Source organism: Silene latifolia, chromosome Y, assembly GCF_048544455.1.
Source record: "Silene latifolia isolate original U9 population chromosome Y, ASM4854445v1, whole genome shotgun sequence".
Taxonomy (NCBI): Eukaryota; Viridiplantae; Streptophyta; class Magnoliopsida; order Caryophyllales; family Caryophyllaceae; genus Silene; species Silene latifolia.
This window is the reverse complement of record NC_133538.1, coordinates 4691167-4763255: the sequence shown is the minus strand read 5'-3', so window position 1 is coordinate 4763255 and position 72089 is coordinate 4691167. Positions and strand designations below refer to the sequence as shown.

The 72089-nt window shown below is 38.3% G+C and overlaps 1 long non-coding RNA gene and 1 other non-coding gene across 2 annotated transcripts; both read right to left on the bottom strand.

The window, feature by feature from the left end:
* Positions 1 to 14981: 14981 nt before the first annotated feature.
* On the bottom strand, positions 14982 to 21567 carry LOC141634075 (uncharacterized). Its single transcript, XR_012538809.1, has 3 exons — positions 21386 to 21567; positions 15499 to 15591; positions 14982 to 15404 (listed from the first exon to the last, which is right to left on the bottom strand). It is a non-coding gene; the product is annotated as an uncharacterized LOC141634075 (long non-coding RNA).
* A 27928-nt stretch (positions 21568 to 49495) lies between these two features.
* LOC141636059 (small nucleolar RNA R71) lies at positions 49496 to 49601 on the bottom strand. The gene has a single exon (XR_012540698.1). It is a non-coding gene; the product is annotated as a small nucleolar RNA R71 (small nucleolar RNA).
* Between the last annotated feature and the right edge of the window lie 22488 nt (positions 49602 to 72089).

Genomic DNA, 72089 nt, shown 5'->3' with positions numbered 1-72089 from the left:
CGCCATTGTCCTCTGGGACAGCCTCACCAACAACAAGATCACCCGCCCTCCGACACAACCTCGGAATCGTTTATCGATTTTTCTATCTCGATGCAGCCCCAAGCAACAAGTCCGCATGACAAGACATCACCACATCCGCTACCTCCTCTTCTCGATCCACGAATGCTTCACCGCCAATTTGATCGGAATGCCGAGTGTCATTACGCAATGGAATGTCGCACTGCACCGTCACCTCCGTCTCGGGCAAACAAGCATCGTCTTTGGAATTTGGTTGTTTGAACCTCTACCGGTGTACACTCAACAGTATTAGCCACCTCCTCTGGCGGATTATCAACAAGATAGTCTTCAACTTGAATGTTAACGTCCTCCACATCATTGTTAACATCCTCCAGGTCAATGGTAATATCCCCAACATCAACTACTTTCTCACCGACATCAGTTGGCTCTCCATAACAAAACTGAATGTCAGCACAGATATCCGTCGTAATAGAATCTAAACCGAGTGGTGACAATTGTGGAGTCCCCACCTTTGCACTTTGTTGAATGACGGGACTATGTTCAACACCCTTCTTTTCAGCTACACCCTTCTTTTCAGATATAGTCGGCTGCACATCCGACAGCCCGACACACTCCTCATAGAATTGAGAAAACAGGTTAAATGATGGGGGTTCAATGATGACATCTTCATGTTTAGATTTTTTGGAAGCTCGTTCTTCAGGAACAGTTGATCGCGATTTATTGGCTGCTTGCATAGCCAATACATGCTTTACCCGTTCGTCCAGCTCACGGATAACTTGATCCGTGAAGAAAGATGGGGTGGCAACCAAATTCTCTGACCCTTCACAACCAACTTTTTCTGACTGTTTGTTTGTGCTTTCTTTAGACTCGTCGGGTTACTTGGTGGGCAACTTAGCGAGAAGGTGCTTGACCCATAGCTCTTTGGGTCTTCTTCATCATCTTCGACTTTATAAGTTCCGCCCGTTCCAAGTATCGGCGGCATAAAATCTGAGAGTCCCTCTCATTAAGCAGTATAAGTTGATGAACATCCTGTCAATATAAAATCCCAAAATTTTACTTAAAACGGTACAATAATAGTAGAATAACAGAGGAATAATAGTACACTAACAGCAGAATACATAACAGTGGATTAATAGTAGAATGACAGTGCAGTAATAAAATAACAAAGGAATAACAGTACACTAACAGCAGAATAAATAACAGTGAAGTAGTAGTAGAATAACAGTAGAATAACAGTGGAGTAACACTTGGAATGAAAATTAGAATAACAGTGGAATGACAGTAGGAAAACTGAGGAATAACAGTGGAATAATGGTAAAATAATAGCAGTATGACAACTAATGCTTGAGGACAATAATGAGAATAACATTTTAGAATGATTCGTTTTAAAACAATCAAACAGGTGCTTACGTCGACCGATGCGGACTGTACTTGCTCATCCGAAAGAATATCATCGTAGATCGAACAAGACATCGACGTTGAGTACGTTAACCGAGCCAACGATGTTTGGGCGAGACAATGGGAAAGCAACGTCTGAACGCTCCCCGGTGCCCGAGCACCGGAAACTCGACTCACTCTGCAACCTCTTATTGAAAGACTTAAAATCCCAATGTTTAATGAGCGGCAGCTCATTATTCACCTGATCACCGCTAAAGAAGTAACGGTGAAAATAGGTGATAGCCAACAACACTACACTACAACGAATATTTTTCCTCCCGATAAGGGCTTCACGCACTGAGTAAGTCACCAAGTCCGAGAAGACAACCGACACCAATTAAGTTCCTTGATCCTAGAAACATCTTCCACAGCGCTTAGAAGTCTAAGATCAAGCACATAACCCGACACGGGAGCAAGGAAACACGACATGGCAAGCAGAACAAAAGTCTTCTTAAACTCATCGTCCGCAACCAGAGACTCTAGAAGGGTCTCCTGAACTTTGTTAAGTGGTATCCCACTTTTGTTATTGGCGATACCATACTTCTCACGCCAAGCACGCTTTAAAACTTCTCCTTCAGCGTCTGCAGAACCAGGAAACCCAGTAATAACCAAATCCACTTTCGCACCAGAATTTGGTAAACCAAACACATCGTGCACATCATCTGCAGTCAACTCGAACTTCTCCGTTTCAGATATTTCAAAATACTTCCCACTCCTAAAAGCATATATAAACTCCCGGAACATGGTATGGGGGAGGGAAGAAAGCTTCAACTCAAGTAAACCCCCGAATCCCATTTCCCTAATGACCTCCTTTCCGCTCCTCGGTGAGGGCTTCAATAACTTTGAAAAGAAAAGCAGCCGACAAAGCTGCTAGTAAATGGATCGGCACTTTGTGCACACAAAAGGGAAAAAAATATACAATGCATTAAAACATTTAAGATAACATAAGCAAAAGCAGCAGAATAATAGCAAAATAACAGAAGAGCATCAAAAAATAACACGAAAAGTAACATATTAATAGCTAAATAACAAAGAAAATAAAAGTAGAATAAGAGTACATACAAAGTGGGATATTTCTTGCAGCAACTCCACCGAGGTTGCTTGCTACTTACCACAATTCCCTTCTCATGCTTAACTTTGCCAGCCAACTTACTACTAGTCTTGGGTGGACTAGACGACAATTTCGCAAGTTGGGTCTCGGCCTTTCGTTTGGTTTTTTTCGTGGGTGGTTCGGTTGTACATATTTCTTGACTACGAGTACTCCTTCTCTGAGAAGCAGTGCTCTTTGATGGAGATGTGACACGGGATTTGGATGGAGACGGACCCGGAGAATTTGATGATGACGGTTGAGTAGACTTTGATGAAGCGGTGGATTTGATTCTTAACTTCATTTTTTGCTTTACTATCCAGAAAATAAAGATAAGGATCACTTTCAATGATAAATAGGTATTCAGCTAGACTTTTTTAATAATGACGCCAGAATGAGAGTACCGTAATGAGAATAACGAGTAACACTAACAACAATTAGTAAAACAAATAACAAAGAAGCGAAAACACAAAAAGAACATGATGGATGTGTAAACTAAAACACGAAAGAGAATCAAAAGAAAAGCCTCTTTGAATAAAGAGTCAAAGACAGTTTCAAAATTACATACGGCCTACATAAGCCTTCATAAAAACAAAATAGCGTACTAAATTACAAATTTTAAACGATTTCGAATTACATAAAACCCAAAATACATTCTTTCCCACAAAGAACCAAAATGTACTTCCGAAAATACAGGACATAACATAAAAAGTCAGTCAATGTCAACAACATCGACTGACTTATAATACAATTGGTGAGCAAGATCATAAGCAGAAGGAAAGTCCCCGAAAAGTGCGTCAAAGTACTCGTGAATTAGACTCGATCCGTTCGGATTGGTGCATCAAGCATCTTGTCATGATCGTATATATCTTGGCAAGCATGCAACACCGCTTTGATGGCTCACTTGCAAGCATATAGCACTTGCATCGTTTGGAAACTACTGTCGAGCCCCTTGACAAAATCTTAAAACCTTGACTGTGACTTGTTGTTAGAACTTTCATATATTCGGCGTGAACACCGGGCGCACTTTTATGAAATAGGAACATTTGTGACCATTTCTTACAAACAAGAGACATATTGCTCTTGTCCAAAGTAGTCTCTAAATAATCGAAAACTCTTTCCATTAGGTCATGGCTATTTAAAACTGCCGACATTGATTGATTACGACGACGAACTCGTACATTAACTTCAAAGCACTTATCAGTCTTATCGTCCAATAACCATCCCAATTTTTTTTCTTTTCAGTAGCGAACTCTCTAGCAAATAACAATTTATCTGCATTCACTATATTTATTGCCCATCCCTCACAAACTAAGTCCATTAGTGATGCTGAAACCTACAAACAAAACAAAGCCAAACAAACAAAACTACTAGAATAACAGCAGAATAACAGGAAAAGAATAACAAAAAAATTAAACACGGGAAAAACACTACAATGACAAGAAAGAGTAGCGCCGCAATGACACCATAGGACCAAAGATAACAAATGAATAACAAGTAATCTTGAAAAGTGAAGACAACACGAACAAACACAAAAACCCTAGAAAAACACATTAAACAATTAAAACATGACAAATAACTTGACAACAAACTAAGCGATAGAATAACAGCGGAGTAACACAAAAACTAAAGTCTGTAGACAACAATAGTAAAATTCTCAACACAACGCGTCACATAGAACATGCGAATCACTTCAAAACTATAGAAAACTGCAGAAACGACTAAGAACATACAAATCAGTTCAGGAAAAAATCAGAAACTCAAAAATGCAGCATAATATTACAATGAAAAAACTGCATAAACGCAATAACGACATTAAAGTACTCGATTAAGTAAACCTAGCGATAATTACACTGAAAAACGAATAAAAAAGCATACAAAAGCATGAAATAAAACAAAATAACAAAATAAAAGAGGAAAATGACATGAAATTACCTTCAATAGGAAGGAAGATGATGAACGGCGAAGAGAAAACGGGAGAAAAAAGCGAAGGAGACGAACAGTTGAAGAAGAATAACACAATAATAATAGCAGATAGAGGAACGCTTTGCAGTTGTGATGATTATATAAACCGTTTGCAGTAATGTGAGTAATTAATTAGAGAGAGAAATCGTTAGAGAGTAAATGAGGGAAAGAAGAGAGAGAGAGAAAAAGAAAAAGAAAAAAAAAAGAGAAAATAAACTAAATAACAATGCTTTTATATGACAACTAAGATTAATCTTGGCCACTCATCTCTAATTTAAACTAATGGCTGAGATTCACCCAACTCACAACTCACCATAAGAACCAAAAACACCAAATTCAATCTCTCTCTCTCTCTCTCTCTCTCTCTCTCTCTCTATATATATATATATATATATATATATATATATATATATATATATATAAGAAGGATCAAGTGAGTCCACCAAAAAGCATTGAGTCCCTAAGTCCTCTTAAGGGTCATTGAAAAGATAGGATGGAGGGTTGAGATTGAAGGGGAAAAGGGAGGGATTAATGCTAAATGGAGGGGATTGAAGCTAATTAATCACTTTCCCTCACTACCTCCACTAATCAACCACTAATTTTACTATATAACATTTATTTTTCACTCACTTCTCTCTCATCTCACACAATTATCATTTCTCTCATCTCTCTAAAAATCAAAAACATTCAATTCCTCTCAAAAATCCAACAAAAATCAAAAACCAAATAATTCAAAAAAATAAAAAAAAAAATTTTCCCCTCATCAGTCATTACCCGCCACCACCACGACACACCACCCACCACTCACACACCCGCCACCACCACCACGACGCACCTCTCCTGCCTGCCACTCACACACCACCATCCACCCACACACCCGTCACCACCACTTCCCGCGACAACCACACACGACCCGACCAAAAACGCCACACACAACCAACTCCCTCCCTTTTTCTTCAGATCTGAGCCCCCGACAACAACCTCCCTCCCTCACCCGACTCCCTAACCAACCTCCCTCACTCGACTCCTCCCTCCAACCACAACCTCCAACCAGAACCGCAGATCTGCCACACGCACCACAACAGCCACAACCTTCCCCCGTCTTTTTCGAACACACCACCACCACCGCCTCCGCCTCCTTCAACCACCACCCTCACGCACCACAGCAGCCACCACCTTCCCCTGCTTTTTCGAACACACCACCACTCTCACGCACCACACCAGCCACCACCTTCCCCTGGTTTTTCGAACACACCACCACCACCGCCTCATTCAACCACCACCCACAGCAACCGCTACTTCCTCCTTTCTTTTTTTCAGATCTGACCTCCTTTCTTTCTCTCTTTCTCGTTTTCCTTTTATTTTTTTTATTTTTTTTTAAGATCTGATAACAACTAGTTGTGTAGATGTGTATTTGTGTTTTGTTTTGTAGTTGTTGTGTTGTTTTTGTAAATCTAACATGTCGTGCGTATTTGTGTCTTTTTTTTTCCTCTCTTTCTCGTTTCCCTTTTTTTTATGTTTTTTTGTGTTTTTTTTTTCTTATTTGTGTTTAAAGACAATTACCACATTTTATTCTTAGATCTAAAAAAATATATAGTAGATTATTGAAAAATAATCATATTGTCATGTTTTTTATTATTAGATCTAATAAATATATTTATTTTCATATTTACACTCGTATTCTATACATTTTTGTCAGATTTACACTCCTAATTCTTTAAATTTACACTTGTATCTCCTCACATTTACACTTGTTTTTATTTAAATTTACACTTGTATCTCCTCACATTTACACTCGTATTTCTCTTAAATTTACACTTGTATCTCCTCAGATTTACACTCGTATTTCTTTACATTTACACTCATATTTCTTTACATTTACAAGCATTTTTCAGATTTACACCCTTATTTCTTTACATTTACACTCGTATTTCTTTACATTTACACTCGTATATCTTTACATTTACACTCGTTAAAATTATATAGATTAACACTCATATTTTTTGTGGATATGAGTTGGTGGTGGAGGACGACAGTGGTGGTGTTTTTTGGTAGTCGGACTAAAGTTTTACTCGTAAAGGACAAAAGTGACACTTATAAAAGACCAAAGTTACACTCAAAGAACCAATTTACTCTTAAAATACTTCATTTACACTCTTAAAATATTACATTTACACTCGTAAAACATCACATTTACACTTGTAAAATGTTAAAATTATGTAAATTCAAAATTTCTGTCACAAAAAATCAAATTTACACTCTTAAAATGTTACATTTACACTCGTAAAACATCACATTTACACTTGTAAAATGTTAAAATTATGTAAATTCAAAATTTCCGTCACAAAAAATCAAATTTACACTCTTAAAATGTTACATTTACACTCGTAAAACATCACATTTACACTTGTAAAATGTTAAAATTATGTAAATTCAAAATTTCCGTCACAAAAAATCAAATTTACACTCTTAAAATGTTACATTTACACTCGTAAAACATCACATTTACACTTATAAAATGTTAAAATTATGTAAATTCAAAATTTCCGTCACAAAAAAATCAAATTTACACTCTTAAAATGTTATATTTACACTCGTAAAACATCACATTTACACTTGTAAAATGTTAAAATTATATAAATTCAAAATTTCCGTCACAAAAAATCAAATTTACACCCTTAAAATGTTACATTTACACTCGTAAAACATCACATTTACACTTGTAAAATGTTAAAATTATGTAAATTCAAAATTTCCGTCACAAAAAAATCAAATTTACACTCTTAAAATGTTACATTTACACTCGTAAAACATCACATTTACACTTGTAAAATGATAAAATTATATAAATTCAAAATTTCCGTCACAAAAAATCAAATTTACACCCTTAAAATGTTACATTTACACTCGTAAAACATCACATTTACACTTGTAAAATGTTAAAATTATATAAATTCAAAATTTCCGTCACAAAAAATCAAATTTACACTCTTAAAATGTTACATTTACACTTGTAAAACATCACATTTACACTTGTAAAATGTTAAAATTATATAAATTCAAAATTTCCGTCACAAAAAATCAAATTTACACTCTTAAAATGTTACATTTACACTCGTAAACATCACATTTACACTTATAAAACTCATACAACATTACATTTACACTTCTGAAATCTTAAACTCAAAACTGATTAATTAGGGGCTAGAGAGAGAAAGAAAAATTAATTAATGTATAGAAATTTGATTAGTGGTAATTTTTTTTGTAATTTTCAATCTCAACCACCCATCTCAATCCAACCATCCACATTTTTTTCCTTTTCTTTTTAATAGCCCTTAATAAAATGCATCTCAACCATTCATTGTGTCCATCCAAAGGCCCTTAGAGGGACTTACGGACTCAATTTGAGAGGAGGACTCATTAGAACTCCTCTATATATATATATATATATATATATATATATATATATATATATATATATATATATATATATATATATATATATATATATATATATATATATATATATATATATATATATATATATATATTGAGTGTGATCTTATTTGGTTTTTCACAGAAATGTTTTCTTCTCAATTGACTTTGATAAGGAGGAGGAAGAAGAAGCATATGTTGAGTTGCTATTGACAATTATAGTTGTTATTAATATAGTCACTATTCTATATTTGGTATTGTGTATGATGGGTGTGGCTATTCATAAAATTGAGCGCCCACGATATAGTAAAGATGAGAAAAGATTTCCGAAAACACTTGTATACACTTACTAAGCATAGCGATATAATTTGTAAGAGTGAACTTCGTGTCAATCGGAAATATATGTCAACTGATTATATGATATATGAGGATTTAGATGGCGATGAAGATGAAGAAAGTAGTGATGATGATGATGATTTTGATGATGAAGATGAATATATTACTTTGATAGAGACATCCGACGCATGGACTAATTATCGGAACACGTTAGCGCAAAATATGTATAACACTTGGAGAGCTAGGCGTAATTAAAATGCATAATTTGTTTCAGAGTTTCTTTTTTAATATGTATTTTGTAATTTGTTTTTGTGTTTCATTGACTTTCCGAATGTTTTTTCTATAGAAAAACTTATGTTATATATATTATTTATATGACAATGGGATGAAATAACTTTATTTAATAGCTGTTTTCTTTATTGCATTGACATTGTTTTGTATATAACATGGAAATTGGGCAGGCATCTCAAAGCGGAAGGGGAAAAAATAAGCGCATTTGGACTAAACTGGAAGAAGAACATCTAATTGATGGACTACTAGAACTGAATAATGATCCAGAATGGAAAGCAGATGGTAGTTTCAATGGTTTTAAGAATAAGTTGGAGGATATGTTGAATAAAAAATTTCCAGGATGTGGCTTAAAAGTGATTCCTCACATTGAATCAAAAATTAAATGGTTCAAGGATGAGGAGAAATATATGATACAGTGTGAAAGACAATCATATGAAGATTTTTGCAAGGTAATGCACTTTCTCAATCTCTCTTGCTCCATTTCTTATGATTTTTTTTTGTTTAACAAGTTAAATTGATCTCTACATTATTGTTGTAGCAAAACAAAAGTGCTCAAGGATTATGGAACGTTCCGTTTCCACACTTTGATAAATTGGAAGTTATATATGGTCCTGATCGAGCTACTGGAACTAATTCCGAGACTTTCGTCCAAGCGGTGGATAACCTACAAAATGAGGCTGTTGACTTAAGTAGGGATGAAATTGACGAAGACGACAATATTGATGATGATGAGCCATTTTATATTCCTACTCAATCTAGTCCAAGTGAGCCGTCTTCAAAGAAAGCAAAGACCGGGGAAATTTCAACGAATTATAAGAAACAAAAAACAAAGAAGAGAAAGATGCCAGAAGTTGTGGATTTGACTACGTCTTTCAAAGACATGTCTTCAAACCTTTTCGGATTTATGAATGGAATGAATGTTCAAATGTCTACTATTGCAAATGCATTATCAACCACTCAGCGACATGAACAAGCCATCATGGTTCGTGAACAAGAGTTTGAAGACCAAAAGAAAAATTTAATAAATGAGCTACTTGGCGTACAAGGGTTGCCTAGATTTGAAGCATTATTAGCTGCACAAAAATTGGCATTTAATCCTAGTGATCTCTCTCTTTTTTACCAGAGTCCCGATGAAGCATGGAAGAGAGAGTTTGTTATGAACCTCATTCATCCGCTTTTATCTCGAAATGGGAACGTTTAATTTGTTTTGTTTGATGTTTAGACTTACCAGTATTTTTCATGAAACATTTTTCATGCGGTTTTTTGTTTAACAATATTTTTATTTTGGACGCTTAATATTGGTATGAATAATTTGGATTGTTCTTTGGCTATAATTTTTCGTTAGTAAGTTATAGTTAATGGAAAAAAAAAATGTACAACCCTTTTTATAATTTAATAAACTTACCTATTATGAATAGAGAAAAAAATGGATATTGAATCCATTCCAAGCGTGAAACAAACACCATGAATGACAATTACAATCCATTACAAAATTGAACCAAACAAGTGTTAAAAGGTATAGGGTTCTAACTCCATTCCATCCTGGATTCTCATCCTAATCCATTCCATTCCCACACTTTGAACCAAACAGCCCCTAAGTAGAATGATTAACAAAAGAACAATAGATTATTTTATATCACAAATTCTTAAATAAGATCGTTAATACAACATACAACAACCTCATAAGTCAGAATAACATATAGACCACATTATTATCTTAATATAAACACAAAAATAAGAATAATAAATCTATCTATTATGGGAATATTAACATGGTGTGCCAATTTTACGACTACCATATTTTTCTTCGGCTTTTGGCCACACTGCAAAGACGTGGAAAATGCAAATGTCAATTTACATATTCAGTTGTATTATGAAAATAACATTCGGGTAAGATTATATTAGGTCGGATCAATTCGAATTCAGGTCAAATTCGGGACGTAAGGTCAAGTATCAGGTCAGATTCGGATCGGAACATTCAGATCGAGTTAATTTTATCAAGTCTGGTTGTAACTCCCTTTACATTAAAAAAAACAAAGACGTGGGAAATGTGGCGCTAACTTCCAATTTGGCGGGTTTATTTAAATTTCGATAAGTTATACAGTATATACTTGACACTTGACAGTTGGACTCCACTCCGTCTCAAATATTCCATGACATCTTAATTAGGGTTTTGCACTTCCAACTTCCCCCAATTTCCAACATCTAACTCTTCTATAATGACATCACCACTCATTTTGGGCACCTCCGGTTCATCATAAGTGAAACCACTCCTTAGGTTGATAGCATTAAGCGTTTCATGTGATTTATCGGGTTGGGAGGGTAACTGACCCGGTTGCCTTGTAGCTTGTTTAGATGCTAATTGCGCCAGCGGATTTTCGAGCATCTTAATAGATGCATCCTTGGCTTGGTCACTCTTTTGAATTTGTATCATAATAGATTTCACCATACCCTTTAACTCCGTCATTTCACTTGGATTTTGAGAGGTGTTTTGCTGAGGCGGAGGAAATGATGGGGGCTTTTGAAACCCTTGTTGTTTGTGGTGCAGTGGAACATAAGTTTGCCAATGTTGTTGCGGTGATGATGGAGTAAGATTCAACATATTTTGGCTTGTCCAAGAGAAGTTAGGATGCTCCTTAGTTCTCTCATTATAAAAATTTGAGTACGGACTAGCTTGCTTGTTGTCCCGAAAAGCAAGCACTTGCTCCTTCTCCGTCATACATTCAGCTGCATAATGTCCCTCAATTCCACATCTTTCACAAATAGGCTCTTGTTGCATCATGGCATTAACTATCTGTTGACTTCCTGAGGCTTGACTCAACTCAAGTTTCTCAAATCTTGCATTCATGACTTCTAATTGTGCTGCAACGGCATTATTATCCCCGCTACTACCTCGCACACTACCCCTCGGATTTCCATACTCTGCTGTATGGGTAGCCATCTCCTCAATAATATTCCAGCTCTTATCATCATCAATATTCTTCTGGAACCTACCATTCGCAGAAGCATGAAGAATGGCCCAATGGTTGACTGGTCGTCATACAACCCATTATAAAATTGGTTGCAAAGAAACCATGGCTGAAATGCGTGATGAGGAATGGAGCGAATAAGCCTCTTGAAACGGACTCAAGCCTCGTTCAAATCTTCAGTTGGAGACTGCTTGAAGCTAGTAATATATCCCCGTAGAGCATTTGTTCGCTGTGGAGGGTAGTATCTCTTGTAAAAGGCAAGTGCTAAAGAATTCCAGTCAGTTATCCCAGCTGCTTCCTTGTCTAAATCGCGATACCACTCACGAGCATAGTCTTTCAAAGATAAAGGAAACATGGTTTCCTTCACCTGGTCTTGTGTTACCCCAGCAGTAAGAGGGATTGCTGAACAATAATCTGTAACTGTTTCCATCTGCTTGCCAGGATCTTCACCTCCCTTACCTCCGAATTGGTTTCGCTCCACTATACAAATATAGGAAGGGCGGATGTCAAACGTGCCATTTTCAGTTGTAGAGAGTTTGAAACCCTTAGGTATCGAATCGAGCGTGGGCTCGGAATGGCTAGATAATTTAGGCATGATCTGAGCAACGGGAGAAGTAGAAATATCCTCTTCAAAGGATTGAGTTTCTGCGACAAATTCGGCGTAAACGGATTCAAGCGTACTCAAGTCTTCGGCTTGACGGATTTCCTTCCAAAAGTTTCGTCTAGCGCGGAATGTCTTTTCCGGTTCGAGATCAAATGGAATGACCTCGGACCTGTGAGACCTAGGCATAAAAAAACACTAAAGGAAAAGAATAAGAACGGTCTCAAGGAACTAAAGTCCCTTGAGACAAAAGACAAACTAAAATAAACAAATAGAAAATCACCGTGTCCCCGGCAACGGCGCCAAAAATTGACATGCTAATCGCACACCTAATCAAAGATAACCAACTAAACTAATGCAGTATAGGAAGTCGGACCGTATCCACAGGGAGACTAAAATGTATTCTACTTGCTAACTAAAGTCCGTCTAAGTAACAAATTCAGTGTTGTTTGATTTTTAATTGCTAAACTACAATTAGTGAAGGAAAGAGAAATAGAGAGTAGAAAACGAGTTCAAAATAATGAGAGAAAAGGCTAGGACATCGGGTCACCATGAAAATGCAAGGGTCAAGTATAGGGTCAAAGATCAGTCATAAAACGGTCTGCAGGGTAGTGAAAAGGTCCTCTCGGATCGCTATTTCCCCTAGAATGCTTCTAACGGGCTCTCGCAACTTATTAGGGCACTCTATTGTTTGTAGCAGGTCTAACTCTCACCATGCTTTCGATCTTAGGTCGAAGTTTACCAGCTCAATTAATTAATTATGCGCATTAATCAACTAATCGCTATTAACTTCTACAATTAACAACACAGATTCATATTCATACCATATCTAATAAACTAATTATGATCGTCTTATTATCATGGCTTCCCTAAATCCTAACAAGGAAATTAGGTACATATAATAAAATTAACGGAATTAATGATAATAACGATAATCAAATTAAGCATGACGAATGTATGAAAAGAATAATTAATCATAAACAATGAACAAGTGTAAAAGAGAAAGAACGGGAAAAAAACTAATTAAGAGAGAATATAATAAAATGGAATAACGAAGAATTGATTACCGAGATAATAGAGTAAAGAGAAAGGTTATAAGTTTCCAGTTCCAAAAGTTTGAGAGATAGTAACGTAGGAATGTTTACTGTGTGTAATACGTGACCTAAAATGTTTACAACCCTTTTTTAAATACTAAAAGTTCAAGAACTAAAACAAATAAGAGCTAAATGGGCCGAATTAAATAGTTCAGAAATTTCCGCCAAACAGAACTCAGACGATCGACTGAAAACCCCAGTCGATCGACTAAAACGTCAACTTGAGTCTTCGCCAAAGACACTTCAGTCGATCGACTAACAACATCGGTCGATCGACCAGACATCAGTCGATGGACTAACAAGGACAGTCGATCGACTAAATTGACAAAACTGATCCTCGCAAAAGTCATCTCAGTCGATCGACTAACAAGTTCAGTCGATCGACTAAAGTTTCAAAACCGATATTCAACGGACGTCACTTCCTTTACTCTACCTTGCTCCTCATCGCAATCACACATCCCGAGGTAGTCATTCCCGAGCTAATCCTCACCAACATCAAGAATTCAGCTCTAGTGACGGGTTTCGGCTTGTTTGCTAACACTTGGGCCCGCAACCTGCATGGAATACAAAACAACCTAAAGTAGCCAATTCAATGGAGAATAGTAGCTAATTGCTACTCAATATGCGTAGAAATGTGTGCAAAGTATTAGAATAAATGCATATAAAAACACGCATCAGTAGTGTCTCCCTGTCTATGAGTCGGTCTACTAGGTCAAACATTCTTACACTCTTAGATGTCACAAGGCGGTCTACTTCGGCTTTGGTCAATTCTAGCAAGTCTCTAAATTTATTCTTATACCCTTGGGAGCTAGGGGCACAACTGGAAGGTTCTCTACATCCCACCCACCAACTGCTACAAATTCCTACGAAAAAGGGCAAATTTCGCCTCCGAGAAACGCAAAGACGTGTAAATCGGGGTTCCAATATTCGGGACAGGCATCTAGAAAGGGTCTTACCACTTTCACTTGCTTAAAACTAATGTTCGATCCAAAGTTGAAGGCGGTCATGTCATGCTTCTCTCATAGAGAACTCATTCGTCCATTCTCTAAGTCGGGTTTCAAAGGCATCTATTTTTTTTGGGAGAATAGTTTTTCTTAGAATTTGATGTATAATTAAGAGCTATGAAATTATAGAGGAAGGAATTGTGAGAATAGATGCTAACCCGAGGCCTCTATTTATACTATTCGGCCTTTCCTAATTCTGCTCAGGAAGAGACAAGCTCTAGAGATGACGCAGTAAGTGTTGCGCCCTTTGGAAGAATCATAGCTCTTGCTGCGCCTCTTCCCGAGGTCCGTTTTCTGCAGTTTCACGAGGAGGATCTTTCCTAATCCCGTTTTAGTGAATATTTCCTATTCCTATAGGAATTTACTTACTAAATTCGTAAATTTTTTTATCCTTACCAAATTATAATCTTATTTTTGCTACGGAATTCCGTTTTGACACGGGTTTACATTTCGAGGCAACATCATTTCGCCACACAAACACACTTACCCATTTTTATTTTCTTTTCTTTTTAGGGGGAAGCACTTCACTCCCGTCTTTCGTGCGTCGAGTTTGTTTTATTTCTATAGTCATTATTTCTCACATTTTCAAGTCATTTTACTCGCATATCTTTATACTTACCCATTTTGTTTCTTTTTTTTTTAGGGGGGAGCATTCCCGTCGTGCGTCGAGTCACTACTGCTCATTTTAGGGGCACTTTTTTTTAAAAATTCTTCTTTTTTACCCGGTCGAATTGCTATTTTCGCTATTTTGGCCAATTTTATTAATTTATTTCTCATGTTCAATTAACTTGTATATTACATGTGTTTTCTTCGCTTGCGTTTTTCTACGTAAATTTCGGCGGCATAACGACGTAAATAGTCGACATGCCAAGCCTGTTTCCAAGCCAACCTGCGGGTACAATGAAAATCTACATCTAACATCAGCAAAAGGCGCACAAGCCATTATATACATGCCAAAAATACAAATATGTAAACTAAAACCTCGAACTTATGCCCGAGAGCAAAATATAAAATGTACAAAAGCAAAGATTAGTCACGGCGCTCAGCTAAGTGCCTCCTCAAGTCAGCCACGCTCGCCTCCAGAATGGCGATGTCAGTATCCCGGACCTCCAGCTCTCTCACCAAGCGGGTCGTCTCCTCTCGTGACTGCTCCAACTCATGCTCTCTCTATAAACAGGAGAAATGGACGGTGAATAATAAAGTGCGAAATGCAAATATTTGCAAAATTCAAATTTCTGCCAAAGAAAGGGAAGGTTCATACTTGTCGTCTCGAGCTACCCGAGAGTGCCTCAGCAGCTGTCCCCCACAGCCGGTTGACCGTCCTCCAGAACTTTGCATGCCTTGGCGGCGCCACCTACATTTTCATTTACAAATAGGTTTACTGTCATGTTCTTACATGTTATCAAAAGAGACAAAAAAGAAGTCCAAACTGGGGGCTTATCCTCCTCACGACGTGCTCCCACTCGTCAAGTTAAGCCTCTGTCACCGACTCAGGAAATGACGAGATCACCATGGATACCGTCGTACCAGCTGGGCCCGCGTACTCTAGTGTCTCAGGGAAAACTGGGGGCTCGACGCCCACCACATCGATCTCCTGTCAAGTTCAGATTGTCATTTCTAAACGCCGTTTTAAAGGAAGTTATCATTTTGATAAAACAACGGAAGAGATACTCACCACGATCGGCCAGTACGCCAACCACCTCTGTACAAACTCCGAATACTCCAGATCAAGAAAGAAGAGAGCGTCACCAGTCGCTCCAGCCAAGTGAGTCGTCCCCTCAGCCTCCGAAGGCTCCCTAAACATCGTCCAGAAAAGATCGATGGGAACCGTGAAGGTGTCACGAAGGCGCTCACCCAAGCACCACACAGGCCCCATGGGCGTCGCAAGGAGTAGCCTGCTCGAGCTCGTAGGCCTAAGAACGTCAGCCACAAAGGCTGGTGCACCAGTGTAAGCCTCCCAGGGTCTCGGGATCCACTGAAGCATAGTCACAGGGGTCATTATCAAGGGCAAAACTAGAAATAAAAGGTCTAAATAAGCAAGGTAGAATGCTTACGTTGTCAAGCTGCAAGGCATTGACACCTCTTCTGCAGGTGTCGTAAGAAGACCGTTGGCTCTTCTGCTTGCAAACGATCCAGTCCCTCAAAATAGGGTACTCCCTAGTCAAGCCTGTTGCCCTCGTAGGTGCGAAGCCGGGGGAGTATGAGTACGCTCAAGCCTAAAAAATAGGGGATTATTACATAGTTTGATCAAATGATCCTTCATTTGCAAAAATTTTCACTTATTTACTAAATTGATCCTTCGTTTTTTACTCCTTCATTTTTCTTATTCATATAAGAGAAACGACGGCCGCCTCTGTGACCATATAAGGGAATGAAGGGGAAGGGAGATTATATACGTTTCTTTTGAGCCTACGCAGAATATTTTCTATCAAGAGTCAGATGATCTTTCATTTCGCAAGAATTATCAAGTTCTATTTCAAGGTTCAAATTATTTCAAATGAAAAGCAGATCAAATGAAAAGATGGTTCATACCTCTAAGATGAGTCATGGACCAAAAGTAGAAGGAGAAGTCCCTATCTCGATCAACTCAGGACGAACCATGGCCCTCATGTATCCAGACGACCTAGGTCACTCAAGTCAGCAAGGAAGGGCAGAAGCTTTGTCAACAGCTTCTCCCCTTTGTCTCAGAAATAAATCGAAGACAGTTGCCACCAAAGCCAAAGTCGGGCTCGCTGCTCAGTTGTACACGGCGAAGGAGGCACCATGCCACCACCCTCTGTCATCTGCACCCTCGCCGGAACCTTACCATCAAAGTAATCTTTGATGTAGGAACTAGGCCGGGTACCCTAGCCGCGGCCCTAGCTAGGTTCCATCAAACCAAACTCCTAGCCTCGGTTGAGTCTACTCTCATGGCCACCTCCAACCACACCATCGGCTCCTCTCCACAAGGCAAGTCGGATATCATACCATAATCCTCAAATGTAATCCCGGTCTCTCCAAAAGGCATAAGGAAAGTCGAGGTCGTGTCCCAGAAACGGTCCAACACGGCTCGAATCAGGCACATGTTGGCCCGAATCTTCTTCCTCTTTATCTCATGCCAGCCTCTCACCAACGCTCCGAAGGCACCAAGCTCGATGATCACCTTCTCCTCCTCCGACAACCTCTCAAAGGCCTCCATCATGGTCGTATACCCGGAGAACGACCTCATATTGCCAGCCTCCTACATTTTTTTTAAATATTTGCTAACTTCTATGTAAAGTAAGAAGAGAGAAAAGAAGGAAATTACAAGTTCAAGTTCAGAAAATCTAATGCTCACTGTGCTCCTTGCCATACGTTACGACAAGTGACTCTCCGCAGCCCAAATGAGATGCCTACCATCCCATTTCTCGGCCCACTTGGGTGCTCGGGTAGGCTGACGCCCTCTCCTCCTCACATTCGCCCTCTTGGGCACCTCCTCCTTCTTACCTACATCCTCCACGACTCCCGTGTAAACACGAGATCCGAGGTGGGATCGAAATCTATGTCCATGAAGTCTCGTTCGGAAGTAAAGGGCATGTCCTCTACAAAATGAGCAAACACAAGCTATTTTAGAGGCCGTTTCAGGCCATTTTCAAGTCATTTTCAGCTTCGTTTTCAAGCAAGTCGACAAATGTGTTCAGGTCATGTTCCTACATGTCTAATTCATGCCTAGCATCGACTACAAGTCGAAATTTCGGCAGCATTTCGCTACTATAGCATGCCCACTGCCAAAAAGTATCCCAGAAGAGCAGTCACAAACTGAAATTCCGACACGATAGCAAGTTTACCCATAATCCAAGGGTTCCAAAACATCAAGTTTTACGAAATTCCAATTAGTTTAAGGCCATTTTCGAGCCTATAAAGCGGTCTAGCAAAAGATCGTCTCATTTTGGTCTCATTTCGCCTATACTTTACGAAAATTCGAAGTAAATATATGGTTACGCTCCTAGCATGATCAATTAACCATTTCTAATATCAATTCCACAAGGAAAAATCGTTTGGGATCAATGCCCCAAATTTTTGAATTATTTGGGCAAAAAAACCCTAATTTCTACATTAATTCAAGCTATAAATGCAAATTAAATCAAAAATAAGATGCATACCTGGATTAGTCATGATTTGTGATGAGTTTTGATCAAATTTGGATGAGATTTGATGAAGTTTTTCGAGTTCTTGGTGTTTGAAGACGAAAAAAGTGTTTGAAATGAAAATAAGAAACCCGCGTGGAGTTTCTGTTTTATCAGACCTGGACAGGCTCGTGAGAAAACGCAGCAAATGCTGCGCCTCGTCCTTAGGCCTTGAGTCTGTTGCGCCTCTTCTCCAGGTCATTTGGCAGCAGTTCTCGTTTTCAAGCCGTTATGAGTTCGTTATTTGCAGGCTCGGGCCCCATATTTTCCATATTTTGGATATTTCCTATAAATATTTTGGAGGGAATTTCTCCGGATATTTTCTACGGGTATTTTCTCGCCCAAGTTTATCTTCTCCCCAGCGGATTGCACATTTTATTTCCCAGCGAGAGTTCATTGCCACTCTACAGCCCATGAATTTCTCGACAAACAAAGTTCGCATGAGACCAATCCAAGCTTATTCTCCAGCAGTTTCTACCAACGTTCTGCTACTTACAAAGTTATCGTATTCTCCATCAGTTTTTACCAACGTACTGCTATCTGCAAGATTTATTATTCTCCAGAAGTTTCTTCCAACGTTTTGCTACCTACAAGCCTGTTTTTCCCGTCGGTTCTCAGTAAGTCCTGCCTTATTCCCTGCCAGTAGTTTCTTCCAACGTCGTGCTGACCCTCATATGGTTCCCCACGAAGTTCCAGTTCACCTATGTCTCAGGTATGGTTTCTTCTTATGGCTGGCGAGCTTCTTTACGTTTTCTAGTGGACTTAAAACGACCCTCCCCGGAAGTCGACATGCTCTAAAATGTTCCCGACGACAGGTACTTGGCTCAGACCTCTTGAGTCGCCTCGCGTCGGCATAGTCTTCAGGTTGTAATTTTTGATTGACTTGAGGGCTATACTTTGACATTCGCCTTGTCCAAGCCTCAGTCAAAGTAGGGGCTCTGTAGGTACTAGGGATGGCAACGGGTCGGGTATGTGTCGGGTCCAATGAGACCCGGACCCGTCACCTTAACCTTGGACCCTTACCCGACCCAGACCCTACAGGGTCTAAAATCATCGGACCCATACCCGACCCATGTGGGTCTGGGTCGGGTCCGGGTCTACCCGCAGGTCTGACAATAAGATGCCTATTTTTAGCTTTTTTGTACGGAGTAGCTTTTTTTTAGCCCTTCAAACTTTCACTGATCAAATTAGTATACAAAACACATCTTTATATTCAATATTAGTATACAAATCAGTGTTAATTGAATAACAAATACCCTAAAATCAAATCAATATGACTAAAATTAATTAAATGGCAAATAATTAGCCTAAAGTTAAATACACAAATCAAACCCAATTTCCCTAAAACATTTCAGTATTGACTGAAATTAATCGAAAATAGTAAACAAACCCTAAAAAAATTGGGTTGACTTGTGAAAGGAACGGAGTTCAAGATCTGGCCGATCATCGGTGCTCTGGCAGGAGTTTAAGTCTTCAAGATTTGTTAGTTTGGCCGGAGATGTCGAACTCCTTGCGGTCGTCGTCCTTGGAAGTTGCCGCTGCCACCGTATGTTTAGTGTTTTTGGGGATAGACGTGGGTTTAGACTTTAGAGTGATTAGTGAAGGAAAGAATTGGTTTTATTTGTGAAAGGAAGGAAGGAACGGCTGTGTAGCCTGTGTTTGTTGGGTTAAGTAATTTATTTATTTAATTTTATTTTTTTTAATTATACGGGTCTAAGGGTCGGGTCAGGGTCCTATAAATCAGACCCGGACCCTAAATATTTTATTAAGATCCATACCCTCTAAAAAATTAAGACCCGGACCCGATCCATTAAGGTCCGACCCGAAGGGTCTGGGTCGGGTCCCCGACCCACTGCCATCCCTAGTAGGTACTAGACCTATCAATTTTCGACCCGACCCAAAAACCCGACCCGCCCGACCCGTTTTTAGGATTACTAACTCGTTTTTTCGACCTGCGACCCGTAATGACCAGATAATTCCCGGGTCAGGTCCGGGTCAGCCCGTCGGGTCAGGCATTTGAAAAAAAAAAAAAAAAATTAACGCGCTGAAAGGCTTGAAGGCTGAAATTGAAAAGTTTCATTCTAATTTTTCCCCAAAATTTTCACGCGCTCCTGTCTTTCTCCTCTCTCAAAAATGAAAATGCAAACCCTAGCCTCCTCCCTTCAATCGATTAAACATAAACTTAATTTCAAATCAATTTCCAGATTTTTGTGTTAATCTTCGTTCTATAATCGCAAGCCTACTTCTCTGTTTTGTCGCCTTCATTTCCTTTAAGATGCGTCCAACTCCAACGCAATCGAATTGTACTCGCCGTCGTAGGAATACCACCAGATCTCCATCGCCTCTAATTCATCAACCTTGTCGTGGTACGCTGCCTGTGTCAACGGTTTTGAGTTTGATTTGTCGCATTTGACTATCAACACCGAAGATGAAGAATATGACTAGGATAATGATGAACTAGATTATGATGCATCCATTGTCTCATGATAACTGTAATCTCATCTATTCACTAAGACTAATATAACTTTGTTTTATTTTCCAGAATGAACATTTTTTTTTATGTTTATGAGTTTGCTCATTTGCCCATTCAGAGCGCTTGTAACTCTATTGTTGGTACTGCTAATTCCATGGGGATTAAGGTTTTTAATCACCTCCGTGATTAGTTAGTTCTTTTCTCTTTAATTTTATTGTTGGAATTACTTGGTTATGGATGGAGTTGAATATCATTTCAATTGGAAATTCAAGTAATCAGGTTGGATAACTTTGTTTTCTGTTGCTTTGCGCTCACTTTTTTTTTTTTTTTTTTTTTTTTTTTTTTTTTTAAGGAAAGGCTTTCGAATTACCAAAAGAATCAAGATTACAAAGGGCAAAACAAAAGACATTCTCAAAGAAAGTCTGAACAAAAAACAGGCCGACAAAAAAGAAAAAAAAAACTCACAACAAGATACAATTAAACAAATACATAAATCCAAGGCTAATGAAATGCAAAATTGGTTCACTTACAAAAATTGTACAGTTCGTGAAAGCTTGAATCATCAAATGGGTACTCAGATGAACTCTTTTGGTGATTTGGGTTACTCTCTGTGTGGTTCAATTGCTAGGTTTTGTGTCGATTTCATCATCATTTTGTCACAACCTTGGTATTGGGTTGGTTACTTGATAACCCTTGTATTCTCCCCTCAATTGCGAAATTAACGTCAAAACACATTGAACTATATAACATCATATTTAGTTACAATTGCAAGTTTGCGACGCTATTTATTCGATCGAACTTATGACGTGGGTAAAACTTTATTTCTCATACTGTCGATTCACATGGCGGGTAAAAATTCGTAAAAAAAAAAATAACCAAAAATATACAAATGTTAAAAGAAATGTATCAATCAATAGAAACGACGAATAAATATAAAAAACGTACTTGAAAAATGTAGAAAATACACAAAAAAAGGGCGTTAAAGCCAAAGTTAATCAGCCGATTTGACATATCTTTTGACCCGTATTCTGACCCTAACCCGATCCGTAACCCGTATGACCTGACCCGTATGACTCAACCCGGGACTCGACCCACCCGACCCTTGTGCTATTATCGGATTTTGCGAATAAGGTTGGGTTTCCCCACACAGTATGATTATACAGTTAATTGCACGCACTGGGTGTTGTTGTGATTGTTTGATCATAGTATTGTGTTTTTGTGATTATGTTTATTGGAGGTATTGGATTGGATATTGTGAGCCATGTCAGGAGATGGTTTCACCCTCTTTTTTCGCCCCTTGTGACTCCCGTCACAAGGGGGATGTGCACATTAATGAGTTTGGGTTCGCTCGTTGCGATGAGCGGGATTTGATGTCCAGCGCTGCGGTCTGGCATCGGCAGGGGTGGGTTACTAGTTGCGGTGGGAACCCGGCTACTCGTTGCGATGAGAGCCAATTGTTAATTTTGGAGTTCGGAGATGGTGGAGTATTGTTTGAGTAGCATTGTGTTGCATATTCTTGTGTTTGTTGTGATTAATTGTGTAATTGTACTGACCTTTCAAATGTTTTCAAAACTGTGGTGATCCATTTGATATTTCCGACAAATGGTGAGCAGTGAGTCTAGCAGGCGTTGATGTTTGAGCTTGCTTGCGAGTTTGGATGGGACGTCATCGAGACAAGTCACATTTTAGCTTCCGATGTTGTTTAGACATCCATTTATCTAGTTGGAGTTGTATTTACATTTGAGTTTTGGAACATGTAATCGATTTAACTTTGTTTACCTTTATAAACGTTTCATTATGATATCTTTGCTATATATACTACCTTGGGTAACCGAGATATTAATGCTTCCATTTGCTAAAGTAGGCCTTGGTAAGGAACTTTGGTAGATGGGGGTTGTTACAATCCCTCACATGACACAAAATCATAGGACATCCCTTCCTTAGACACGATTTTAAGATCATAGCTTCAATGATCTTAACCTTTGGCTTCACTACCAAAACCTCGGTAAGACACTCTAACTCCCTTTGGACCCTTCAACGACACCTTCTTTTGATGGCAATCAATACTACCCTTGTATTTACTCAACAAATACATCCCCAGAATGACCTCCAACCCCTAATGGAAACTAAAACAGGTTGACCGGAAAATCTACCTCCCTGACAAACATAGACACCCCTTTAGACAATTTACGACAAGATACAGACTCTCCCGACGGTATTACCACCTCATCTACTGAATCGAATACTCCCAACCCCAAGGTCAACGCATGGTTCCTAGACACAAAGGAATGGGTAGCACCTGAATCAAATAAAACAAAAGTTGATTTATTATTAACCAGAAATGTACCAGTAACGACCTGGGCATCCTCCTCGGCTGTCTGTTTATCCATCATAAACAGTTTCCCGCTGCTCTTCTAACCTCATTGCATCGTACTCGTCAATACTGTGGATTTAGCTGCTGAAGTTTAATTCCCATTGTTATTCGGCCGCTGATAAGACCCTGTAACACCCCCAGACACCAAGGTGCCTTACCAAAACCACCTTAGCATATCAAGGTGCTACCATCTCGGTTGTCCGAGGTAAAGTATATCAAATAGACCATCAAATAACATTTAATAAAAGATATCAAAACTGTTTACTCAACATACAACCCAAAGTTAAACCAAAACAACAAAAAAACTAAAGTTCATGCGACAGCGGAAGCTAGCTAAATGCAAGGTGATGACTATGCCCCGTCCATATCCCGCGAGCTACATCCACATCCAATACTTGCTAAACCAACTGCTCACCATCCCCGAATTGATCACTAGAGTTTTGAAAACAATAACGGGGTCAGTCAACTACATAACCAAAATAAGAAATCACATATACACAATCCAATACACAATAAAAACCATACTGTAGTAACCATCCTCCAAATTCCAATAGTAACAAGTAACCGACTACACACCAAAGTATGTAGCCCTACCAGGCTCCCATCGAAACGGGAAACCCACACCGCCAGTGGGGGACCGCAGCCTTGCCCGCCTAAGCTCCGTTCATCGTAACGAGCGAACCCAGATCATTAATGTGCACATCCCCTTGTGACGGGAGCCATAAGGGGCGAACTTGGGTGTGCATCTCCCGAAAATGGCTTCACTAACAATAACCAATAACCAGAGATATCACAATCAACCACAATCACAATAATAATACCAATCAATCAACACAAATACCGTCTTATAATCAATTATGCAATCAACTGAGTAGGGAAACCCTATCTTTTCGCAATCCAAGCACACACACACACACACACAAGTAACCGCAATAGCAAACCTCCATGGAACCGTCACATACAAGTAATAATCACATACAATTACTAACTACCCCTCAATTAACCAATATAGTATGCCCAATTACCAAATGCCCCAATTTTCCCAAATTAGGGTTTACATAACTATAAAAATAACAATAAATCAACAAGGATAAGACACTTACTACTGCGATTGACACGGAATAAGATGCTAAAACTCAAGATCTAACAACCTTCGCCTTGGAGATGATTAGAATGATTAGAGAGGCAGTGTACGTAGTTTATTTTTGAGAAAAGTGATTAAGAAATGATTAGAAACTGTTAGCATGACTTTATATACTTCTCCAATTATTTTAATCAAAACCGCGGAAAACTTACCTGTCAGACCGGGTACTCGGTCGAGTACCTGAAGTACTCGGCCGAGTATGACCTACTCGACAGAGTTCCTCAATACTCGGCCGAGTGCACCCAAAACAGTAGCTTGTTTAAAAGATCTCGACAACTTACTTGACCGAGTATGGCCTACTCGACCGAGTAAGCTGAGACCATAAAACTGTAGTATTACAGTCTTCCTTCCTTAAAACGAACTTCGTTCCCGAAGTTCACACCATACCTACATAGCATGCACACATACCACTCCACCAAACAGCAACACTCAACTCTCATCCTCCAACCTTGACACTAACTCACCCAACAACGCCTACCTCAACAACATAGCTCACAACATAGCATCAACCATAGAATAGCCCACCTAACTCCATAATACTATCGAACACCAACAACACCAGAGCTGCCAACTTTATCTTACTTCCATACCGCTCACTAGTAGATGCAATACCAACACAATCCACCAAGCTATATGTTACATTCTACCACCATTAAAATGAACTTCGTCCTCGAAGTTTACTCACACTCATAAACGTCACCTACCAAAACCGTCAACATTATCACAACCAAACTTTCCTACAACCTTAGTCCATAACCATACATATAAAATACATACTACTACAAGCATAACCTTTACCTTTAATAATATTAACCACAACTTCATCCTTATTCTACACCAAGACTCAAAACTTCCAAATACACTACAACATGCATAACCATCAAACTTTCTCTGTCGCATCCTACCCCTCTTACGATAAACGTTACGTCCTCGTAACCTAACTAGTACTAAATCCGTAGCTATTTCTTCTCATTATCACTATCTCATGTCAACGATCACTGACTATAGGCTCAACACCGACAACAATTCCCATATCCAAGGCTCTCTTTCTCTAACAGTTCCATACCTCTAATCACTCTGCACACCACCTAAAATATACCACAAAATCCTCAGCATGACCACTACTTCAACTCTTCCACATTACCGCACAACCACATTCTTCCCTATTCATGCACCTATCCCCACAACATCACCCACGGTCCATAAATTATTACACACTCACTAGGTCCTAAAATTTCCCTTTTTCTGCCGCCAAACTCGTCCATAACTTAACATGATACTACTTCCCAACACTCCATACTTACTGCCCTAATAAATATTATGAACCACCTGCAACTTCCACCTCAATATACACATGCTCCCCCAGTTACTTGCCACAACTTTGTCAATAATGCCTCATCTAAAACAAGATCGAAAGTATTCCCACAACATCCCACAACTATGTCCCATCAACAAAATATCATTGTTCTACGACAACAACAACCACAAGCGCAACTCTCTTCCATATTATACTCTACTCTCACCCACAAGCTGAAAATCACAGGAAACAGCAGTAAGCAGAACAACAATCTCTATGCCCATACTAGGCTGACATATACTTTCAGGAGTTTGTCTCACAAGTATCCCGCCTACTCCACCACAACCGATGACGGCACCACAAGTCCGCCACCAACAACCGCACTGTAGCGCGAAATTACTCGCATCGCAACACGGAGTAATGTTCCCAGATCGCAATCCGGAATACAACAACCACTTTACTAATAAACAATGTCCCGACATAACGATCATCTCATGACTCACCCAACCACGCAACATGTTACACGGAATAACCAGATAACAACTTCATGAATATCGTACCATATCACTACTCATGAGGTCAGAACCTGACACAATTACTTATACGTATCATAGACCCATAATCAAATCTAACTAGTCAATCCTGATCACGTAAGTTACGATTTGGTAAGGTATATCGCTAACACCAGGCTAAACTCATAAGCCCTTCATAACACCTTCTCCCATCCGCATAATTACTACTTCCTGACCGATGTAACTATATCATTAATACTCATTTACTAGCAAACGTCTCCTATATCCATATATTATACTCCCTCACACCCATACATACCAATACAGCCCCCAAAAAATCGGCCTCTTTAGAATGCCTAACTTTTTTTTTTTAACATCATCCTTAACCTTCATCATCCTTAACCACTAGGGACAACACCACGACACCACCATCTTCCGTATCACTACTCTCTCATATCACCTCTAAATATAACAGTTCATTTCTTATCTTCAGTTACCATTCCAAAAAAAACGAACATCAAATCCATCAATAAAGTTACCTCAACATTCATTCCAATTTTGTCCTTGATTGTATCGTCACCTAGCTCACCACCAAGTCTCATACCATGCAAATACTCTACCAGCTTCTTACTCCCTTAATTCCTCAAAACTTATGACTAACAGCTCATCCTGAAATCCTATATAAATCTTAACTCACACCCTCATGATAGTATCATACCTCTCCATGACTCCTTAATTTCGTGCCCAATAAATTTTCCGAACTTTCACTCGACTTACTCCCATCCTTCTTGTCCCATTGCACTTGACACACCCGTAGTCCACTCGACTCATTACTCCTACTACCTAGCCCTTTAATCATTCCGTTACCTTCTCAATATTTCCCAAAATCAAATTCTATTAGTCTATATCAATAACTTCTCATTCATTTCTTATCAACAATCTCTCTCATCATGCTACTCCCTCATATTCACCACCAATAGGTCCACCCACTCAATGGTTTCTCCTTAATTGATTACATCTTCCTTTAACATCTCCAGAAATCAAGATTCACCTCATCCCGTTCCTTCCCAAATAATTATACACTAGGCTCACCTCCTAGTAATTCAAATCCTCAAACACAACCACTATGATACGTGCATTTTATATAGTCCTTTTTGGCTTTTTATGCACGCATTTCCATGTCATTTTCGTAGTTTTGTATTGCAAAATGCCCAGAATAGGCTACTTTGGTTTGGTTTTCCTTAATTGTAGTAATGACCCGAAAGTAGTGGAACCATGCCTTTTCTAGTCCCTTTAGCATGCATTTATGGAGATGGAACGTTCTGAGCAGAAGTACTATGGCTCGGGAAGCTTGAAGGAGTCTCGTAAGCTAACTAATGATGAAAACGAGCTGTTTCAGTAGCTGAGAACTCGATCGAAGACTTTTCCCAATCTTTCTGTTCGATCGAGTGAGTATGGTGGTCCAAGATGGTCGATCGAGTCCCTGCTGAGCTCGTTTGAAATGCGTTGATTTGAAGGTTCTCGATCGAAGGCCCTAATCGTTCGATCGAGAGGATTGGTTGAAGGTTTGCTTGATCGAGTAGATTAAATTGATTCAATCGAGTAGATTGCTATATTACTGATGTGAACATTATATGCGCACATTTAGTCCCCTAATTGAGCCTATTTTGCATACTATTATAACATTCTATGGCCATTTTATCCGTCAAAACCTTCCTATTTGCTTTTCTATCGCATTTCATATGTTTTGTAGAAAAGGAGATAATAAGGCGGAAATTCCCGTCTTTCGTGCATATTTGGAAGCTTATTGATGATATTAGATGGACTAGTATGAAGAAGAGGCAAGAATGATGACCAATGACGTAAGAATAAAGATTATATAGAAGGGTCATAAGGTTTAAAGCAAGGAGGAAAAGCAAGGAAGCCATTCATGAAGAAAATTGATCGGAACGCAAACTAAGAGTTGCTCCTTTGGCTCTGAAAATATGCTAGATGGAACGGCGTCGAAAAAACAAGCGATCTAGGCTTTTGAATCACTCCAATAGAAGTCCGGATGAGAAAATGACGTCCGTTTTACAATCCGAGCTCAAACAAAGAAGCTGTACAGGAATCCGCGCGTCCCGCGCTGAAGACGCTCGGATTGTCCCAAATCCGCTCGGATTGCTCCAAATCCGCTCGGATTCCTCCCTTGCTACAATCCGAGCGTCTTGCTCCAAATCCGCTCGGATTCCCCTGCTACAATCCGCCCATCCCGACACCAATCCGCCCGGATTCCGGTCCAAAGACAAATTCGTTCTTCAAGCTTTCAAGAAAGACGCTCTTCCTTCGAAAAATACCGGAGTCTCCCTGCTCAAATCTCAAAAGTGTAATTACTAGTTTAGCCCTTAGTTAACCCTAATGCATCCACCTAATTTCCACTATAAATACCCCATCTTTGTAATTAATCAAGTGTGGGGTTTTTAGGAGGAAACTCTCTTAGATTAGATTAGAAGTAGATTAGAATAGATTACTCTTTAATCTTTCCACAAATTACACATTAATCGCTCTTTAATTATTGTTCAAGTTTATTATTCAAGTTTATTATTGGGTAATTGAAGATTATTGGGTTATTATTGGGAGATTGACAACCTTCCATCAATCAATCAAGTTTCTTCTATTATTCTTTGCTTTATTATTTGGATCACCTTAAGTTGGTATAATTCCTTTACTCTTTAATCTTTATTGTTCATTTCTTCATTCTATTATCATGTTTATACTTGTCGTGATGATTGACACCATTAATGACATGTTTCCCATGATAATGAGTGAGTAGTTTCTTTAGCTAGGATTAATGGGTAATTAGGGAAAACCAACATGGGATTGATTCATGCTTAATCTAATATGTTTTCATGATTAAATTGCTTGCTTGTTGTGATGTCAACTTTATGCACATGTTATGTTTGATGAAATGCCAAGCCTATGAATCCTTGCATTTACAACCATCTCTTATCTACTCAACTTGACTTGTAAGATATAAACCAACTCGAGTCTTGTTAGACCATGCATAGAAGTTGATTAGGAGGAAAGTAAGTCGACTTGTAGGTGTTGTGCAATCTAATCGATTCACTCGGGACCCAACTCTTCCTAAGAACCGTAAGATATAACCCAACTCGGTTCCTCCACAACATTAATTGCTTGCAACCTTGTAAACATGTTTGTATGATCAACACCATGAATCCCCTATGACCCCATGATATCCTAGCACTTTTAATCATTTGTTTACATCTTTCCCTTTATTGCTTGTTTTACCTTATTGTTTGCATTAGTCTAGACACAACTACAAACCCAAACAAATCGTGACACTAGCATAAATTGAGATAGATAGACTTAGAACCCAAAGCACACCGTCCCATGGATCGACCTCGACTTACCGCTAACTAGTAGTTTGTTGAGTATTATAAATGTGTTTGATTGGATGAGTGACGACATCAACCGGATCAAAATGGCGCCGTTGCCGGGGATGGTGCTATGTGATTAAGTTCTTACTTGTTTGTCTATTTTGATTTTGCTTTAACCTTGAGGAACTTGTTCCTCAAGGATTGTTCTTACTTTTTTTCGTGTAGTTTCCGTGTTTGTAGTTATCTCCTTGTCTTAGTTATGATGACTCAAGACATGTGTATGGAGTATGTGGTGGATCTTTTGAGTATGACTATGGGTATGGGGAGTTTGAGGAGCAAGTCAACACAAACCTACCTTACTATTTGTACAATGAAAATCCTAACCACTACCCCGATTTTTCCCACCAAAATTACCACACCCAATATCAACAACAACCACCCACTCAATACCCGTTTCACAATGAACTTCAAATACCACAATACAACCATTTTCACACCCACCCACAACAAAGAAACGAACCTATTCAAAACATGATCCTCCAAATGATGGGAGACCAACAAAACTTCTTCAAGCAAATGCTAGAAGAGAGCCGAAAAGAAGAAGATGTTCTTAAAAACATCGCTATCCAAAGAAAGGAATTGGGGATTCAAATTGCCCAATTAAAAGAATTCCACGCAATCACTCACCACCGTTCTTTGGATATTGAGCATAAATGCGAGTTTGAAGTAGTGACTTTTGACTAGAAGATGAGAAGTGGGAGGAGCCAAGTTCCTTGAGCTCTTGTGACTATGAGAGTGTTGTGTTTGATGAGGAAGACATGAGGTTGAGCAAACCAAATGTTCTTAACCTTTGTGAGTATGAGGGTGTGTCCTTTAATGTGAACATTGAGGTGTTGGAAAAAGAGCTAAATGAAGCTCCCATTCATGATCTACGTGAAGATAGCAACAATGATGATGAACCTAGAGGAGGGATTCACAAAATCACCTTGCTTGAGGAGCCTATCCTTGAGACATTTGAGATACCCTATCATGAAGAAGAACGTCCTTCCTTTATCCTTCATGAAGACCACTCGGCACCTATCATGGAGCCAATGATCATTGAAGAGGATATGTTAGATCTTCTTCAAAAAGCCAAAGTGTCTTACAAGAGTTATTTGGTGAAAAAGCTCAAAGAAAAAATTGCTCGTGAGGCTACTTGTGAAGATTTGGCACCCATAATCTCAACTCCCATGGTATCCGATCATCAAAGTCATGAAAATTCCCCTTCCACCTTGGAAGGATTGAAAAATCAAAATGCTATCGTCATCACCAAAATTGAAGAAGAAGTTGGTAAGTGGAAGTCCCCGGATGGAAATGAACCACACTTCATGCTTAATCTTAACAAGAATCATGGATGTATTTACTTAAAGCATTGGGAAAGCCCTAACACTAAGGAGGAGACAAGAAAAAGAACATTCTACAAGCCTCCTTGGCCAAATTTCATTTTCAATTGGAGCAACCCATACTTATGCTTGTTTGGAGCTTGTTCACAAGCTTTTGACCTTTTGTTGAGAGCCTTGAGCTCTATGGATAGGAATTGTTACAAATTGAACTAGTTTGGTGGAGTCCTACCTCAAACCACCATTTGTAAGATATTTCTTGAAACCTTTTATTTTGTATAATAGTGTACATTTTACTTTTGCATTTAATTTCTTGCATGAGAGAGGAGAGAGAGAGAGTCATCTTACATGTTTCCTAAGCAAATTTCAGAAAAAGATAAGGAAAAAGAGAAAATCAGTGAAAAGGGGTTTATCATTTCACGAAAGAAGAAAGAAGAAGGAGAAAGAAGCAGAGACGCTCGGATCCAAGTAAATCCGCCCGTCCAGGGCCCGCGGAAAAGAAAAGTTGAAACTGAGGAAGAATCCGAGCGGATTCAAAGAAATCCGCCCGTCCCAGACAATCCGTCCGTCTTCTTCACGGGACGCCCGTCCCGTATGACGTCCAGAAGCAAGATTTTAATCTGTGCCAGAATCCGTGCGGACTATCAACAATCCGCCCGTCCTAATTAAAGACGTCCGTCCCATGCAAAATCCGCCCGTCTTTTCCCTGCTTCTCAACCAAGGAATTTCTCTGTTCTACAATCCGTGCGGATTCTACAAAAGACGCCCGTCTTCCCCATCGAGAATCCGCCCGTCCCGACTGCAATCCGCTCGGATTGCACTGTTCATGCGGATAAAACGGGTTAGGTCCAACCCTATCCGTTCGGATTCCCTACTTCTTCTATATAATCACCCCCCTTCTCCCTCATTTCCTCATCTTACCAAACCCTAAAACACTCTCTTCAATCCTCAAAATCACCTTCACATCCTCAAAAACACTCCCATCACCAACATGAGCTCCAAGGGAAAGGCCAAGAAATTGATTGAATCAATCGGGAAGAAGCGCAAAGGATCAACCTCTTCAACACCACGAGATGTGATAATGAGGGGAGGTATTGAACAACTCAACAACTTCCAAGAAGTGATCTTCCTATCCGACGACCACCGCGAAAAATTCGTCGAGCTTCTAGATAAGAAATACGAGCCTACTCAATTTGTTGACACTAGGGTGTTGGAAATCCTTAAGATAAGGTACCCTACCGAGATGCTCTTTAATGGCCTAGGCATTGGGAACTTTTTCCATGCTCATGAAGAGACTTACCTTAGTCTCACCCTTGAATTCTTGAGTAGCCTTCGCATTATGGCGGATGCCCGCAACAATTTAGGCATGGAGTTTAGGTTATGCAACCGAGACCATGTTCTTTCTCTTGAGGAATTTGCCTATGTTTTCGGTCTTGAATTACCCACCAACTATACCGAAAAGCCCGATAATTTTAATGTGGATTTTCTTTGGAAAGCTATCTCCGGGAGGAACTTTACCAATATAAAGCGTTGCTATACATTTGCTATCCAACATCCGGTGATTCGATTCACCGAGCGCTTTGTAGCCGGGTGCATCAATGGGAGGTACGAGCAAGATCGGTGTACTCTCATCGACTTAACTTTTCTTGAGTCTTATTTGAATGTTCGAGCGGTGAGGCGTTATAATTTCAATACGCCACTTGAGATACGCACTAGGTTCCATGACTTTGCTCAAGGGACATCTCAACTTAAGACCTTCGTGATGGGAGGTCTAATTACAATTTTGGCTAAACACCTTTGTCCCGGGTTCAATGCCCGAGGAACCTATATTCCTCTTGAAGGGAGGACTTTGATTGATGAGCACACCATCTTCTATAGTCACCGATGGTGCAACTACACTCAAGATGGGAGTGTGGAATGGTACACCAAGGGTTGCACTTCGATGATCCTTGAAGGATGGAAGATACCGGGCATTGACCCAAGATTGAGTCCATACTCTCCTCCACCAAGCTACCTCCTTGATATCCAAATTCTTGAAAATCCCCCTCAAAGGGAAGAGCCACGCCGTCAACCACCCCGTGGAGGGCCGGGTATACAAATGCGCCCACCTTCCTACGTCCCTATCCCACCTTACCCCACTCCATATACCGAATTTCAGCCGGCAATCCCCAATACCCCGGGTATTAATGATTTGATGGCACTCATGAATAGAGTGGACCTTGGGGTGCATAAAGGGAGGGAAGACAACTACTTAGCCCTCTACCCCCAATACTATAACATGGCTCAAAAAGGGTATATTGACCCCGATGGTCCTAAGCCCTCTTGAGCTGGCACAACCGAGCTCTTGTTCCCAAATTATGGGGACCAAGCTTGGAGTCGCGGCGATGGAGGGCATTCTAGCCAAGGTGGAGGGTACTCGGGACAAGGAGGAGATTTTGACCAAGGAGGATATTGGGGCCAAGCACCCGGACATGATCAAGCCGGAAGCTCTCATGGTTATGGCTATGATCAAAATGAGGATGACGAGTGAAAGAGGCCTAATTCACCACTTCCATTTGTATGATACCCATCTCTCCCTCTCTCTTTTATATTTACATTGCATTTAGTATAGCATTTAGCTTGCATTTGTATTATATTTCATATTGCATTTGCATTAGTTAGTTCATTTACATTAGTTTGCATTGTAATATATTTCATATGATTCATGTAGATAGTTGCATATAGACTAGAATTCATGCATAGTCACTAATGGCCAAACCTATTCATTTCTACACTAGAAATAGTGTTTAAATCGGTTTGGGGAGATTTGATCATAGGTGACCATAGTTTACTAGAAATCATGCATCATATAGTATAGTTTAGATTGTATTCATTTGTTATATATGTCATATAGAATTGCATTTAGTTAGAGCATGCATTCATTCATATCATATCATTGCATTTGTACTCTATTTCCATAAAATCAAAAGACCAAAAACATGTATTTCTTTTTTTCCTACTCCTACATGTACATTGAGGACAATGTCCAAAATAAAGTGGGGGATGGGAATTTATATTCCAAAAATACATAAAAATTGAAAAATTTCGAAAAATCCCAAAAATATGTTCTTTTAATTTCATAAAAACAAAAACCATAAAAATTTGAAAAATTGAAAAATCCAAAAACAAGTTCATTTCCTTTGTAGTGTAGACTTGTATATATTGTTTTGTATATATTGTGTTTGTTCATCCTTTTTCACATTGATTGACTACGCCACATCCGAGACATGAGGATATTGAAGACCGCATGGTATGATCTTTCCAATCTCCTTTTTCCTCTTTATGTTAATGACTATGTGGCTTTATTTTGATTGATGCGGTATAACAATGTGAATTTAGGACTTGCATTTAGTTTATTTGACATATTAGTTGGTAGAATCATTTGCATTAGGATGTTTATATGCTAGTTGCATCATGGCATGTAGTTTGCATGTTAGAAAAATTTTGCGAAACCGTCTACTTGGGAAGCTTGACAAGTGTATATAGGCCCTAGTAGATGCTTTTTCTTCTTAAGACTTTGCTTGTTAGAATACTTGTAAAACACCCTAGGATGTGTCATGCTAGTATCCCTTGACCCATGGATTAAGGCCTAGTCAAGAGTACCTTGTGGTGTGATAACTCCTTGGCTACCGTTTATTCCAAGGTGACCCTTGAAACCATGCATCCATCCATCATTCATCCATGTTCTACCACATTTTGTCATCAAAGGGAATGGGGCACAAAAAGAAATCAATTTGATTTCAATGAAATGAAAAGAAAAAGAAAAAGTTTGCAAAAAATGCATCAAATGAAAAGAGGAGCAAAAATAGAACTCCTAAGCTTCAAATACAAGGCACCCTCGTTACTAATTGGGGTGACTTTGAAAATGTTCAAAAAGAAATGCAAAGAAAAGTTGAAAGTTGTCAAGTGTTGAAATGCCAAAAATAAAAAAGAAATGGCAAAGAAAGTGTTCTCAAATGTCAAATGCCACAAGAAATTGGGGGGAAAAACAACAATGAAAGCAAACTCCCAAAATGAAACTCAAATACTATCGATCCCTTTTCCATCTTATCCATTTTTGTGCATGGTAGAGAGGGGACGACCCTTCTTCTTGTCTAGGCAAGAGGGGGAATTCCGCGATCCTCCAGTGTTTCTAACGCCATAGGGAGTCTACTCTTGACAAAAGCATTTAACAATTGAGGACAAAGGTACCCTAGCTTGACACAACTTGGAGGTGATTTATTGGTATCCTTCTAGGCTTAGTAGTTTGAAGAAATTGCATCTATGAAGGAGTGTGTACCCTTGAATTGCTTCCCTTGTAGATAATTTCCGCCACTTAGATGAAGAAAGTGGCTATTCTTTTGTAGATGCATCCATTACTTGATTTTGTGTGCTTAATGATTGGATGTGTCGCCATTTTGGCAAGACCCACCTTGCCTTGCAAGAAGGCATCCTACCTCATGGTTGTCTTGTTGTGAGTTGAAGGGGCGGAGTGAGACCCGCTAATTGTCTCATATCGGTTATGTTATTAGGTTAGTTTAAATAAAGGTCTAGTTTTAGTCACCTCTTTACTCGGGACGAGTAAAGGTTCGGTTTGGGGATATTTGATGTGAACATTATATGCGCACATTTAGTCCCCTAATTGAGCCTATTTTGCATACTATTATAACATTCTATGGCCATTTTATCCGTCAAAACCTTCCTATTTGCTTTTCTATCGCATTTCATATGTTTTGTAGAAAAGGAGATAATAAGGCGGAAATTCCCGTCTTTCGTGCATATTTGGAAGCTTATTGATGATATTAGATGGACTAGTATGAAGAAGAGGCAATAATGATGACCAATGACGTAAGAATAAAGATTATATAGAAGGGTCATAAGGTTTAAAGCAAGGAGGAAAAGCAAGGAAGCCATTCATGAAGAAAATTGATCGGAACGCAAACCAAGAGTTGCTCCTTTGGCTCTGAAAATATGCTAGATGGAACGGCGTCGAAAAAACAAGCGATCTAGGCTTTTGAATCACTCCAATAGGAGTCCGGATGAGAAAATGACGTCCGTTTTACAATCCGAGCTCAAACAAAGAAGCTGTACAGGAATCCGCGCGTCCCGCGCTGAAGACGCTCGGATTGTCCCAAATCCGCTCGGATTGCTCCAAATCCGCTCGGATTCCTCCCTTGCTACAATCCGAGCATCTTGCTCCAAATCCGCTCGGATTCCCCTGCTACAATCCGCCCATCCCGACACCAATCCGCCCGGATTCCAGTCCAGCACTCCTTCCTTCGAAAAATACCGGAGTCTCCCTGCTCAAATCTCAAAAGTGTAATTACTAGTTTAGCCCTTAGTTAACCCTAATGCATCCACCTAATTTCCACTATAAATACCCCATCTTTGTAATTAATCAAGTGTGGGGTTTTTAGGAGGAAACTCTCTTAGATTAGATTAGGAGTAGATTAGAATAGATTACTCTTTAATCTTTCCACAAATTACACATTAATCGCTCTTTAATTATTGTTCAAGTTTATTATTCAAGTTTATTATTGAGTAATTGAAGATTATTGGGTTATTATTGGGAGATTGACAACCTTCCATCAATCAATCAAGATTCTTCTATTATTCTTTGCTTTATTATTTGGATCACCTTAAGTTGGTATAATTCCTTTACTCTTTAATCTTTATTGTTCATTTCTTCATTCTATTATCATGTTTATACTTGTCGTGATGATTGACACCATTAATGACATGTTTCCCATGATAATGAGTGAGTAGTTTCTTTAGCTAGGATTAATGGGTAATTAGGGAAAACCAACATGGGATTGATTCATGCTTAATCTAATATGTTTTCATGATTAAATTGCTTGCTTGTTGTGATGTCAACTTTATGCACATGTTATGTTTGATGAAATGCCAAGCCTATGAATCCTTGCATTTACAACCATATCTTATCTACTCAACTTGACTTGTAAGATATAAACCAACTCGAGTCTTGTTAGACCATGCATAGAAGTTGATTAGGAGGAAAGTAAGTCGACTTGTAGGTGTTGTGCAATCTAATCGATTCGGCTCCGGGACCCAACTCTTCCTAAGAACCGTAAGATATAACCCAACTCGGTTCCTCCACAACATTAATTGCTTGCAACCTTGTAAACATGTTTGTATGATCAACACCATGAATCCCCTATGACCCCATGATATCCTAGCACTTTTAATCATTTGTTTACATCTTTCCCTTTATTGCTTGTTTTACCTTATTGTTTGCATTAGTCTAGACACAACTACAAACCCAAACAAATCGTGACACTAGCATAAATTGAGATAGATAGACTTAGAACCCAAAGCACACCGTCCCATGGATCGACCTCGACTTACCGCTAACTAGTAGTTTGTTGAGTATTATAAATGTGTTTGATTGGATGAGTGACGACATCAACCGGATCAATTACACAGAATTTTATTCCATGTTAGACTTAATTAGTATCTTAGTTTTGTTAATAAATATCTTCCCTATATAACGGAAGACGCAATTAGGTTTAAAACACCTAATAATCACTCTTTAATCTGAGAACCTTAATTACTGCTTAGACTCTCTTCTCAACTTTTGCTACGTTGCTTTGTTCTTATAGCCGGATCTCGAATTTTGTAATGTTTCTCTACTCTTTATACTTAATTTAGTTTCATCTTTTGCATCCTTAATTACTAGTCCCTTAATTACCGTTTTGATTAATTGTTGTTATAGTTTATTGCAATTTTATTCTCTTAATCTTTATATCATGTCTCTTGCTATTTCATCTATCATTGTTATTAGTTTCATCATAAACATGAGCAGCTAATTCCCTTTATGTTAGGATTAGGGGAGCCATGATAGTGAATAAATGATGTTGTAAATAGATTGGTTGGTATGGTTGTGAGAACTATTTTATAACAATATAATTGTAATCGTTTAGTTGAGTACATGCTTCGAAATCAGTTAATTTGGTTAAATTCAGACCTATATCGAAGATTGGAATGAATAGACCTGTTATGAACTGTAGACTACACTATTGAGGGCGAGAGCTAAGTTAGTTGTATTTTAGGGCAGAAAGTGGACATAGAGGAGCTTTCCTTTACCTTTCTCACATTTAGACCGACTAAGCTATTTATGACTGAATTGATTAATTGCCATGGTGAACCGACATCCTAGCATTTCTTCTCTTTATTTGATCACAGTTTATTTCTCTTTATTCTTATTGCCCTATTCCTCTTGCCTTAATCTCAATTAGTTGATTAGAAAACAAAACAAAACATCCAATTGTTACCGTGACAGACTTAGATAGGAGGTAGATACAATAGCCTCCTTGTGGAGTACGATACCCGATTTACCACTACTATATTTATTAGTTGAGCCGGTTGGTTTATTTTTGATAGGGTTACGTCAGCCGTGTCAAATTTTGGCGTCGTTGCCGGGGAGGTAATTACCCTATTTATCTGCTTATTTTCGTTTGTCTCAGCCTCAGGGAATTTTTAATTCCTTGAGACAGTTCTTATTTATTTTCTCTAGTTTTGTTTATGTCCAGGTCTAACAGGTTAGAATTAGTACCAGCTGATCCTGAACCAGAGCGGACTTTTCGCTATAGACAGAGCTTGTTGAGAAAGAATCGTCAAAAGGAAGCCTTGAGTACTTTTGAACCTGATCTTGAACACTTTCTATTTGCAGAAGACCAGTCTTTTAAAGAAGATACTTATATTTCTGCAGCCAAATCTCTAAAGATGCCTAACATTACGAGCCATTCCGAGCCTACAGCTAACTCTATTCACAACGGTTTTAATCTTGCAACTGAAGATGGGAATACATTCGATATTCAACCATCATACATTAATTTGGTAGAAAAAAATCTATATCGTGGAGTAGCTGGTGAGGATCCGCGAAAGCACATGGAGGTCTTTACCGATTACTGTTCTACCATTCCCGCTACTAAGGGAGTGACACAAGACAAGATTAAGGAGGTTCTATTTCCTTTCTCTCTGACTGATGGAGCCGGAGAGTGGCTCACCAATCTTGATAGGACTGCAGCTGGGATTACCAACTGGGAGACTCTGGCCCTAGCCTTTTACAAAAGGTACTTTCCTCCGTAGAGAACTAATTAATTGAGGGGAAAGATTACAAGTTTCAAGCAAACTCCAGACGGGAACTTGTATGAGCGTGGGGACGGTTCAAAAAGCTGGTTCGGTCCGTCCCTCATCACAGTTTCAATCAGTGGTTTTTGTGCAACTAGTTCTATAATGGGTTGTATGATGAGCACCGGGCCATATTAGATGCTGCAGCCAACGACCGATTCCAGAAGAATATTGATGATGACAAAGGTTGGGGAATCATTGAAGAGATGACCACCCATTGTGCTGAATATAGGAACCCAAGAGGAGGCATTAGAACGGTTTCTAGTGTTGATAGTGCACTTGTGGCTCAGCTGGAAACCATGAATGCCAGATTTGATAAACTTGAGTTGTAGGCTACAGGGGATCAATAGACGGTTCACTTGTTGACTAGACAAGAGACCGTCTTATGTGAGAGATGTGGTGGTAATGTCGGTCACACTGCTGTGGATTGTCTAGCTGAGAAGGAGCAGGTTTTTGCCTTTCAACAATATAGGCAAGGGGGCTCCTATTATAACAATCAAGGTGGCGTCCATCCTAACCTGAGATGGACGAGTCAAAATGTTTTAAATCCGACACCTCCACCGCAACAACAGGCCTGTGTACCACCCCATAAAGCTCAACAAGGATTTCAAAAGCCTCCATCTTTCCCACCGCCGTAACAAGGTGCCTCTTCTAGTGGCATAAGTGATGTAGCTGAGCTGAAGTCAATGATACAATCATTGACCATTCAATTGCAGAAAAGTGACCAACAGAAAGATGCCTCTATTAAGCCACTTGAATCACAAATAGCTTAACTCGCTACCAATCAAGCTTTGAGGCAACCGGGTCATTTACCGTCACAACCTAACAAGAAACATCACGAGACGGTAAATTTGATAAATTTGAGGAGTGGTCTTTATTATGAGGGACCCAAAATGCCGACTGAAAATGATAAATCAGACCCGGAAGTTGAAGTTCCCGTGCAGAAACAGTCGTCATCTGACAAAATATTGCTGAATCCAAGAAAAGTACTCGATCGATTGATATCTGGAGGTCGATCGAGAGGAATTACTGTGGAAGTTGCTCGATCGAATGGTGATGTTGATCGATCGAGCACTGTTGAAAAGGGAGCTCTCGATCGAGTGAATGAAAGTACTCGATCGAGTGAAGTTGCTGAGAATGTTACTCGATCGAGAGGAATTGATACTCGATCGAGTAAACCTGACGCTGATTACGAGAATTCGTTGCCTAAAAGAAACGAAGTACTAGCTATTCCCATCACGTTCCCATTTCCGAGGCGATTGCAGAACAAAAAGGTCGATCAACAATTCGGTAAATTTGCTGAAATTTTGAAAAGCCTTCATGTCAATGTTCCCTTCGCCGAGTTGCTAACCCAGGTACCCTCTTATATGAAATTTATGAAAGAAATTTTAACACGTAAGAGGCACATTAATGATTATGAGACGGTGGCTTTAACCTTGGGACCCATTTAATATATAATGCATTATGTGATTTGGGGGCTAGTGTGAGTGTCTTACCGTTGTCTCTCGCTAAGAGACTCGGTTTGACCAAATTTCATTGTACTAATATGACTGTGCAGATGGCCGACCATACTTTATCACGGCCTTTAGGTGTCTTAGAGGACATACTTGTTAGGATCAGGAAATTCTTTATTCTTGTTGACTTTGTAGTCTTGGACATCACCGAAGACTCTTACACTCCTATTATTTTAGAACGACCATTCCTATTTACCGCTCGCGCAGTAATAGATGTCGGGGGGAAGACTCTAACCTTTCATGTAGGCGATGAAGAGTTAACTTTTTATCAGTCTAGCGTTCACAGGGCTCCTATGCAGGTCCAGCCTTACAACGCACTACCCTCTACTGACCCTGACCCGGATCCTCCAATAGATAGTATTAAATCATGCGCTATGATTTTAATACGTCCGCCTTAGACTGAGAGCAAAATGGAGGACCATTCTGTCATTTCTGTTGTTACAGGTATAGGCAGATTGGACATTGGAGATCCCGTTGATAAAGGTACAATGAAATTCAGGCTCACTGATGGGAATGATGCCAAAGAAGATGCCAAAGACAAAGGACGGAACAAAGAAAAGAAGAAGGTAAAGGCGTATGTGGACGCATATTACTCTTCTTCAACCAGTTCAAGTTCATGGAGATCAAAGAGGACGGTCCGCGATGCTGAAGGGACCTCCTCCAGTCAGAAGCCTTCTTTTGGGCTATTGAAGTGTTTTGGATGATGAAACAGGAAGCTATCCCAGTAAAAACATTTTGTAATTTCAAGTTTTGTTAGACATTTTAAATTGCGTTTAGACATTAGATTAGTTTTGTTAGTTTTAATAGCACAAAACCGAATATAGACTGCGTATTATGAATTTGGTATTTCTGCGGGATGTTTTTCTGTGTTTTTATGCAGGTTTGGGGAAGCTTTTCGACCTTTGGGATGCGTGCCAAGGAAAGAGGCCTCGATCGAATACTTTTTGTACTCGATCGAGCAGATTGCCCAGGTAAAGCTTTCGATCGAGTGGTTCATTATACTCGATCGAATGGTCAATTTTCAGGGGTTCTCGATTGAGTTGTCCTGTACTCGATCGAGCAACATGCTAAGGAAAAGTCCTCGATCGGACAACTTCACAGCCTTCGATCGAGTAGAATGCAGAGCAAGGTAGGAGATCTCGATCGAGCTTTTTCAAAGCTCATGATCGAGCGGAATGTCAAGGAAAGCTCTCGATCGAGTGGTTTCAAATCACTCGATCGAGTAATAACCGCTGATAATACACGATGGAGTATCATTCTTCCCTTATTCTAATTCATTTCTTCAACCCTTCTTCTTCCTTTTTGCGATAAACTCCATTAATCACCCTCATATAACCATTTTTATTCCCCTTTTTACCAAATTAATTACCCACATTCTTCCCTTTATAATCAATTAAATAAAATCCCATCATTTGCCCCTTGAAATTTCCCTTTAATTAAGGATTTTCGCGGGTTTTAGGGTTCGAAAAATCGAATTTTTTTTATTGATTTGTGCAATTTTTGTTGGTTTTAATTGATCTTTTGTATTGGGTAATCATCACAAGTAAGTTCTCTCCTCCTTTCCTTGATTTTTAATTGTGTTTTCATGCTTTGATTTGCAATTAGGGTTTCGAAAATTCAAAATTTGGGGGAAAATTCGATTTTGATCGACTATTTTTGATTTAGAACTTATCTTGTGATTGTTAGGATGGATAGTAGTACTGTTTCCACCACTTCTTCTGCTACTGTTCCGTCTACCTCTGAGACGGTGGTCCCTGCTACCACCACCGTCACCACCGCTACTATTACTGCCCCCGTTACTGCTGTTACTGTTACCACGGTCCCTTCGACCGTCACTGCTGCTGTCCCTACCCCGGTTCGCTGCCGACACTTCACTGGATCCTCTACCTAAGTTTCCATAGGTACGTTTCATTAACTCGCTTCATCGTACTCGATTTATGAATTTGATGGACTGTGAGTGTGTGACGTCACTTCTACACGTTTTTTGTGCCGACCTTCATTAAAAAAATTGGGGATTTTTGAACCCGTGGCTGAGTTATTAAACTGGACTGGGATGTCGGGTTTGACCTCTATGAGAGAGTTAACGTATGAACAAGTGACCTTAGAATTTTTTAGCTCTTTCACCTTTTCACCCGCTGCTTATAAGACTGACCCAAGGAGCACTTGTATTTCATTTAGACTGTTTAACTCGACCTTCACCTGGACCTTAGTTGAGTTTGGGAGGCGGTTGAGTTTGAGTAGTGACGGTCCTCAGGAGCCTCTTAGGAAGCTCCTGGCTTTAATTTGGCCCACACTTGCACAGAATCCCTTTGACTCGAGAGGTGTTGCTCACGTCCATCTTCCCCCAGCCCATTACTACCTACCTCTACTTGGCGAGATGATCTTTGGACGCCACGAGCCTAACAACGTTGAGCACTATATTTTAGTGGGTTACCAGAACATCGACTGCGGTAACCCTTTTATTCTTAACATTTATTACTTGACGGCTCAACATTTTAACGTTGTCGGGCAGAAGGTGAAAGGCCCGATTTCCTGTGGCGGGTTGGCGACCCACATCGCCCGTAACCTTTTCACCGACTTTCCCCACGGCCTTACACATGTACATAGGGACAATGCTATAGGGATATTCAGGCTATGTTTTGGTTAGCAAAGGACCAACGGACGTGGAAGAATTGTGGTTCCATGTCCGTGACCTTACCTTCACCCGACTTGCCCCATTTTTTACCCTTGATTTCTGTGTCAGGTAGGTTTCCTCCACCTCCACCTTCTTACCTCATTACTCTTGCTCCCCCCGCTTCTAATAAGCGGAATAGGCCTCCCACTGCTATTGGGGAGGCCGGTGAGGGGTCCACACCGACTGAGACACAGGCTAGGCAGACGTCCACATCCTCGTCCACGCCTACGCCTACCCCGACCCCTACACCTACACCCTATGTCCCTCAGCCAGTTTTGCAAGCTAATTTTGTTGCTCCTACTCCCTTTCTGGCGCCTGAGGTCATGGACCAAGGGCGTCATGACGCTTTGCTTCTTGAGATGTACAGTAGAGTGGCTCATATAGAGCGGGATCAGGCACTTGCCTTGTTCCCTCTATATGAGTACCACATGCGGAGAGGGCGTCCTGTTCCTGACGGTTGGCCACACCCTTCTTTCTACCGGTACCCGGCGGAGGGGTACCCACAACCGGAGAGTGAGGAGGACACTGCTGAGAGGGAGGAGAGGGTCAGAGCTGACTTCGCTGCTGAAGGTCGCTAGAGGAGGAGAGGAGAGGAGGAGAGTGACCCCAACTACACGGTGGTTGACGAGGAGGAGGAGGCTGACGAGTAGCTGCTGGTCTACTCACCTCCCCAGTTTTCTGGCTGGTTTGGGGAAGTTCGTATATATTGTGAGTATTCTGCTTTTCTTTCTTTTTCTTCTCCTTTTATTTCATTCATTTATTGGTTGTAATTTTCCCGTTCCCCCATTTATACTGCCGGTGTATGCTGGAGAACAACGAGGGCGTTGTCCGTTTTGGTTTGGGGAGGGTATTGCATCCTTTGAGTTTGTATTTGCATTTATTTTGCATTCACGTTTTTTGCATTTTTGCTTGCATTGTATTTTAATTTCAAAAAAAAGAAAAATAAAAAAATTTCAAAAATATCTCACGTTTATTTTTGCATTTAGGTCGAGTCGGAACGGTAAATTTCAGTGATGATATTGCACTATAATTTGTCATTTCACTTAAGCCTTGCAACAAACTGTCATTTTATTAGCTTTGCCCTTTGCATAATCTACGAGTTAATGTTAAAAATACAGCTGATCAAATAGACTTGACCTGATAAATTTGGCAACCTACTTAAAAATTTCTAAGCTTTAGAGCCGTATAACTGGTGTCATTTATGACAGTTCATATAGGAATTGAGAGTAGTATACTCCTTTCATAACATGTTCATTTATTGTCACGTGTATGAATTTTGATTACTTTTTGCCTACATATATTCGGGTTCGTGGTTGGTGTCACATGTAGGGAGGTGCTTACAATTTCCCTTTCTTTCATTTTTACCCATTTAGCTCCACATTAGCCAAAATTAGCCTTTTGACCATTAACTACATCCAAATTTAGCCTGCCTGTCAAGCTAGTTTAGTGTATGTTTTTGCGGTATATATTTTATTGATCATAGTTTGGTTCGTATTGTAACGTTTTGGAGTTGGTAGAAAAGAGAAAAAGGAAGATGTGTTGAAAAAAGAATTGAAAAATGAAAAAAAAAAAAAAATGGATAGGAAAATGAGAAAAGAAAAGAAAAAAAAGAAAAGAAAAACCGTGAAAAAGAATGAAAAAAAAGAAGTTTGATGAGACGATTTCACTCCTATGCTTTATTCATATCCTTGAGGAGTATTTGGTTTGTTTAGTGAGTTTTGTGCCAAAATGAAGGGCACTTGTGCTTAATTTTGAGATGGTTGAGAATCGGATATGTTTAGTATGGTTTCCTTAGGTAGCTAGCTTGACTATTGCCTCACTATCCTATAATTGTTTTGCCTTTTCTTTTCCCATCGCCTCTCTTTACCATAACTTTTGTAAGCCCTCGGCTGTGTCGGATCTTGTATGGTTGGAATGTGTGTATGGTATTTAGATTTGTCTATCATATTATTTGCATGCATGTCTATGTGGGTCGTAGTCTAGGTGAGTGACTATTTCTCTTCTTCTCTTACATTTATATACTTACCTTTTGCTTCATGAGAGAAGAGTGACCCGTGAGAGTCCATTTTTAAAGGACTTGCAAGGTCGACAATTCAGCTTATTTATAAACATCATACAACTCGTTTGCACTTGACTGTTGTGGCTATAAGTGTCAGTTTTGTTTGCATTAAATTGGTTTAGGTGGATAACTTATAGTTAGCTCTGAGTTTTCGTTTCCGTTCCATTAGTTTGCATTTAGTTTAATCGAGGACGAGTAAAGGTTCGGTTTGGGGAGATTTGATACGTGCATTTTATATAGTCCTTTTTGGCCTTTTTATGCACGCATTTCTATGTCATTTTCGTTGTTTTGTATTGCAAAATGCCCCGAATAGGCTACTTTGGTTTGGTTTGCCTTAATTGTATGAACGGACCCGAAAGTAGTGAAATCATGCCTTTTCTAGTCCCTTTAGCATGCATTTATGGAGATGGAAGGTTCTGAGTAGAAGTACTTGAATGTCTATAACCCCAAATTAGACACCCTAATTAGGTTATCAAAAATATTTATTTTATAAATTGTTGGATCTATGTAATATGCATGTTATATTTAAGCTATTTAAAAGAAAAAGATGAGGAAACAATTTCCTTACATTGAGAAATGGTAATATAGGGCACAACCAAGATCACCATCTTGGTTGTTCTTGCGCTATTCATATTGGTAAGATCATCCAAAAACCCAAATCTTCAAAGTAGAAGATCTCCTCTCTAATGGCACCCAAAAACTTACCCAAAACCTTACAAATATTAACTAGATATTATGTAAGATTACCCTTGATTATTATGTAAATATTAACTAACTCTTAGTAAATATTTAAGTTTAATTACTAACAATTAGTAATGAGGTTTTTCTATTTTTAGGATTTTAGAGAGATGAATACTCTTGAATTTTTCCACATACAAAAAGATGAAAAATAAATAATGCAATTATGTGGAAATGGGGAGTGTTGATTTTGTGTTTTTTATGCACCACCAGAATGTGGCATAGGATAGAGAAATGTTTAGGAAGATGCACCACTAATTAGATTAAAAGGCATGCACAAGTGTGTCATGGTTGTCTCTTGTGCACACTACCATATACACAAATAACACGGTCCATATTACCCATTTACAGGTCCATTTTGATTCCTATATTTATCTCACAAATACGTGTAATTTATATTTAAACATCGTATTATGTTTAAATGCTTCCCGATTAATTTCGTATAAAACACTCCTTAAATATACGTGTACAGCTACACATATATTTTACGTACCAATACTAATCACATTAGTCAATTAGTACTAATTTAACAATTAACCGTTTAATCATTAATTCCCGTCTCAATTAATTTATTATTCAATTATCGCATAATTAAATAACAATTTCCGCGCCTCGAGGTCACAACTCGATATCTCTGTAAATTAAATTAATCGACTACTTCTTAGTCAATTTATCAAGGGATTAACTAAACTGTATCTCATACAATTAATTAGCTTTCGTATTGGGGCTCATTCCTTTAGGTGTGACTGAAAGGGATCAGCTGAACACCGTCGTCTCACGACAGTAACGTCAAACACTGGTTGGCCAACCATTACCGATATACGTTGATCATCTAACAAGTATTGCCAATGAATATCCCATGCATATTCCTTAATGAGATTTTAATATGATCACGCACTATTGTGGAGGACAAATACTCCAACAATCTCCCACTTATCCGAGACAAGTTGTGCGATGATCATAACACACAATTGTGGATAACACCTTATCCCAACAATATACTGCTTGTACTATACAAGGGTGTGTTACCGATTCTCTTGTCCATTTTAATAACAATCTCCCACTCAATGCAAGGTGTCTCCAGGTCGCACTTGCACATGAACATATCGTGAGTGGTTTTCTCGATCGGGAGAGTGACTGCAAGATTGGAAAAATCTACCATAGATTACTTCCGAGCGTGGCCACGCATTTCCCAGTCACAACTCCTCGAGTGGCCTAGAGATGTATAAACCCAATGTGGGTGGACAATTCTTGATTGATCATAGATCCTAATTAGACTCTCTAATCAAAATTCAAATTATCTCATAATTTGTTTTAGTTGATCTATGCTAACATGCATGCAATATAAAAGCATATTAATATAAAAGATGAGGAAAATAGTTTTCCTTACATTGAAATATGGTAGTATTTAGGCACAACCTAGATCACCATCTTGGTTGTTCTTGAGCTATTTATCAATGGCAAGATCCTCCATAAACTCAAGCTTCCAAAGAGAAAGCCTCCTTGATGTATCACTTTTATATATACTTTTATAGCTCCTTTCATACCATTTTATATACCGTTTTCGTGTCTTTATATCATTTATATGCCTTATTTCAGTGAATTGTAGATACTGCCGCTACTTTATGTTTTAAAGCAGAAATGACGCATTACGAGGATAATCAAGCTAAGATGAGCATAGCGTAGATGGCATAGTGGAATACACGGAGCATGGCACGAAGAACGAGGTAGCATGAAGGCTAGAAGTGAAGAAACGAAGGAATCTTTCTGTGTAGCTGGTTCCTCGATCGAGTCCCTTGAGGCTCGATCGAGTAATCGTCCTCCATCGAGGTACCTCTCTAGCAGATTTATTTCCGGATTTTCCTAAAACAGTTATTTTGTATTATAAATTCTAAAGTCGTACAAGATTATTAGGTGATGCTTTTATTTTACTTAGAAAAGCTGAATACTCTCTCTAGCTTTAATCTTCCCTTGCTACGGTACTAATCTTTCTTCAACAATTAATAATTCAAGTTTATGTTAAATCAATTATTGTTCTTATTTCATGTTTTCAATCATGTCTTCAATTATTATTATTTTTGTTATTGCTTTAGTCACGAGTAGCTAAATCCCTCATCTAGGATGAAGGGGATCTAGGTTAATTAGAAAGGGGAAATTGATAAATTGCTAGAAAAATCATATAAGTTGTCGTTTGATTATTGTTCTTATTCTAGTTAATTAACTTAGGCCTGAGTTGTTAATTAGTGTAGCGAATTAATCATTTTACCGACCGGGTTATAATTAATATAGGCTGCGATAATCAAATAGATTGTATCTAATTATAGCGACCGCATGTTAGAATCGATCTAAAGGGCATAAATAGAATCGACCGATCTTGTGACCTTAGATAACTTGATAGATCTAGCAATTGATTAAGAGATCCCATATAATTGACCTAGTGAACCGGAAATCCTAGACTTTTAATATCATTGTTTTAAATCCTTTTAATTACTCGCAATTAGTTGGTTAGATAACAAACAAAACAAACCCCCAAGAAAACGGTTACCTTTAGACAATTTAAATATTTACAGACTGACTATTACCGCCTCCCTGTGGATTCGATACCCGTCTTACCACTAGCTATTCTTGTTAGTTTTGAGATAGTTTTATTTTGATTTGGTGATACGACTTTAGCCTTATCAAATTTGGCGTCGTTGCCGGGGAGGCAACAATTGTTTAGTTTTTCTTTATTTATTTTGTCTCTTTGTCTCAGGGAACCTATTTCCTTGAGACCGTTCTCACACTTTTCTTGTTAGTTCCGTGTATACCCAGGTCGAATAGGTCCAAGGTTATTCCTTTTGATCCTGAACCAGAAAAGACTTTTCGCTACAGACGGAAATTTAATCAAGAAGTGGGTCAAGTATAAGACTTGAGTATACTTGACGTCGAGACGGCGAGCTCAACACAGTCGGGCGATCAGTCCTACGAAGAGGATGACATTCCCGAGACTGAGATTCCAGTTGAAACTCCTATTCCTGAGACTACCATCATGCCTACTCTATCCAGTTACTCCGAGCCAACCTTAGCTTCTATCCCACAAGGATTTAAGCTCCCCACTACTGACAATGGAACTTTTGAAATTCGGCCATCTTACATCAATTTGGTGGAACAAAACTTATTTGGAGGGGCAGCTGCTGAGGATCCTGCGACACATATGGAGAGATTTGTCACTTATTGCTGTTCTATTCCTTTAACAGCTGGAGTGACACAAGATCAGATAAAGCAGATGCTTTTTCCTTTCTCTCTGAAAGATGGAGCTGCTGTGTGGTTGAGAGACTTGGATATGGAGGGTGAAGGAATTACAGACTGGAATACCTTAGCTCTTGCTTTCTACAAGAGGTACTTCCCGCCTCAGAAGACTAATGCACTAAGAAGTCAAATTACTAGTTTCAAGCAAGGAGCTACTGAAGATTGGAATGAAGCTTGGATTCGCTTCAAACGTTGGTCCGATCAGTTCCCCATCATGGTTTCCCTAAGCGGTTTCATTGCAACCAGTTTTATAACGGGTTGTATGACGATCATCGTGCCCTTTTGGATTCTTCTGCTAATGGGAGGTTTCAGGACAACACCAATGATGATACCGCGTGGAAGTTAATTGATCAGATTGCCAGGTATGGAAATCCTAAGGGGAGCACGCGAGGAACCGGTGTTGATAGTGCTCTTGCGGCAGAGTTGGAGACTATTTCTGCTCAGATTGTTTGAGCACATTGGAGCAGGTTAATGCCTTTCAGGCATACAGACAAGGTGCACAAGGTACACATTTCTCCAACTTTTATAATGAAAGAACGAAGGAGCATCCATTCCTTTAATGGTCTAGTCACAATGTGCAAAACCCACATCAGCTGTAACCATAGAAGAATACTTATGTCCCTCCCAACAATCGTGGTAATCAACCACAAGGGGGATCTCAAAGGCAAAATCAAGGAGGCCATCAGTTAAACAATAAATATCAACAGCCTCCTCAACAAGCTCCGAACAATGAGATGGCAGAGTTGCGTAATCTTTTGCAACAAACTTTGTCAATGCAGCAGAAGCAGACGGCTCAAATTTCTGAGCTGATTGCCCACAATAAGATGCTAGATAACCAGGTGGCTCAGATGGCACTTCAAAATCCATCAAAACAGGTCGGGGGTCTTCTTCCTCAAGGTAAACAAGCTCACGAACAAGCCAATGTTATTCAGCTGAGGAGCAGTACCACATATGCAAATCCCGACCTACAAAGCCTTGATAATGATGTGCCCACTGCTGATGATGAGGTACCTTTCATGCATCCCAAGGGATTTGGTAATTTGGAGCTGAGTGATAATGAGAAAGAACCTGACGAAGTTGAAACACGAGCTTACGATAAAAGCAAAAAGAAAGACAAAGCTGAACCTGCTGAGGTTCCTCGATCGAGTCAGCCCAGGCTCGATCGAGGAACCAGTGTGCTCGATCGAGTTAAGTCAGGGCTCGATCGAGGCACCACCTTGACAGACGACAGTGTTTTAAAACTTGATTCTAAGGTTAAGCAAGCCGAGCCCATTACTATTGCACTACCTTTTACTCATCGGCAACAAAAATCCAAGCTAGACAAGCATTTCGGTAAGTTTATGGAGGTCGTGATGAATCTACGGGTAAGTGTTCCCTTTACTAAATTAATTACTCAAGTGCCGGCTTATGCAAAGTTCATGAAGGAGATTTTGACAAGGAAGAGATCCTTTGATGCGGTGGAAACTATTGCTTACACTCAGAAGTACAGTGCCATGTTGCCAATCAATTCACCACCTAAATTAAAGGACCCAGGAAGTTTTTCTATCCCTTGTCATATTGGTCATCTTGCTATTAGTAAAGCTCTTTGTGATTTAGGAGCTAGCGTCAGCGTTATGCCTTATTCTATTTGTAAGAAGCTAAATATGGGTCAGTTGATGGTTACTAATATGACACTACAAATGGCCGATAGATCTGTTAAACACCCACTGGGGGTGTTGGAGGATGTTCCCGTTCGTATTGGAAAAATTTTCATCCCCGTTGATTTCGTTGTCTTGGACATGGCTGAGGACAACCAAATCCCAATCATTTTAGGCAGACCGTTCCTACACACTGCGGGGGCAGTTATAGATGTTAGGCAAGGGAGATTGACTCTAGTTGTGGGGGATGATACGATTGTCTTTAACTTGGAAAAAGCATTACAACATCCCATGATAGAAGAGACTTATCATAGTATAGATGTTGTTGATTTTACTATTGATGAGTGTGTTCCTATGTGTTTGGACAGGGATCCTCTAGAGATTGCCCTGGTTACGGATTCAGCTGATCAGACGGGTTCATGGAGTCCAGAAGTTCATCGAATTGAGAGGCTTCTAACTGGAGAGGAATGCCCCCATCAAAAGGTATATAGTTTGGGTACCTCACCTAAGGTAACTGAGGTAAAGAAAAGAGGTACATAAATTACTTGATGCTGGTATTATCTTCTCTGTATCTGATTCTAAATGGGTCAGTCCTGTCCAAGTTGTACCTAAGAAGGGAGGTACTACAGTAGTAAAGAATGATAAGAATGAGTTGATTGCTACTAGACTTGTTACAGGGTGGAGGATGTGTATTGACTATAGGAAGTTCAACACTACTACTAAGAAAGACCACTTCCCACTTCCTTACATTGACCAAATGTTAGAACGATTAGCACGTCATAGTTATTTCTGTTACCTAGATGGCTATTCCGGTTTCTTGCAGATACCCATTCATCCTGACGATCAGGAAAAGACCACTTTCACATGTCCATATGGTGTATTTGCTTACAGGAGGATGCCCTTTGGTTTATGTAACACTCCTGCTACTTTTCAGCGTTGCATGATGGCCATATTTTCTGATTACATAGAGTCTATCATGGAAGTCTTTATGGATGATTTCGGTGTGTATGGTACTGATTTTGATGTTTGTTTGAGAAACTTGACTAAAGTTTTGCAGCGCTGTGAGGAGAGCAACCTTGTTCTCAACTGGGAGAAGTGCCACTTCATGTTTATCGAAGGGGTGGTACTCGGTCACTTGGTGTCAGGTAAGGGTATTCAAGTGGACAAAGCTAAGGTTGAGGTACTTGAGAAACTCCCATACCCGGTTAATGTTAAAAGTGTGCGTAGTTTTCTTGTTCATCCAAGGTTCTATCGCCGCTTTATTAAGGATTTCTCTAAAATTGCCCAACCTCTAACTCGGCTACTTCATAAAGATACACCTTTTGTGTTTACTGATGAGTGTGTTAAGTCCTTTGACAGGATTAAACAAGTTCTTATCTCAGCTCCCATAATCCGATCTCCGGATTGGAGCCTTCCTTTTGAGATTATGCGCGACACCAGTGACTATGCAGTTGGAGCTGTTTTGGGGCAGCGAAAAGATAAGGTGTTACATGCCATTTACTATGCAATTAAGACTCTTGATGATGCGCAGATCAACTATGCTACTACGGAGAAGGAGCTTCTTGCAGTTGTCTATTCTTTAGAAAAATTTAGAGCTTATCTTGTTGGTTCTAAAGTTATTGTTCACACTGACCATGCAGCTTTAAAGTATATTTTAACCAAACAAGAGGCTAAGCCATGACTTATTAGATGGATTTTATTGTTACAAGAATTTGGTTTAGAAATTCGTGATAAGTCTGGTGCTGAGAATGTTGTTGTAGATCATTTGTCTAGGCCGAGATTTGCAGGAAGAGAGATTTTGCCCATTGATGACTCTTTTCCAGATGACCAACTTCTAGCTGTAGCTGCAAATACTCCATGGTTTGCAGATTATGCCAATTACTTGGTAGTAGGTACGCTTCCTCTTGATTTATCCTATCAGCAGAAGAAGAGATTTTTGCATGATGTGAAGCGGTATTTCTGGGACGATCCATATCTGCTCCGGGAGTGTGCAGACGGTATCTACAGATGATGTATTCCAGAGGGTGAGAAAATTATCTTTCCACGGTTTGGAGTGCCTCGCGCGGTGATTAGTGATGGAGGAAAGCATTTCAACGAGCGTCATCTTAATTCTCTCTTGAAGAAATATGGTGTTACACACCATAGAGGATTGGCTTATCATCCTCAAACCAGTGGACAAGTGAAGGTTTCTAACAGAGAACTGAAACAGATCTTAGAGAAGGTAGTAAGCAAGAACAACAGAAAGGATTGGAGTCGGAAGCTAGATGACACATTGTGGGCTTACCGTACTGCATTCAAAACACCGATTGGAGCATCACCCTACCGTCTAGTCTATGGCAAATCTTGTCATTTACCTGTGGAGCTTGAGTACAAGGCCATGTCAGCTATAAAGGAGCAGAATATGGATCCCTCACTGGCGGGTGAAAAACGATTGATGCAGTTGAATGAGCTCGATGAATTTCGACTGCATACCTATGATAGTGCTCAAGTGTACAAGGAGCGAACGAAGAAGTGGCATGACAAGCATATCTTGGAAAGGGAATTTCATGTTGGTGAGAAAGTTCTCTTATTTAACTCTCGTTTGAGTATGTTTCCAGGTAAGCTGAGGAGTAGATGGTCTGGACCGCTCACTGTTGCTGATATGAACAAATTTGGGTCAGTTACACTCCAAACTGACAAAGGAGAGACCTTCAAAGTGAATGGGCAACGATTGAAATTCTACTATGAAGGAGCTCGTGTTGGGGTAATAGAGGCCCTTGACCTCTTTACCATTGATTCTTCTTGCTGATGAAGAATTACGGTCGTATGGATCGCAAAATCAGCGCTACCGAGAGGCAAACTGGATATTGTAATATATTATTTTGTAAATTAGGATTTAAATTTAATTATTGCATTTACATTTAAGTTTTCCTTGAATTTTGAGAGATGAGAGGAGGGAATTTCATATGTTTTCGACGTATTTTGTGCAGGATTCGACGGAATTTGAAGTTAGGAATCATAACGAAAGACAAAGCAAGTAGCAGGTTCCTCAATCGAGTCAGCCTAGGCTCGATCGTGGCACCAACGTGCTCGATCGAGTGCACCCAGGGCTCGATCGAGGCTCCAAGTGGACAATTAAAATCAAGTTAGAACGAAAGTTGTATGGTGAGGATTTTAGTTCCTCGATCGAGTCAGCCCAGGCTCGATCGAGGCACTACTCTGGACCCGGTTCCGTGTTTTAGACCGGGCGGTTTACTACTTTAATTGTTTATAATATTTCCAATCCCTTTCTTAAACTCCGTCACTTTTATTGCTTATTTCGACTGCCATATTCCTCTTTCTCTCTTAAATCAACATCATTCATCATCAAATCTTACATAAAACTTGTGTTTGCTTATTAAGTGATTACATCAATCTATTGTGTTTATTTTTGCAATTTCATTGCTCTATTTGCTAAGGTAAGTCCCGATTTGCTGTCTAATTGTTTCGAAAAATCTGAAATTTCTTGCTTAAATCTTGAGTTTATTTCTTTGAATCTTCCATTGCTCATATACAATTGCTATTTCCTTGCTTTTTAGCCCTTTATTTGTTGAATTAAATGCCTAATTTGCTAATTTGGGAATTAGGTTTCTTCAAAATCCGGGTTGAATTTATGCATTAAATTAGTTAGAAATTGTGTTATTATGCTTGGAATCTTCACTATTTGATATATAATCATGATCCCCTAGCTTTTTGGATGGTTTAATTGTGATTTTGGGTCTTAAAAATCGATTTTTCGACCCATATTTGCCAAAAAACGGGACTGTTTTTGCTTCTTGGTTGGGGTATGATTGTATACTTGTCTATATTGCAGATAATGTTGTCTACTAGGCAAGGAAACAAGAGGACATGGGAGAGAAGCGCTCCTGTTCGTCAACCGGAGGTGATACCGGAGGTGGTGGAGTCTTCTGAGGAGGAGGATTTATCACCATTTGACGATTATCCTTTTGTTGAGTTCCGTGACAAGGAACAACGGGATAGGTTCGAGTTTTTGATGACTAAGTCCATGAGTGCCACTAGGTGTGTGGATCGGAAAATATTGCGAACCTTGAAGATTGATGACATTATGTTGGGTATGTTTGTTGAGATTGGTTTACAGGGTCTTTTTCTACTACACGAGTTATCTTATCCTGCCTTGACCCTTGAGTTTTTGAGCTCATATGCTTACTTCCCTAATGACCATCTTATTCGGTTTAGATTGCTTAATGTAGAACGGTCCTTGACTTTTGACCGTCTTTCTGAAATTTTGGGGATTGATAAGCATACGGATGGGGATTTATATAATTGTAGTGGGATGTCTGCAGTCCGATATTTCCCTTTGTTTACTGGCTATGCGGATGTAGATGTTACTAGTATGTCTTTGTTGGATGTTCAACATGTTTGTCTTCGACTTTTTCTACGGTTTTTGAGCTACTTGCTTTACGGGAGGCACGACAAGAGCAAGGCCTCTTCCTTAGAGGTCTTGATTCTAGCCAGTTACTTGAACCCATTTCAGGAGAGGACCTTTCAGTTTTCTCCCCCTGCTCTTATTTGCCAAGCTTTTGATCGTATGATTGGGAAACATGGTGATTTAGACTATGGTGCCCTCATTACTAAGATTGCTCGGGTTTTATGTGATTTTGAGGGGGATGACCCCTATGAGCCTATGGATGACCATGAGCCCTTAGCTGATGACGACCACCTGCGTTATGATATCTTCTATATTGACATTAGGAACGGGAATGCTCATTATTGGAAGGTCCGGGGTCATTCTTATATGCTTTTGCCTTGTGACCATTTGCCGGCTGTGGATTCTCTTGAGAAGAGTACAGCCAGGGTGGAACCCCCACCTGTCACTTATTTGATTTCCGAGGATCTTCTGGTTACTTTTCCTAGCTCTAGCACAACTACTACCACTGGCGGGTGTCGGAGACGTCGTCAGCCTGCCACCCACTTACCTGGTTCTTACCAGCCCACTCCTCCTCCTCCACCTCCTACAGCATATCCTACCCAGGGTTATCACTTTGACCCAGTCCTTGCGAGAGAGGTGAGGATTCATCAGGGCATTAACACCGCATTGACTGAGCGGCGTATGTGGGAGCAGATGGAGGCTATGACTCTTGCTGCAGGGGGACAGTACACGGGCACTTCTCCTAGCTACTACACCACACCTGGTGATGATAGCCATGTCTTCCACCTTTTTGGAGTGACTCCTGCTGAGTTTGGACAGTTTAGTACTGATTATGGTGCTTTGGGTCGTCCTTTCTACACTCCATCCGTCCCCATCACCCTACTACTGTCTTTCCCGAGGATGTGGGTGTTCCTCTTTCACGGCGTGGCGGTTTGGTGGGTTTGGAGCTTCTACCTGCCTGCAGCAGACTTTTTCCAGGAGGTGGTGTGGTAGACGAGTGGTCGTTCTAGAGGCCGTGGTACCCACATCGACCCCGAGCTGCGGCTATGTATGCTGAGATTGATGACTTCGATAAAGCTAACCTTGATTATGATGATGGAGCTCAGTAGTGCCAGCTGGTCACTACATCCCTCACTTTCCAATTTGGTTTGGGGAGGCTTTTGAAAGACAAATGTGGTATTTTCTTTCCTGTTTTTATTTTATTGCATTTCTTATTTTTCCTCTTCCCTTTGTTAGTTGTGTCCCATAGGTTGCTGGATTTCTGTGTGATTGCTATGTTGTAGGCGTCACAATGAGGACACTATGACATTTAGGTTTGGGGGAGGGTATTTATGTCTGTTGTGTGTTTATTTTATTGTTGTGTGAAAAAAAAATCCAAAAAAATTGAAAAATATAAAATACAAAAACATGTTTTATTTATTTTTAGTCGAGTCTTGGTGAATTGTTTAGCAATGATGATAATTTGCTTTGTCTTTGCATTTGAATCCCATCTAGTTGTCCATGTACATTGTTTTGACCCGTTATCTATGATAAACAAAGCTCTTTACTCAAGTCTTGACCGTCACAATATGCCTTATGCCGAGTAAATTTGAGTTTATTTTGTTGGTAAACCACTTAAATTTCTGAGGTCTTTAGAGCTATCTAGGCCGGGAACATTAATAAACCGGTCTCATTGTTATTTAGGCTGAATAGTGTGGTCTCCTTGTGGAATATGTAATATCAAACTGTATAAGTGTGACATTAGTTTCTTAGCTTTTGTGCGTTCATATGATTGAGTACATGAGGAAAGGCGGTTCTTATTGTTCAAATATGCCATACATTACCCAGTTTTTGTTACCCCGTTTGAACCATGTAGCCTTTTTATATCTTATTTCTTAGCTACATTCTAGAATTTGTCTACCTTTTTCGGGACAGTCGCAGTTGCTTGAGTCTTTGTTGTTATAGCTGCTTTGGTTGGGTTGAGACTTTTATTGTCATGTGGGTAGTAGCTATCTTTTTGTAGCAATTGTGTGACCTCCTATGTTGAAACAAAAGAAAAGTGTTATGAAGCATTGAAAAAGAAAAAAAAAAGAAGAAAAAAAAGAGAGAAAAAGACGAAAAAAAATCGAAAAAAGCAAAAAAGAAAGAAAATAAAAGAAAAGAAAAATTCTTGCTTCATCAAGTTTTGTTATGAGGTCATGAGTGGTAATTACTGGAGTCTAATGCATATTTGGAGAGTCTTTTCATTCTCTCATATGTTGTCAAAGTTGAGATGATTTCTCCAGTTGGATGATTATATTATATACTATTAGATTTGGTTAGTCGTTTAGCGCTGCGACTACCGTCTGAGCCTCACATACCCATACGTGCTTTTGCACAAGCTACTTCTATACCCATGCCACTTTACCACCATTCTGTCCTTGATACATGTACTTAGTCTGTATTGTGAATGCGCACTAGTTGGAGAATCTTCTATCACATTAGATTGTATGCATGTTTCATAAGTTGAGTGAGTGTCTCTATTCTTTCTATCTTACATAAATCTCACCCCTTAAGAGTGCATGAGTGAAACCGTGAGAATCCAACAAAATTATCTTGCAAGGTTGAAAAGGCTTTGGCTAAGTCTCGGTATCATGTCACATCTTGAGTAAGAGTTGCGTAAATCTGTTAGCCGTGCCTTTGAATTTATTTTATTGGCACAATTTTTGGTCATTACTTTGTTATAGATGTGGATAGCTGGGATTTCTATGTGCCTAGACATTTGCTCTGAGTTATTCATTCACCATTTGTTTGTTTGTCCTTTGTTTGGTTTGATTACTTTGCTTGAGGACAAGCAAAGGTTTGGTTTGGGGGAGTGTGAAGTATCACTTTTATATATACTTTTATAGCTCCTTTCATACCATTTTATATACCGTTTTCGTGTCTTTATATCGTTTATATGCTTTATTTCAGTGAATTATCGATACTGCCGCTACTTTATGTTTTAATGCAGAAATGACGCATTACGAGGATAATCAAGCTAAAATGAGCATAGCGGAGATGTCATATTGGAATACACGGACCATGGCTCGAAGAACGAGGTAGCATGAAGGCTAGAAGTGAAGAAACGAAGGAATCTTTCTGTGTAGCTGGTTCCTCGATCGAGTCCCCCGAGGCTCGATCGAGTCACCTCAGGCTCGATCGAGGAACCTCTCTGGCAGCTTTATTTCCGGATTTTCCTAAAACAGTTATTTTGTATTATAAATTCTAAACTCGTACGGGATTATTAGGTGATGCTTTTATTTTGCTTAGAACGGCTGAATACTCTCTCTAGCTTTAATCTTTCCTTGCTACGGTACTAATCTTTCTTCAACAATTAATCATTCAAGTTTATGTTAATCAATTATTGTTCTTATTTCATGTTTTCAATCATGTCTTCAATTATTATTATTGTTGTTATTGCTTTAGTCATGAGTAGTTAAATCCCTTATCTAGGATGAAGGGGATCTAGGTTAATTAGAAAGGGGAAATTGATTAATTGCTAGAAAAATCATATAAGTTGTCGTTTGATTATTGTTCTTATTCTAGTTAATTAACTTAGGCCTGAGTTGTTAATTAGTGTAGCGAATTAATCCTTTCACCGATCGGGTTATAATTAATATAGGCTGTGATAATCAAATAGATTGTATCTAATTTTAGCGACCGCATGTTAGAATCGATCTAAATGGCATAAATAGAATCAACCGACCTTGTGACCTTAGATAACTTGATAGATCTAGCAATTGATTAAGAGATCCCATATAATTGACCTAGTGAACCGGAAATTCTAGAATTTTAATATCATTGTTTTAAAACCTTTTAATTACTCGCAATTAGTTGGTTAGATAACAAACAAAACAAACCCCCAAGAAAACGGTTACTTTAGACAAGTTAAATATTTACAGATTGACTATTACCGCCTCCCTGTGGATTCGATACCTGTCTTATCACTAGCTATTCTTGTTAGTTTTGAGATAGTTTTATTTTGATTTGGTGATACGACTTTAGCCTTATCACTCCTCTCAAATTGCACCCAAGAACAAAACCCAAATTCCTAACAAATATTAACTAGATATTATGCTAGAAATACCCTTGATTGTATGTAAAATATTATTAACATTCTTAGTAATGATTTTTGTTTACTAACTGTTAGTAATTTCATGTGTTTTAAAGAGATGTAAGAAGTGTTTTACACTTTCTATCACATGCAACATGTTCAAGTGTAAGAAAAATTAACAAAAGAATAGGTGTAAAAGGAGGGGGAGGCCGGCACATGTAGAGGGAGGTGGAGTGTGTTTTTTGTCTTACTTTTATATGCCCAATGGAGCATACATTTGATAAGAACAAAAATATTATGGGAAGTAAAATTTGTGTAAGTGGAATGATTATGACCACAGCAACACTCAATCCCACTTACAAGATTTCCATGACCCATTTACGGGTTCATATTGGTTCTTATATTTGTCGCACAAATACGTGTAAATTTTATTTAAACATCGTTTTATGTTTAAATGCTTGCCAATTAATTTTGTCTAAAACACTCCGTAAATATACGTGTACAGCTACACATATATTTTACGTACCAATACTAATCACATTAGTCAATTAGTACTAATTTAACAATTAACTACTTAATCATTAATTCCCGTCTCAATTAATTTATTATTTAATTATCGTATAATTAAATAATAATTTCCGCGCCTCGAGTTCATAACTCAATATCTCTCTTAATTAATTAATCAACTAACTCTTAGTCAATTTATCAAGGGACTAATTAAACTGTATCTCATACAATTAATTAGTTTCCGTGCTGGGGTTTGTTCCATTAGGTGTATTTGAAAGAAAGGGTCACTAAACACCATTGTCTCACGACGATAAAGAACGTCAAACCCTAGTTGGCCAACCGTTACCGATATACATTGATCAGCTGACTAGTATTACCAATGAATATCCCATGCATATTTCTTAATGAGATTTAATAATATTATCACGCACTATTGTGGAGGACAAAACTCCAACAATCTCCCACTTGTCCGAGACAAGTTGTGCGATGATTATAACACAAAATTGTGGATAACTCCTTATCCCAACATTATCCTGCTTGTACTCTACAACGGCGTGTTACCGATTCTCTTGTCCATTTTAACAACAATCTCCCAGTCAATGCAAGCTGTCTTTCAGGTCACACTTGCACATCAACATATCGTGAGTGATTTTCTCGATCGGGAGTGTGACTGAAAGACCGGAACAATCTACCATAGATTACTTTCGAGCGTGACCATGCATTTCCCAGTCACAACTCCTCGAGTGGCCTAGAGATGTTTAAACCCAACGTGGGTGGACAATTCCTATCTGCCCTATCTTTCCTTTTGCACAATACAGATCACCATGACCCAGTAGATGTCCTTTGGCCTCCTTTCACGGCACGACCTAGGACAAAAACCAAAATCACTCGGAAACGACACTTGCTCAGATAATAGTCTCCAGCTTAAAGAATCGACTCATAGGAATATCATAGAAGTCCCTGCCATTACCAGGTTTCTGTAATAGATCTAAGGGACTCTATAAATGTCACTGCCCGGCAAAGTGTCCCACAGTCAGCCTATGTAAACGACTAGTCATCCTTATGACCTTATGGTGTTGAACCTACCATCAATCGTCTTAAAATCTAGTCACTCTGAGACGTCACCTCATTAAGTGACTAGGGGCTAATACAATGTTCATCCTACTCACTTGAATTGGGGTTCAACATTGTCTCCAACACCAATTCGGATAAACAAGGTATTCATGTTTTCAGTCAAACTGAATAAATGAGTTCTTAAAGAGACTCAAACAATGAATGCGATTATGACTTACGTAAATATTAATACTCTATTCAATATTTACATAACGATCTTTAGAAATTAAGGTATATTCCTCAATCACATTGAGATGACATAACCATCAGGTCTACCTCATGCCAACGGCTTTGTTTAGAGGATTAGCAACAGTTGCATCACTCTAATTTCCATTGCTATTTTCCTTTGTTCTATGTAATCTTTTCATCACATAGAACCTTTCTGAGTACATGCCTAAACAAGTTTTTAGACTCTGGTTCTAAAGCCATTCAAACACTCCCACTATTTTCACAGTCTCTCGGGAGACGATATTCGGCTAACAGAACTACTCTAGTTCCATTAAATTCCGGATATCAACTATCTATTTTACAACATCGGATGTTGTAATGTACTTAGCTTTCGTTCATGATTTATACGTATAACACTTATACATACACATCCTTCATATGACATCTTTTATGTATGACTCCTCATACATATCTGCTTTATACATGTATAACTTCTTATACACATATATATAACTTCTTATACATATTATTCTTTATGCACATAGCACTTTTACATGCTAACCATTCCATAACTCCTTATGCATAAATCCTCTCAAGTACTCAAGGATGCTCTTGATTATCATTTCCTAGTGACACTCACTAGGAAATGATTGATAATGACTTCTCATATTCTCAATATGATAAGTCCCAACGAGAGCAGCTTTTAGCATATTTAATAGATCCTGCAGCGGAAGCAAAAGAGATCATATTTTGTGTTCAACAACTTGAACGAGTCAAGAATCTTATCACATAAGTCTCTTGACTAAAATGCTAATATCCATGGAGATCTATCTCATTAGATCCGGATATTTAAGATGCGCCATGTTACTCTCAAGTATTCACCCGAGAAAATTTTAGTCACTAATATGTCAAACACATATTTAGACTAAGAAACTCACCTTAGCTCCCACTAAAATCCATGTATCATTATAGTACCTCGACAACTTGAGTAATACCATTCTGATTAACGAAATGATTGAACCCAAGGTTCCAATTCCTTGACGTATATAAGATCACAAAAGGGATCTTTCAAGCATGCTAGGTTTCTTAGCATTGACAAGATCAACAATACTTCTCCCTTCACGAGTTTCATTCAAGGAGAAAGTTTTATTATCCATTGGTCAAATCTCATCATTATGAGAGGCAATATTATTAAAGACATATGAATTGATAAAGGCATTTGGGTTGTCACATACTCTCTGTAACCAACTCAAAATTGAAACATCTTATGTAACCTTTATGACAAGATCAAGGTAACCTAATTTGGTGCAAAGTTTTCGCCCAAAATCAAGTCTCGAAAACATCTCATGTTTCCTTCCTTACCACATCTTGTGCAAGAAGACCAATTCGAATTGCATGGTGTCAACTATAGAAAAGTCTTTGATGAGGGTTGAAGATTCGTCACTTTCGAAAAGTAACGCAATATTATCGCAAAATTATCTCCTTATAACCACTGAGTCTCAATAAAGAACGTCTTCTTGCATTGTACTCAGTTTGTGGGTCTTGGACTTCCATAAGTTCAAAATTTCTCCCACTTTGTCTTTCAGAAAATGAAAATCTTTCTAGAAAGACAGCATTACGAGCCACAAACTCTTTGTTCTCATTTTGAAGGAGTAAAAACCAAGTTGTCCAATTTTGGATAACCCTCACAAATACATAAATTGGTTCTGAACATAAATATTTATGGTCCCAAATGTATAAAAATGACAAGTTAGGGACCCTCCCTATCCATATCTCATAAAGAGTCATTTAGGTTATTATAGTCGGGTTTTAAACTTTCAGTCAAAAAATAGCTTACAAAATTACGAAAAACCGCAAACTATATCTCATAAAGTTATGTTTATATTCTTGGCTACACCATACTCTATTGTGTCCCTAGAAGAAGGTATATGTGAACTGGTTCACAATCTTCTTAGTGATCATCAAGGTCATTACTTGAAATTACCCATTTGACCTTCAAAGTCATTACTTTGAAATTTTCGATCAACATTTTGATCTTGTCGTGCTTTTGGTTTACTACTTTATTTTTAAAATATTACACATTTCAAAAATCACTTTTATGTCTTATTAAATAGATACGAAGTTTTTATATATACTTAACATTACGGTAAAAGTATCAAAGTATATAAAACCTACTGTTGGCCTTACACATCCATATGTATATGGTCAATCACCTCACTATTTGTGTTTCTTTTCTGCAAAAGAAAACATAATTTATGCACACACACCATAAGATTCTCAATCAAATGGTTGTTCGATGTGCTTATTGTTTATTTTAAACGAATTTATTTCAGGTTTGATCAATTGGGTTCACCGGATAAGAGACTTTAAAATCTACAAGATAGTATAATATTTAATATTCGTGAAGAATGTAAAATACCTCTAACTTGAGTGGTCTAAACCAACCACCAAGTTATCATAGGAGTAGGTACAACCTTTTGTTTTTAATCACATGAGTGATGCCTTCTATGTTTAAACATAGATGATTACATTCTTTTAAAACCAAATTTAGGTACATTTGTCCTTATCGAAATCATTGCTACTCTAGCTTTATTTCGATACAAAAAATGTCCTATGCTAGACGTCTTACGTTTTATCAATTCATGTAAACTTCTTTACAAAGAAATGACCCATACTTGGTATCTCATACCAAGATAGTGGAACTAGCATATCCTTTGAGTAAATGTCTCTTTCAACTTTGTCCTATCGCATACATATAGGGTTGCTTCTTCTTAACTTCCACTCACTTTCACATTCCTCTTTGCTTCAACAAGGAAAAATGAATCTTATGAAGACTTCTCTTCATGTCATCCGTAATATTTTATACACTTAGTAAGAGTAAATTACTATAAAGTGAGTGCAACATGTTGGCAAAATCTCAACTTCTTGCGAAATTGGACTACTTAACCGTTCAATTATCATCATATGCCTAAACTCTTTAGTGCATAAACAATTCATTTGGCCTTTCTCGAAGTGAGCCATTTGACGGTATCATATTGGAGTATTCTATGTGTTTTTGAAAACTCTTTTCGCAAACTTTTGAATTACTCTTGAGTAATTAAAACTAATATGTCATCTTCATGATGGAGGTGTCACTTTAGAAATCAAGACACTCTTGATAATATGTGATTCCCATTTAAACTCGTAATAAGAGTTTGCAACATGAAACCCTTTTTTTAATATGTATGGATGTTAAGTTGTAAAATAATCGCAAAAATCGTCGTAAGCTTATGTAGGTGAATTGGTAAATCATATTTCCAATCATTGCAACCAAATTCCTTCAGAGAAACCGCTTTCTATGAAAGAACGAAACGAATATAATAATAAATAGAGGATGAAATGCGCGATGTCATAGTAAATACATTAATGAAAATGAACGAAAAATAGGAAAAATTAACATTCAATGTTATACTTGATAAACATTTTTAACAAGTCCATTTATATAATGACCGCTCACTAAATTATATAAATGATTCCAAGATCCGTCTTTAGACAAAGATAGGCATCGCTTGGGCAAAACATCCCATAATCATCTAAATTAGGTAAGTCAACACTTGACTAATTCTACCATTAGAACTCTTGGTCGACCGATTTCAACAAATCCATCTACTAGCACCGAAATACAAGACCGTCTTATACCCTGTTGAGTCCAACCAATTTTGGCGCGTGATAACCCTTATCACCCTACTTACCGAGGTAAAAAGAGAACACCCCGCTTGGGCGATCGTGGCTCTAATGAACAAGGGATTCATAGGTGTTATTTAGATCTAGTAATAATATTAGTTTTACTATAAAATTGACACAAAATAAATTGTATTTTTCTCTTGAAAATTTCGGTCAAGAGGGAGTATTTTGTGTGGTTTATTTCTCTAGAAATCTCATAAGATGTAGAGAGCATATTTATTTTCTTTCTCTAGAAAATTATATCTTGAATGAATGAATGAATGGTAAGAAAAAGAACCTCTCCTTTTCTTTTCTTTTGGCCGAAAATATGGCTTGGGTAGGTTGCCCAATATTTTTTCATTTTTGCCCTTCACAAGAGACTATGCATGCAAGCCTACAACCTAGGGTTATGATTGTGTCTCCATTTAAAAATAAACAACACAATATAAACAATACACTCCCACCCTTATTTTCGGTTTTAAGCATAAAATGGAGAATCCATTTTATTTTGTCATTTGTCAAATTTGTCACATGTAACATGTTACATGACATGTCACAATGTAATGTATTTTTAACATATTAAAAATCAACATACTCATAAAATATGTCATTTACAAAATCGACTAGTAATTCGTAATTACTCGTACCAAAAATGTTTCCAAATTATAAACTACAACATTCTGTATTTATAATAATTTATTCATTCCGTTTCAATTGTTTCTGTAAACAATAATTTCATCTAAGTAATAAAACAATTCGATTACTTAGACCGGGTCTCATTTAATCATATTTACAATAAGATACGTAAATTATACTTACAAAATCATCCGTTAATTTTAAGCAATTTAATTAACTCGTATCGGTATACGATTAATTAAATAATCAATTAAGAGTATTTCCCTATAGGTATGACCTAAGGGGATCAACTGATCACCACCGTTGCACGGCAGTAATGTCAAACTCTAGTCAGCCAATCATTACCGATATGTGTGGACCAGTTGACTGTAAAATATTACATCCCACATGTATTCTTAAAATGGGATTTAATAATGATATTTAAATCATGTGATCGCACTATTGTTGAGGACACATTTCCCAACAATCTCCCACTTGTCCTCGACAAGTGTGCGTCACCAATTCTCTTGTCCTATTACTATCTCCCACTCAATGAAAGGTGTCTTTCAGGTCGTACTTGCAAGTGATCATATCGGGAGTGGTTTCCTCGATCTGGAGAATAACTGTTTGACCGGATTTATCCACTCTGGATACCTTCCGAGCATGGCAACGCATTTCCAGTTCATTACTCCTCGAGTGGCCCTGAGATATTGTTTTAACCCTGACAAGGGGATGGACAATTCCTATCGCACTCATTCCCTTCGACTAGCCACAGCCATCATAACCCAAAATATGCCTATTTGACCCCATTTACGAAGGTCGTAGTAACACAAATCAAAGTTAATCTGAAACTGTGCCATCTTAGGCGAACAGTCTTTAGTCAAAGAATCGACTCATTAGAATACTATAGTAGCTCTCGCCATGACCAGGCTATATAAATTGCCAGAACTCTATAAGCGGTCATAAGGCCGGACAAAGTGTTCCTAACAGTCTGCCTATGTGATCGACTAGTCATCTCACATGACTCTATGGCACTTGAACTTGCCATCAATCGCATCACACTCTAGTCACTTCGAGACGTCACCTCATACAAGCGACTATGGGCTAATACAATGTTAATCTGTGTTCACTTTAACGGGGTTCAATGTTGTCTCTACAACCCGTTTGGATGTAACAAAGTATAAAAGGAGTTTTTAGAGTAAAAACTCGAACGACAAATGCGATTATCACATATGAATAGTCAATGCCTGATTACTATTTCATGTTCTATAATATAATTTGATCTTGTACGTAGTTGTTTATTTCAATTCAATTGAAATGACATGACTCATCTTGTTTAGCCTTTGAGAAGGCTTTGGTTAGTAGGTTTTATCAATTTCTTGTACCTTACTCAACCTTACTACATACTCGTTTTCCTTTGTAATGTATACATTTGCATTACGAAACTTTCTGAGTACGTGTCGAGATCCAATCAAGACATAGGCCCTCTAGCCTAAGAATAGCTCCCACTTTTTTCACAGTGTGCGGGACTCATCCTCTTGCACATCTCATGATTGCAAGTGTACTCAATTTCCGTTATAAATATTTTTCATTATTCTTTATTGCCTAGAACGATTCTAGAAAATCTATTCCTTAAATAACATAGCCACAATGGTATCTTAACCATCCTAATGTGTTTTGATTATGGTTTTGTCGGAAACCATGCACAATCTCAATTGTCAATTGTCACTTGTGTGACACCCTTACACAAAATTGCATCATAAACACTTTGCTTCACTTCCTTAATGCTTCTGCAAGCACTTAAGGGTAATCTTTATGGCTTACTTGGTAAAGATTACTTAAATTCGATTTTGAAAACAATTCATCATACTCAAAGTATATGAAGTGTTATACATCATTACTCATTTAATTGATCCGGCAGCGGAAGCATATGGAAACAATCAAATATGTTCAATTTAATTGAACTAGTCATGAATCTTATTAACATAAGACTTCTTATTGACTCTAATATCATGTAGATTTATCTTCATAAATCTGGATATTAAGGATGTATTATTTTACTCCAAAAGTCTTAAATCATTGTCAATGATCAATATGTCATCCACATATTGGACTAATTAAAATTTCCGTAACTCCCACTAAACTCCATGTATAAACACAACTTCTCGACTTATCGAGAAAAGTTTTATAACATGATAAAAACATTGATTCCAACTCATTGATGTCCTACTTAAGACCCTCTCTTAAGTTTCACATTATCTTAGGATTGCAAGAATCTACTAAACTCAAGACATGTATTGAATACATTCCTTCTATTGAAGAAATGGGTTTTAGATTCACTCGCTATGTATTTCATAATAATGAAACACAATCACTAAGAAGATCCAAATAGACTTAAGCATTTCAACTAGCGCAAAATCCTTTGCCACCAATCAAGCCTTGAAAACTGTCTTTATTAGTGCAAAATCCTTTGACACTAATCAAGCCTTTTATTTCGGATTTTCATGGCTCTAAGCCTTGTATTGAGTTGTGACTTAAACACTCTTATGTAAGTCATATGTTCATTACTTTCTAGAAGTAATCAACTTGAATCAAACAATTTCTTTGTAAGTTATAAGCTCTTTACTTACTTAAAAGTAGCATGAATTCATCAGCTTTAACAAGTGACGAATTTAACCTCCTAGGTTTTAAAGAAACAACATCTTACACAAAACGTCTCATGTAGCCAAGAAAGACCAGTTTCTTGCGACATAACATTCTCTGTGGCATTCTTTGTGGCTCTTGAATAATTTCTCCCACTGTCTTCTAGAAATAAACTTGTATTTTAGAAAGATGACTTCACGAGCCACAAACCCGTCGTACTCGTGATAATTGAAAGGGAAAAATGAGAATTTGTTTCTTGTGAAAACTTACAAACATGGTACCTTACCATATCATATCTCATATGATTCGTTTTAGTTTTAGTGGAAAAATAATTTAGACAAAATGATAAAATCCCCAAAAGGATCAAGTAACTCAAAGTAACTTGATTGAAGTCCAAACTATATCGAATAGCGTTTGAATTCTTATCCAATCACACATTATTCCATAATGCGTGCTAAGAGAGATTAACTTGTGATACTATATCACATTTCCTTTGGCTTATATCAAAGTCTTCACTTTGATAATCCCATCACGACTAAATCGTGATTCCTTGAACTCTTTAAACTTCTTCAAAGATTTTTCTATTTACCTTATCAAGTAAACACATTAGCGTCAACTTAAATCGTTGGTAAAAGAAAATGATCAACCTATTTTGGATCGATGATTTACAACCTCGATCTCCTTTTCAACCAAAAGGCACGAGACATCTTTCTTTGAATACAAGATATGCATATACCATTAACAATCTAATGGTTTCAAGAGTGCTCGATAACTCTTTGCGTTCATCATTCCAAAATTTAAGGTTTAATCTTGGGTTACTAATTTTGAGTCTTGCATCATCTTCATGATATATCATTCTAGTTTGGTTTAGAATATAATCACCTTGATAATGGGCTAGCCATACATTAAATCGTGGTGTATAGGGTCACAAAAGTGAAACCTCTTTTGTATCTTAACAAGTTTGTATTCTTATTTAGAGTTTATGCACTTAATAGTCATAATTAAGTACAACTCTAAACCCAAAACTAGATTGATTACACAATTACTCTATCTCTCGACATTATTGTTGCTAGTTGTCATATTCTAATCATCCTATGTATCAAGTACAATGATGAAAACCTCCACTGGTTTCTAATATTGACAAAGTAGTACTAGCAAAATTTATGTCAATCAAATAAACATTTAAAGAAGAAGATCCCATTAGATGTCCCACAACTAACTTGTTGATTCTTCAATAATTTGGGGTAGTTTCCTTTCTAGTGTCCAACATTTAAGACAATGGAAACTTTATCGGTCGGGATTGATAGGTTTAGTATCGTTATTCTCAACAACTTTACCTTTAACATTACCTTGTATCAATTCCATTCTAATTTTACTTCTTGAACCTCGTCCTTTTCTTAACGGTTTAAGAGAATGCTCCCACTCATTTCAATGAGTCTTTGCTTTGAGAAGCAAAATTGAATTCATGAAGATTACTCTTCATTTGTTCGTTTTAGTCTTAAAACTTTCATTGAAGTGGTTGCGTTATTTTGGTCAATTACGAATTCTTGACAAAACTAATTACCAAAATAATTTATCGCTTCAAGGTACTTAATTCAATTAAGTATATGAATAACAATCCATTGTAAGTAGATGTGTTAGTCAAGAATCAAAAACCTGTTTGATAATGAATAACTTTAATATATACTCTTTACAAAAGATCTTTAGCAATGGTTCATTTGAGGTTTTAGAAGCAAATTCATATTTGTCTTTAGTTACGATGTTTTAATGGAGATTTGAATCAAAATCGAAATGATATCGTATATGAATTGTGGTAAATAAATAGAACAATATGATAACGGAATAGTGGAAAACTTGACATTTATCATTTTAATAATACTTGTAAATAACAAGTAAAGCATTTACATAGTGACCTCTACCCAACTATGATAAATGATTCCAAGATCCAAATTCATATTAACTTGGGCACGGTAGGGCCGATTCATCCCTTATCAATATAACTCGGTGGATTAACGCTTTAATCGATTCTACTTTTAGAACTCTTGGTCGATAAAATTACATTAATATTTATCTTTAGCCCGGAACACATGCGACTACGGTCACGAATACTTCCGTTGAGCTCAATCCAAATTTCGAATAAATGTGTCCATGAATCAAAATTCACATCAACTTGGGCACGGTAGGGCCGATTCATCCCTTATCAACATGAATTCGGTTGATAGACATTTATCACCCACTTCCCCTACGTAACAAGGTTTGTACCCCGGTAGGGCCGAGTGCACTCCCTCGCGAAATAGGTTTTCATGGTTTCTACTTTTTGGTAAGGCTAAGTCTCAATTGTTTATTTTAGCGAGAGGTCATGTCAATTTATCATCTATCACGTTTTAAGTGAACTAAAGCGGTGAACTACGATAATTATAATTGACACGGTCGATTAACTCGATTAAAATGATAATGCATGTTTTAGTTATGGCGATTTAGCGATGCATGCGACATATAAATAAAATGCAAACATAAAAAAAATCCTAGTATAACCTTCCTAAAATAGAAAATCTAATTAACTATTACATATTCGGAAACCAACTCCATTGGTCCCTTGAACTTCGGTTGAGGCACGCATCTCGAGGTAACACCGTCTTTAATGTATCGCCTTCTTGAGTGACACCGTCTTCAAGGAACTCCGAAATAATTAAATTACATAACAAATTACATAATTTCCTATTATACATTTGTAATTAAAATAAAATAAATCTATTAAATTACAAAACGGTGATACGAGATCACAATAAATTACAACCGAATCGATATTCCCATACATTTCGGGTAATACCAATTAAAAACTAAGGCCATACTAAGTAAAAATACATAATTCAAAATTACATAAAATAAAAATTACGACAATCATAAAGAAAATGCAGCATTATAATATGTATAAACATGCCCAATTTTATGCTAAATCGCCTTTAAGGAGCCAATATCGTATATTACACGGTTTTTACGGATTTGCGTGATTCAGCGTTTTATAATCACAAAAATTACATAAATTCATATTTATGCACAAGTTAATTACCCTAACTTCTTAGGACTCAAAAATTAGTCTTCACTAATAATTTGACCATAATTAACTCATATTTCTAAAATTGTTCATTAATGGACTTAAAATTATAAAAATAAGCTATAATCTTCAAATAAATCACAAAATTTCAAATAAATTCAAAATTTGAAATTTAAACTCATGAACATTCTGGAAAAATACCATGACACTCATAATGTTCAAAAACTTAGGTTAAAAAATTTCGAAATTTATCCGGAAAAACAATGTTGCGGTTTATCGGTTTTAACTAAATAATCATAAAACATGAGAAAAATTATATTCATCAACTTTTCAATTTTAGATATGAAAAATATAATAAAATGCAACATTGGACGTTTTTCCTTAGTCATGGAGTATGTTTTATTAATATTTCACTAATTAAGTCACTATTCATGCCATTTTTCTTCAAAAATCCATATATCATGCAAAAAGACTTCATTATAGCCTATTATTTTACACACATCTTGTAAAATTGCATATGACAACATACTAAATTTCTATGACCAGATTCAAAATTTATCTCATATTAACCTATTTTACATCTAAATCCGATTTAAATAATGAAAAATCCATTTTTCGAGCATAAGAAGTCCAAATATTATGAAAATTTACAGGTCATCTCAAAATAATATATGTGACAACATATCCAAAAATCACTGGAAAATTAGAAGTTTAGCTAATTTTAGTACGAAAATGACATTTATACTCATAAAAACATATTTTAATGCCATTATTATGTAATATGAACAATAAAAATCCATAAAATAA